Source organism: Mercenaria mercenaria, chromosome 19 (genome assembly GCF_021730395.1).
Source record: "Mercenaria mercenaria strain notata chromosome 19, MADL_Memer_1, whole genome shotgun sequence".
NCBI classification, from domain to species: domain Eukaryota; kingdom Metazoa; phylum Mollusca; class Bivalvia; order Venerida; family Veneridae; genus Mercenaria; species Mercenaria mercenaria.
In genome coordinates, this window is record NC_069379.1 from 44838321 (window position 1) to 44899268 (window position 60948).

A 60948-nucleotide genomic window follows, 5' to 3' on the forward strand; every position below is an offset into this window, starting at 1 on the left:
AAAGATAACGCAACATGTTGACAGTATGTTATTTTAAAGAAAATCATTTTGAAACGTACAACACAGCTTAGAAATTTGACTCGACTTTTGTTCGATAGAAAATAGATAGGGAATGCTGCGAATTGGGTCTTTCATATCGCAACATTCACCGATACTCCTATCCAACCCATCTAACTACAACATATTTAAGGTATTGGACCCCTAAAAGTAATGTTTAAAAATGCCATGTGCTTGGTATATTCTTAAAGCTGACCACGTTTCACACTGTGTGGCAAAATCCTAACAACTTTAACTGCGCCTTTTTTTGTAAATTTGAATAATTTGTGGTATTTCCTCACGCTCAAGATGAGACAAAATTTACAGTGATGGCCACTATCTTAAACGTTTGCAGCATTAATTTTGTTAAACATCAAACTATTGTTAAACCATTTATAAAACACACAATAAAACTGTAAAAATAATTTCTTTCGAGGGTGTCTCAAGTAAACAGATTTAATGGGACAGAATTCTAAAAAAAAAAAAAATCTGGAAAGTAGATCCCTCGGAAGCACCGTAAACAAGGCAAACAGTGAAAATTGCAGACTCGGTTTGATTGAGTCTGTTCATGAGCAGTAATGGAACATGTAACACTGCCCACGCCCCCTAGCACCGGCTTAAGCGGTATTCAATCTTCAAATCTAAATTAGTTGAAACTCCAACATTGAAAAATTTAGGTCGAATCCTGTGGGGTCGGTTTTGAATTTTGCTCACTTCATTCAAAAAGAACCTTGGGACAATGGTAAAACTACCTGCATTTCTTCCACAATATGTAATCTAAAGAATAAAGGCAAAATAGAGAACATGTCTAACTCTACCCCTCCTGATTCAGAGGTATATTCACATTGAACAGCAAAAAGTCGCTTATAAAATGAAAATTTTCTATTTGTACAATACATCCATAATTAGTCTTGAAAGAAGTAAAAACTTACTAGAAAAAAGGAAAACATAGAAAAAAATTGGTCCCGGTGGGGTTTGAACCTACCCGCTCCCCCCCCCCACCCCCACCCCTGAAAATTGCAGTCAAAGTAGGTTTATGGTAGGAATTGAATACTCTTCAAAAAGGTGATAACCCTATTACGGATCCAATACCTTAAAAACAATATGTCATGCCTTAACGTGCCTGAAACTTAAGGGGCATCGGTGGTCTTCAACCAAAAAACTGAAGAAGTCGCTGTTGACCTTAATTTTCAAGTTATTTTTCTACATGTAATAAAACAATAAACATGCACTGCTATCAATAGGTCATGTCTATATTATTTTAAAAATTTATTTCATTTGTTTATGACTGTTATATAGCAAGTAATAGAAAACCAACCACAAAGCAAAGACAGCATATTTAAAAAAATATTTTGATTATAGAGGGTACATTTTAGACTAATTATTAACACTATATAAAATATAGTCTAACTTGTAAACTTTGAAATTATCTCGTTTTCTTTTTAAATTGAATAAATCTAAAAGAAATATATGAAATAAATACTGCTGATATTTAAATGCTTCAATGAACTCCATATTTAAGCTGACCAGAAATAATAACAAATTGACGATTTTTGTAGACGCCGCATGACACTTAAATTACTGATAATATAAATACTACTCAAATCTATTAAATGATCATTTAAGGGATTAGAATAGAAACAATACGGTTGAAAAATACAGATTTGTGAGAGATACGGCCACGTGGACATAAAGCGAAAAAATAAACTATGTACAATTTAATCGCCATTATATCGAAATAATAAAAACATAAAATAAAACAAAACAATTTTGAGAACATGCACGTATTATTTGAAAAAACAAAACAAAAAAAAACACACAACCCCCCCCCCCCCCCCCCCAAAAAAAAAAAAAAAAAAAAAAAAAAAAAAAAAAAAAAAAAAAAAAAAAAAGAAAACAGAGGCAAAAAGTGTAACGTTAAGATATTTTATTCTCTATAATATTACGTTTATGTATTTGCAGGCACGAAGAGATAAGATGACATGCGAGAAACTTATTAGTATGCACATGGTATGTGTGGTACTGTTGTTTCAGGTCTTGATCGGCACTGCAACGGGTAAGACGATCGTACCGTTTCCTAAAGCAATATCTGTCTTTAGTATAAGTATAAAAAGCGTAACATTATTGTATTTGTCATATTTTTTGTCAGCGTCAGCATTTGATTTAATCACTTTACTATCTACATGTGATTTATACCATTTAAGTTGACACTTAAAATTCTTTAAATTATCTTATATTGTACTGGAATCATTTGTTTGATTATTAAAAGTGTAATATTGTAGTATCTCCTTGTTTTTCTCATAATTGTTGTGTTATGAGTACAGAAAACGATACATGATGATATGTTTGTATAAAGTTACAACTCTACCTACATATATACAAAAATAGGTGAAACACATTTTACAGAAAACTTGAAAAATAAATCTGCCGTCCTGCCCATCTACTACGGCAAATTCGTTTTTTGCCATGACAAATGAGATCTTTTTATACATATTTTCCAAAAATAGTACTGATTTATAAAACGCGCATAAATATAGTCTAGTCGTAATAATATCACAAGAGTGCAGCCCAAGAGAAATTATTTGTACGACGTATTACCGCCCGAATGTATAAATAGTGTTAAAATAGGTTTGGGTATAGATTATTTCGATTCTAACATGCCCTTAATCTAAAACAGTAGATAAAATATAGAAGCTCTCTTTCTTGGTCGCAACAAAAACGTGACGTCATTTTGACGTAAGAGTGTTTTAACAGAGAAACGCATATTAGAATATATGCTAAAAATTCTTCAAAACGTGTTCGCTACATGGGGTTAGATACTTTAACCCAGTACAAATTGCTTTTTTAATAGGAAGCGATAATTTGGAAATCAGTGGAATTCGGCTTGCAAACGGTACAGGGCCATTTGGTGGTCGTGTAGAAGTCAGTATAAATGGGGTTTGGGGAACAGTCTGTGATGATTCATTTGATATGAATGATGCCAAAGTCATGTGTAGAATGATGAATCTCACGTATGTAAAATGATTTCCGTTATTTTTTTTTTTATTTTATTTCTAACATTACTTCAAAATGTTCTCTATTATTAAATTGAATTTGTAAGAATATAACAACAATTACTCTAGCTTTAACCCTACAGTGTACCTTACTTCATTATTGTCATTACTGTTTCGGATCTACGGCCTGCATCAAAATGCATTTCGATTTCGATAAAGGACATGAGGCCCAAATGTTAATGATAAGATGGGGTGGAATTTAAGGGCTTTATTTCCTAGACTTTTTGTATGAACAATACGACATAGTATTATGCATTTGATCAATAACAAATTCTGTGTAAAATCTTTTGAAAAAGTGAGTTTCTAAGCGGAATACACTATGTTACACCCTGCACGTCCTCTATATATAATGTTAAATCTATAATTGATACATATGCATGTTTGCTGTCAGTATTAGTTTCATTCGGCTTTATTCTCCATTAAACAGAGCGACAGCTTATGTTACGGGTGCATTTTATGGACAGGGAATTGGTCCAATATTTGCTCAAGAGTTTAAATGCAATGGAAACGAGCAACATATCAAGGAGTGCGAATTTGTTGAAAATGTACAGTGCACACATGCTAACGATATAAGCATTGTTTGCACAGGTATGTAGCTTTTCTCTGTCTCTTGTTTTAATTGTACTGTATACAAAAAAATGGCATGTACTTTTAGGTCGTATATCTATTACGCTAATATGTTCCCCAATTTCTCTTTCGTTTTTGTGAATCCATAAAATTCATATTTAATTTGTTTTTCATTTTGAGATAGGAGGTAAATGATTAACTGTGGAGAAAACGTTCGATTGTGAGTCTTTATATATATGACGGAATTTTTGATACAGAATGTGGCGAAATTGATATATCTAACGGATACGTCAAGTCAATATCAGAGAATGGAAAGGTGCTTACTGCAGCATGTAAAACTGGATTCAAGTCAAACATTAATACAAGTGTCTGTGAAGCGAACGCATGGTCTGTACCGTCAATATCTTGTACAGCAGGTATGAAAGTGTTTTCTGCAATGATTTAAATGAATTGGTTTTGTGATTGATAGCTGTGACAAATACAATGGAAATAATATTTGCACACATCTGACAACTTAAAAAAAATTAATTGTAATTAGTTAGTTTTGAAATCATAACTTGTGTGACGCTTGAGAAGTTGAATGTGTCGATATAGGAAACATTAAAAGGCCATCATTACGCCATTTTTGGCAGAACAATAACGTATTAAAGAAATGAAGCTTTTAAAAGATTGAATTGTTTCTGTATCCAATGAGAGGTAAGTACATTGTTTTAATACAGGTTATATTTCAGAAAAGTAATTCGTAGGAATGTAATAATAAATTACTAGTTGATCTGTGCATCTGACAGAATATTTTGGTAGTATACAGAGAACATCTTTATCGGCAAATGTGTAATCTAACGGTAATTTACTTGCATGTGTGTCTGTGTGTCAGATATCAGTGACATTCGGCTCGTTAATGGAATTGGACTTTTTGATGGTAGAGTTGAGATACTGATGAATGGAACTTGGGGAACGATATGCAGTGTATCATTTTCATGGGAGGAAGCGGTAGCAATATGTAGAATACTTTTTGGCTCAACACAGTATGTATGCTTTACGCTTATATAAAGGAAACAATTATGCACTTTTAAATTATTATCTTTATCGTCGATTGTGGATTATTATATATATACATATTTTTATTAGGTGCATGTTAGTGTATAGAATTAATGAATTTCAATGAATTAAGGTCAACTGAATCAGATGAGAAACAATTTATGCCGACATTCATAAACTGGTATTACAGCTAAATGTCTAATATTAGACATTTACGAATTAAGTCTACGTGGACTGTGAACACCTAAGACGATCGATTTTTCAAGGGGACCGTGTCAATATGATACTTTTAATTAATGTGTGGTAGGAAAACATTCCAGTAATGATGGTAAGGTCTGACTTATTAATGTTACCGCACAGGATAAGATTTGGATTTGTCTGTCCGTCTGTCTGTTCGCCAGAGAGGTGTTGTTTTATGCATATCGCAACAAGTATTTGATCTAGTGTCATAACACTCTACCGAAATGTTCTTCAATATTATAAGTTGCGCATCTGCGACAAAGTTGAAAAGATGAGCTTATCTATTCGCAATGTATCCTTATTCCATCGTCGTCTGAAATGAAAATAAATCTTAACTGGGTTAGCTGGGATCAAAATGTAGGTCAGCAGGTAAAACATTGTGAAAACTGTAGAAAACGTAATACCTTGCGTCTCCATTCCTTTGTTGTTATTATACGCCCGAAGGAACGTATTTTGGTGTTGGTCTGACCGTCTGTCTGTCTGTGTGTCCGTCTTAGGGGTCAAAGGTCATATAACTTTGTTTCGAGTGCGATGTGTAACTCTTAAACTGCTTGAAGGATTTAAAAAAAAAACACTTGGCACAAATGTTCACCACATTGAGACGACGTGCAGAGCACATAGCTCGCTTCAAGGTAAAGGTCACACTTAGAGGTTAAAGGTCACATGACTTTGTATTGTGTATATGTTACTTTGCATTGCGGTGCTCTTGTTTTTATTTGGCAGATTCTTTGTTTTTTTTTCTGTTTTTTTTGCTCACTTACAATATTTTCATTGAATTACTTCCCTTTTATGTTACTAGAAATAGGTTATTTTGTAACTTTTTTTATTATTGGCCGTAGGTAAAAGCCGAGACCACTTTTATTTGGTGCAACATGGATGGTACCTGCAAAGTTATGGTGTATTTTGACACATCTGTACCTGTTAATAATTTTAGTGGACTAAGAGTTTTTCGGGGAATTTCTTCCCTTTGTTGTCATTTTCCTTAGGACTTCAACAGTAAAGTTCTTTAAATTTTGCTCCCATCCTCTGATATTTGACTTTATCAAAACCTTTGGGGGCCTTCATGGCCGAGTGGTTAAGGTTGCTGACTTCAGATCATTTGCCCCTCATCGATGTGGGTTCAAGCCTCACTCGGGGCGTTGAATTCTTCATGTGAGGAAGCCATCCAGCTGGCTTACGGAAGGTCGGCGGTTCTACCCAGGTGCCCGCTCGTGATGAAATAATGCACGGAGGGGCACCTGATGTCTTCCTCCACCATTAAAGCTAGAAAGTCGCTATATGACCTATCCATTTGACTTTATCAAAATCTTTAACCAAAATTTCTAATTTAAAAGGGTTTCTCCCGGTGTAGACTTGGATTCAGTGTTGTTATATTTTCTGGTCCTTTGGGATCATGGAGTCCATTCAACATATGTGTAATAGAGTTCCGCTTAAGCCGGTGCTAGGGAGCGTGAGAGGTGTTGCACATTTCATTACCTCTCATGAACAGACTCAATCAAACCGAGTCTGCTATAATTATTCTTCTTGGTTGCATTCTTTGCTTCCAAAGGATCTTTTTACAGATTTTATTAACTATCACAACAGCAATCTTTAAGTGCCGTGTGGCGGCTGTAAAAAGTCTCCCCGTACTTGGATTCAGTGTTGTTATATTTTCCGGTTCTTGGGGATCATGGAGTCCATTCAACATATATGTAATAGAGTTCCGATTAAGCTGGTGCTTGTGGGCGTGAGAGGTGTTGCACATTTCATTACCTCTCATGAACAGACTCAATCAAACCGAGTCTGCTATTATTCTTCTTGGTTGCATTCTTTGCTTCCAAAGGATCTTTTTACAGATTTTATTAACCATCACAACAGCAATCTTTAAGTGCCGTGTGGCGGCTGTAAAAAGTCTCCCCGTACTTGGATTCAGTGTTGTTATATTTTTTGGTCCTTTGGGATCATGGAGTCCATTCAACATATTTGTAATAGAGTTTTGCTTAAGCCGGTGCTTGGGGTATTTTAAAAGTATTTTAAGTTTCAGGTCAATAGCTTTGGTAGTAATAGATATATTTGCTTTACCAAGAACTTTAGCCAAAAATGCTAAGTTAAAAAAGGGCATACTTCTGTCAAAATTCAAATCAGAGTGATAGGGATTATTTCTCCTGGTGTAGACGTTTATAGTAAATAAGTATTTTAAGTTTCAAGTCAATAGCTTTGATAGTAACAGAGATATTTGACTTGATCTAAAAAATTTAAAAAAGGGGCATAATTCTATCAACATTTAAATCAGAGTAACGCAAAATGTTTTTCCTGATGTGGACTTCGATAGCAAATAATTATTTTAAGTTTCAAGTCAATAGCTTTGATAGTAACAGAGATACTTGACTTTATTTAAAACTTTAACAACAAATCCTAAGTTAAAAGGGGCATAATTCTATCAAAATTCAATCAGAGTTATAGGGATTATTTTTTCTGGTGTAGACTTCGACAGTAAATAACTATTATAAGTTTCAAGTCAATAGCTTTGATAGTAACAGAGATATTTCACTTTATCAAAAACTATAACCAAAAATGCTAAATTAGAAAGGGGCATAATTCTGTAAAAATTCAATCAGAGTTATAGGGATTGTTCTTCCCTGTGTAGACTTTGATAGTAAATAAGTATTTTAAGTTTCAAGTCAATAGCTTTGACAGTAACAGAGATATTTGACTTTATCAAAAATTTTAACCAACGGAGACGCCGACGCCGGAGCGAATGCAGTAGCTCTACTTTTTCTTCGAAAAGTCGCGCTAAAACAGGCAAAATTTTATATCACCTACCGCATAGTGATGATATAATAACTCAAACCCTATTGCCGTTATAAACTCTTTTTAATATCGCGCATAATGTAATTAAACAATGTTGAGACGGTCCTCTTGAAAAATCTGTCGCCTTAGGTGTCCACAGTCCACGTAGACTTAATCCGTCAATGTCTATTAAGAGGATTGTATGTATAAACCATTGCGTACTACAAGCTATACAAGGCTATGGAACGCCGGGCCAATCTGATGTGATCAAATATAGTTTCATTATAATGTTAATTAACTTGTTTACAGCTGTATTACCTTGTCAGTTTGCTATACTGTCTTGTCTATTGACCGTATTATCTTGTCAAACAGACATGCCATTATGTTAACATACAATATTATCTTGTTTAAAGCTGTGTTATTATGCCAATTTGCTATACTGTCTTGTCTATCCTGTCAAACGGACAAGTCATTATGTTTACGAACAGTATAAACTTGTTATAAACTGTACTGTGTTATTTGTACACTGTCTTGTCTACTGACCAAACTATCTTGTCACACGGACATGCCATTATGTTTACATACAGTGTTAACTTGTTTAAAGCTGTGCTAACTCGTTTAAAAATGTGTTATTTTGTCCGTTTGCTATACTGTCTTGATTATTGATCATATTATCTTGTCAAATGGACATACCAATATGTTAACATATATTATTAACTTCTGTAAAGCTGTGTTAACTTGTTGGAAGCTGAGTTATTTCGTTAGCTTGTTATACTGTCGTCTCTACCGAATATGTTATCTTGTCAAACGGACATGCTATTTTGTTTACATACAGTTCCGATTTGTGTAAAAATGTGTTATTTTGTCTGTTCGCTATACTGTCTTGTCTACTGACCATATTATCTTGTCAAGCGGATATGTTATTATGTAAACATACAATATTAACTTGTTATAAGCTGTGTTAACTTTTTTTAAACTGTGTTATTTAGTCCGTTAGCTATACTGTCTTCACTACTGACGATATTATCTTGTCTCACGGACATGCTATTATGTTAACTTACAGTATTAACTTGTTTAAAGATGTGTTATTTTGTCTGTTTGCTATACAGTCTTGCACTTATATCTCTATTTAGTTAATACGTTTTGTGGGTATATTAACGGAACGTTGTGTACATAAGCATGTTTACAATCATTTGTTAAATCAAAAAATGCTTAGCTCATTTCAGTCCGGATTTATTTGTGGAGATTCTACAACAAATCTGTTAGTTTTTATATATATAATGATATTTGTAAGGCTCTGGATGGTGACAAAGTGATTTGAGTAGTTTTCTGCGATATTTCAAAAACGTTGGCACCGTGGATTAATACATTAATTATCGTCTTTTGGAATAAGGGGTTCCCTTTTACAGTGGTTTACATCATATCTAGAAAACAGAAAACAACGCGTAGTCTTAAAGAACATAAAGTCAAAATGGAGAAACGTAATGGCCGCGGAGCCACAGTGCTCGATCCTCGGGCCTCTTCTTGTTCTCATTTATTTAAACGACATTGTGAAAGTTATTTAATCAAATATTTGATTATTCGCCGATGACACAAACTTATATCTAGTAGTAGACGATCCAAAATACGCCGCATCACAACTCAACTCTGACCTCGGCAAAATATATCATTGGGCAAAAACCTTGGCTAGTTAATTTTAATCCTAATAAAACGGAAACTCTTTTCATTTCTAGAAAGTATAACAAAACTCACCATCCCAATTTATTCATGAACAACATTCTTATAAAAACAGCAGAAGAACATTAACACTTAGGAGTCATATTTTCAAGTGATGGTAAATGGCACACTCACATACCATCCGTTATTTCTCGGGCATTGCAGAGAATAGGAATACTAAGGTCAATGAAATTTATTATCAACAGACAGTTGCTCGAACGCCTTTATATATCTTTTATAAGACCACTTCTCGAGTACAGTGATATCTTTTGGGATGACTGTACTGAAGAATTTAACCGCGAACTAAAAGCGATACAAACTGAAGTAGCGAGAATTATTACCGGCGCGGGAGGATCTGCAATATTAAGAACCTGTATACCGACTTAAAGCGGCAAACACTATCTAGAAAAAGAAACATAAACTTATATACTATTCTTCAAAATGGAAAATGACATCTCCCCAAGCTACTTATGTGATATTATTCCTCCCTTTACACAGAATAGATATCAATTAAGAAATAACACGAATATACCCTTATCAAGTGTCGTACACAATTATACAAAGATTCATGTATTCCATCCATGATTCGTGAATGGAACGCGTTGTCCGAAGAAATCAAAGCAAGTCCTTCGTTAGAAATATTTAAGAGACGCTTAAACAGCAACGTAACCAAACCCCTGCCGCATTACCTTTCAGGAAGTAGGATTGGTCAAGTACTACATACTCGACTCCGTCTAGGCTGAAGTACCCTAAATTATGACCTATTTCGTTAATTAATTTCAAATAGCCCTTATTGTACATGCGGTGAACCAGAAACAACAAATCACTACCTTTTATCATGCCCGATTAATATACCACAAAGACAATCTCTCCTCAATAAATTACCTTGTGCACCCACTATTGATAACTTACTGTGTGGTATTGAATACTTAACAACGACTATGAATATATCGGTCTTGGCTATAGTGCAGCAATACACCGATATCTTTAAAATTGATGCCGCAATTAAAGAAAATTGTAAAAGTTCTTACAAGCAAATGTCCATTTTGTAGGATGCGGTCTTAAAAATTCGTACACTTTCTGTAATAAGTTGGAAAAAATGAAAATATCCAGCATGTAGATTCAACACGTATCTTTCATATGTATTTAAGAAAATACAGATTTCATTGAAAGTCAATCCGTAATGTAAGTACAAATAAAAGAAATCAAGTTCGTAGATGAAGAGACCATTGCGTGAAATAGAGTCTATTTCGCACTCTATCGAGACGGGCTGATAACATGGTCAGTAGACAAAACAGAATAGCAAACAGGCAAAATAACAAAGCTTTTAGCACGTTAACATTTACGTAAACATAATGACATGTTCTTTGACAAAATACTATAGTCAGTAGACGAGATAGTTTGAAAAACGGACAAAAACACATCTTTAAACAAGTTGATGCTATAAGTTAACATAATGGAACGTCTGTCTGACAAGATAATATAGTCGGTAGACAAGACAGTACAACAAATGGACAAAACAAAACTAGACAAGACAGAATAGCAAATAGACAAAATAACACAGCTTTAAACAAGGTTATACTGTATGCATACATAATGGCATGGCCGTTCGACAAGATAATATGGTCAGTAGACAAGACAGTAAGCAAACTAACAAGAAAACACACTTTTAAACAAGTTACTACTGTATGCTAACATAGTAAAACTACAGTTGATAACATCAGACAGTCCCGGTGTTCTATACCAGGCAAAAGTTATTGAGTTGTTTCTGTAGACAGATTCTTTCAGACAGTGTCTATTATCATTTTGATTGTTTACGTTATATTTTTCTTCAAGATATTTTGTCAATGTTGTTTATACATTTACATGAATAACGATTTGAAAAACGCTTCGTCCATCCGCCTCCTTGCTCAAGCCTACAGACTTGTAACAAAATACGTTATGATTTATTATTTCAAATTTGTTTATACGTACTTTATATTTATCAATATAAAATATCAATGAATCACATTATCAGTAATCTGATCCTGTCTTATGATACTACTTAAAAATTTATAATCCAACATACTAAAGTGCAATAAACGATATGTTGTCTATGCCCAGCTGGTATCGAACATATTTTACGACTTCCTACCACTATGGAGCAGGAACAGGTCCTGTTCATATAGACAATCTTGACTGTAAATGGACGGAGGGAGATTTTAATGAGTGCACATATAACCTAGATGTGTCATGTACAGATCATAGTCGGGATGTAGCTGTTGCTTGTCAAGGTATATGGTTATTTTATTAATATAAGTTTATATATGATTAGGAAATACATTTTGTCACTGCCTTGCTCGAACATGGTTTTGGCTTTTTCTAATCATCAGTGCAATCTGTCCGAAGTGTTACGTCAGAGGATAACAATTTTATGTTACAGTAAAGAAAAGTAATATCAAAAAACAAACCAGCAACTATTAACAATAACAAATTCTTATTCATGAATTTAAACACCCAACATCCGATTGGACTACCCTAACCTTAACCCTATGTTTCTGTACAGAGAGAACCTAGTTTTATCAGTGATAGACAGCAAGCAAATACTGACTAATTAAAATACGGGATCTATAAATAGCTAAAACAGACGATGGGTTTTTACAGAATTATCCTACGTTTATTTTTGCATGCCTACAAAAAAAATAACTGTAATTACTGCACTTCTGTCAGAGTGTCAACAAAGTTACAAAGTTAAGCCAGATTTCAGTCCACCAGTTGTATGTTTTCCGTTTCAGAACTTGTGTTTTTATTTGTTCTCCTTGAAGGAAAAAGGGTTACTTATGTCTGTCTCTGATGTCACTTTTCTACTTACATTTCAGTCAAGTGTTGCAATGTTATTATCAAAATATTCATACAGTTTGTTGGTTCCGATCAGTCCAGTGTCATGCCTGGTATCAGTTAAAATGTCCTTCTGCGGGATTTTATTGTATTTCTTTCTGTATTGAAAGGTCACATGATTCTTTACACATTTCACAGACTACATTGCAGTATTTAGAAAACATTTTTTGAATGTAATTATCTCCGAGACAACCTATACCTACAGCAGTGGATAATCTATTGAATTGATTAGGTAACATTCCTGACACATAGTACCAATGTAGCATTCTCAGATTATCCAAATACTTTTGTCCCAAATACTAACTACTACTCCATGTCAAAATGTGTTTGTTTTTGCAAATAATTTTAGCACACCCATATGCCGCAGGTATTTAGTTATTGATAATGTGAATTGTTCATTACAAAGTTTTGAATGATCAAGTACACGTTTAGTTAAGTTTACTATATTACTTGATGATGTAAGAAAGAACTGTTCATCCCCATAATTCATCATTTCTTCACTAATGCTTCGAAATGAATCATCAAAATAACTATGTCCCTGTTGTTCCTCTTGATCTGGTTCAATTTAGCCTGTCTCAATGTATCGAACTTTGTATGAACTCATAACTGCCATCACTAGCTGTTTTGATGTCACACTGTTTGGATTTCTCTCACCTAAATGTGATTTAATGGCCCTAACATGATCAAAAATATCCTGTTTCCCTTCTTCATGTTCAAATATAAAGCCATAAGACAACCATATACTGGACACTGTTCGTAACACCAACCTGTTAAATTAATATTCACGTACTGTATATATTATAAATAAAAATTCAAAACTTGTATTTAATTAATATGAGGATATTAACATCATATAGACTAAATATTACTGACACTGTAACCACTGATGAATTTGTGTATTTCTGGATAAACGCACATTTAAACATATAACCAGTTCCATGTTATTCAATTAATTGAACGTTATCTGGATAATTCTGACAATACAACACTTATCTCAAGTAAGCCATATAGCATGAAGCATATTTACATTGCATGGATAGCCATGTGACCACACTGCCAATGTTCACAAACAATGTGGTCATATGGTTATTTGTATAATAATCTCCTCCCATAAATTCAAATTTGAATTGCTGTCATAAATTCTAAAATATAAGAACTTTTTTTCCATATATTTTTCTCATCTAGACTGATAAAAAGGCTATCTTGCTTCATGCAGGATAATTTTTTCACTGATTAAAAACACGATTTTACATAATATATTTTAAACATCTTTCCCTGAACTGAAAAATGTTTAACAAAAATCAAAAGAAACCACCAATCAGCCATTATCTCCCTTTAATACCTAGGTTGGATCTTTAATTAACAATGCAAATACCTTCAAAAATGTAAAAGAGCCTTAAAATCTAATCGTAATTGTAAAAAAGGGTCTTAATTCTGTCCCGGTAAAATCTTAATCCAATCAGAATAAATTCCATAATATTTCACACACATACATTGCAACCTTCATTTTGTTTGCTTCCTAAAACTTGCTGAGAAATAACAGATATTACAAAAATGAAAGAATGTTGACGCAGTACGAATGTGACGTATAATTCGGATATGTATAAAATGCAGAATCGAATATTTTGACCTATAACAATTTATATTTATATTGCAAACCTTTATCCTCGAACTTAAGAAGGAGTAAACTTATGTAAGGAAATATTTTGCAAATCATACCATGTTATTAGCCGAATTTTCTAAATACATGTATATTCTGAAGATATTAAAAGGCAATGTAAAATCAAAATGTAAATCGTAGGAAAAATAATCAAAACGTACAGAACTACCTTAAGCATGTTTTTTCTTTTCACGACAATATAGTTTTAAGAGCCTTGTGTCATTTTCTCAATGACTCAATGTCATAATAATTGAAATATACCAGACAAGGTATGGAAAGAATATCAACATTTTAACATCTTACCCTACCATATCTCAAAGTCTTTAGGGACTATGGCAAACTTGATCTTTTTCTCAAATTATAAAATTTTACTATTGTTCCTGTCATATGTATCTTAACAGCATTTTATTGCTTACTTATTAATATATTTTTTATTCCAAAATGCATACGCATAAATATGGCTGTTATATTTCGATCTTCTCAGATCGTTCAGCATGACTTTTATGCCAATTGTTTTCTCGTTTGGGGCAAACCCTTTACTTCATCTAGGGACCAAACGCCGCTCTTCATGGAATTACACGCCTCAACACGTCTATCATTGAAGGTTCCATGTTCACCGTCTTTTGAATACATCTGCGGATGTCTCTTAATTGTTTTTTGTACTTTTAGCATCTGTAAATGTTGAGTTATGCTCAACCCGGGGCTAGAGGGCGTGGACGGTAGCATGCATTTCCACAACCGTCCATGAACAGGCTCAATCGAACCGTGCCTGCAACATTTTCGTTTTTGTCGTGTTGAGCGACCTGTGAAGTTTCCACTTTTCTCCATTTTACTTTCTAACCGGTCCTAAATCCATGTGCTAGCCCTTAGAAATACGCCCGTACCAGGAACTGGTATAGTTAATTATTTGGTTATTCAGGATCATCATATTATAGAAGGTCATTTAATCCGTTGTTTTATCATTTTTTACCTCTCATCAACATATTCATTTTTCCGATTATTTTGTTTCTTGCATAGATTGTCGAGCATTCTCAAAACAGTCTTTAAGTTGTATTCGGCGGATGGTTTGATCTTTGTGTCTATTTGATACTAAATCATAACAGGCGACTTTGCGATAAGGCAGAAACGATGTTTCATATTTGAGAGGCACCCAGAAACTATCATTGGTTCGCCTCAAACATCTCCCTTTTTAATTTATACTGCACAGCAGAAACGTTCAGCGTACAGTAAATTGTGGAACGAAGATTAATACAAAATGGATATCATGAGAGCTCTAAAATCCTGAGTCCAGTCTGCCAAAATTTTTGAATCTCGTTCATATTAGCTTAACTGTATGTAAAGCAGTATCATTTCTTTAATGCAAGTTATTTTTTCTATTTTGTATTCGTTTTAAACATATACAGAGACCTGGGATACCTTTTACTTCCCCATTGTTTGGGAAGAATAGTATCGATTTTTTTAAAAACATGAATCATACTATAACTTACCTTTAACAAATTTCGGTCGACGAGGAAAGCGAATATGTATTTACCGTATAATAATATAATCGTCTCTGAATGTGAAACAAAAGCTACACGTTGTAAAATGAAACCTTTTAAAATCTACTTTAACAAATCTAATGTTGCTTTTCTTACAGTGTTTCCTTTAAATATATCCAACACAAGACTCGTAGATGGGACTGGACTGTACGACGGTCGCATCGAACTAAACGTTGATGGTCAGTGGGGAACAATAGATAGTAGATTTATAGATATGTATGATGCACAGACAATCTGCAATACACATGGTGCAAGGTAAATACATAAATAATTTTAGGTTGGTCTTATAATTTTTAAATGTTAGATTTATTCGGCTGGGCGAGAACTGTAAAAATCGTGGTTTAACAGAAACTTTTTATTTGAATTCATAAAGCCAGAAATCTAGTGTTCTCTTTATTCCACCTTCTGTTTTAAAATCATTTACACACCAGCTTTGTATGTGTCTGCCTTATACTAATATTTAAAAATCAAAGCGGCCTTAAACGTACACGCATTGAAACTACTCTTAAAAATCAAACATTTAAAGATGAAAACGGAAAAACAAAGGCTTACCTTTTGCTTTGTACACGACTTTGTACTGCTGAACATGAATGGCGAATTTCAATTTGCTCTCAGATGACGTTTTATCTGAAGTCCAGTTGCAAGCCGAATACTTTTTCCTAACATACTAACGTTATATGTGACTAAGATTTATACAAGCCATAACGCCGCTAGGCAGGAAAAGTAGATTACCATTTCGTCGACGATTTATAACAATTCCATTCCAGATGCAATACTCACTTATTTTTAAAGTGCAGAAAGCCAAAACCGTGGAAAAATTTAATGGATGAGTCATTTTCCGTTTCTCAAAGCGTTTTTTGTTATAAAATTTTTTGTGGTAACCGCAAATATGAGAGGCAAATGCCATACAACATTGACATCGTCTCACGAATATTATAAAAGTTCATTTGTAAAAATTGTTCAATAAATCTGTATTTTAAGCAGTTGTTCTCAAAAATAAAATGGCTTCGGCCCGGCAAAATTTTATTTTGTCACTGAACTGATAAAGTAAAATTCAATTATTTATACCACTAGATTTGCCCTTTATTTCGCATAAAGGTAGAATAGATATAGATAATAAAGTCTTGAAATAAATGAATTATTCAAACATAATTAGATTCTAAAGTTACTTTGCTAATAATTTTCCAGATCTTCAAATACAAATAATAGTGCATGATTTTGTTATGAATACTTTGACCAATGCATCTGCTGGTATATTGTAACTCACCATATTCACCTGTATCATGTATCAAGTGACGTGAAAACAAGGGTTGTCCGAATAAATCGTAGTCGCTTGGAATAAGTCATTTTTATTGACACCCGATTGCAGTGATCTTGCACAAATGCACATTTTTTAATAAATGATTTCTGTCTTGAAATGAATTTGCAAAAAAATGTTTTTGAGTTTTTATTGAGTAGCGGTGCATGTGGGTAGCGCAACACTTAAAACAAACAAATCTGAGCCGTTTTCAAATCATGCTGAAGTTACGCTGCAATATTGGACATCTTAAGTTTTCGTTACATGCATACAAGTATTCAACCTGATCCAGAAAAAGAATGAAGAAGATACCGAGGTGTATCTGAAAGTCGTAAGTTTTATTTGTAGAATACAAAATAATTGCTCTATTTAGCCTTGAAGATGTTGCAATACGTAGAGGGACATCAGAATGTTTAGCGGACAGTGTGTTTAGTGTGTAAACGATATTCCATGTCGTCCCCTTAATGCCAAAAGGTACCAAGTGCCTTCTTTATTCATATGCTCATGGTACTTTTTTGCATCAAGGGGACGATATTTTCTACGAGATTCTCAGAAAATGTGTCATGATGCGATGACAACAATATGCGGCAGATTCAAGATGCCGTTAATGCCATTACAGAATGCCGAAACTGTGCAACTGGACAGCAACTACTTTGAATGAACCACTGATATACAAATGTCGCGTGTCTTTTTGAGATGGGTTCACTAGACCTTGAATGTGAATTGTGTACACAACGGAGTACTATGAGAAAGGACATATAAATCACCCTTAAAGCGGCACGCCTTCAGATCGTTCGACAACAAAACAGATATATATTTTTAGATATCTTGAAATAAATGCTATATTTCTTAAGAAGGTTTTAAAACTTAATTACTGACAAACTTTATGTTGCGAATGAAAATTTGCTGTTTTACTACTTTTACGATGAAAATCGAAAAGCGTTTGTCACGCTTTTACCCCAGGTAAAATTTCTCGATTATAAATATCTATATTTTGAAGTCATTATTCGCTATATCAGCTATAGCGCTATTGGTTACGACGAAGGGATTTTTTTTATTGCCGCGGCTGTCCACGGCTACTAAACGCTAACGCCACCACCAAATTGTGGTGATAAGGAAAAGAGCTATCGACATTTCCGTGGTGCAGCTATCGCCCATTTCTGCTTGAGTGATAGCGCCACCACTTTTACAAATACTCGTGTTTTAACTTTTTACTGTATTTTTCGTAATAGTTTGGTGTATGGGAATACGTGTAATTCATTTCTACATCATTTGCATGCGCAGGTATGTTCTTACAGTGTGTCTATTCATCGGAATGGTGTTCGAATACTGGCCGATATGAAAATATGCCACTGTCAAATTTAGGAGAAAAGCTCCTGGCGCCACAATTTGCATAATATTTCAATGAAATTACAGCCAACCTGTAGTAAAAGTGTTGTTACACGGAACTACATTCTCCGACTTTCGAAAAAAGATCTATTAATGAAAATATGAAATAAAATATACATTTTACTCACGAGTTTACATGTAGAAACGAGCGTTAGCTGCACCACGGAAATCTCGATAGCTCTTTTCTTTATCACCACAATTTGGTGGTGGCGCTAGCGTTTAGTAGCAGTGCGGTCCGGGGTTCGGTTCCCAACGCGGTCATCTTTTTTCTTGATTTGGATTTTTTTTAAAAATATTTTAGAAAACAAAAATACATATTCTAATGCTCATAATATGACCAAAACTTCAATTTGAAAGAAAGATTTTTAGTCAAATCTGGGGGCATGGTGTTTTTTGAATGTAGTTGACGGTAATGACATTCCGACGTGTACCGGCCACCGCCATGTGCCCTAATTTAACTTAGTTATTAAAAACATTTTATATTTAATTTCGGAGTGTACTAGTACTTCAAAATACCGTCTTAGATTAAAAAAGTTGTGCATTGAATTCAATTGTTTAATATCATTCTCAATATTTATGATGAACAGTACTAGGAATATTTGATATTTCAATATTCGACCATTAACGCTTTGGTCCAACACCAGTTCTTGTTCTTCATGCAAATCGAACAGCCTTTAAACATGAAAATAACTCTACAAAACGATTTTCAATTGAGATATGTGTCATGGAATGTAAAAATGGAGTTTATGGACCCAAAAAAATGTTTTTTGACTTTTCTTTATTTCTGAATTCTATGACATCTCATAAGAAATTCCTGAAAATTTGAGGGTCAAATCTCAAAAAAAAAAAATGGTGAAGTTACATTGAAATCTATGTTGACAACCATTTTTAGATATGTTCCAATCTGTACTGATTTGGAGGCATTTTTCTTGCCTTCAGGTATGTATATGAAAAACAGTTTTGTAAATAGAAAATAAAATACAGAAGCAATTTACTGTGTTCAGTTTCTTCATTTAATGTCAAAACAACATTTTGAGACAAAAAGCAGAGTGCAGAAGTCAAAAGTTTTCATTTCGGTTGCCTAGCTTCCAGAAAATATTCCATTCTTCTTACTTTTTAAGCTATACATGACAATAATTTAAGTGTAATTATGTCACAAATGAAATTTTATTTCAAAATGGGTGATAACATTCTCTATCTAAACAGTCATGAAATTTTCTGGGCAATATATAAAGTAGTTTTGAAGAAAAAAATATTTTAATACATAGACAATGTGCAAAATATTTCATCTGCAAACAGACTCTTTTGCACCTAGTAATATTAATATTCAGTGTTTTACAAGCCCTTAACAGTGTGCTTTCTTTGCAAATATGGCTATATGAAGTAAAACTATGATAATAAAGCACAAATATAGTTACAAAACAGCGGCCTTAATATTTCTGTTGCTTAGCAACAATGGAATTTTTCACAATTTCCATGTTTTTTAGGTTTTAAGACTTTTAAGTTGACTTAAACATTTGCATTCATTTAAAGATCAAATGAAAATGTAAACAAAACTTATAAAGAGATAGTCTTGAAAAATTCAAGTCATTCAATTGAAAACTTTTGAAGATAAACAGACATCTAACAGGGAATTCCCTTTTCAAAATTTTACTTCAATTTCAATTCCCTACAGAATTAATTTAAAATGAAGGTGTGCTATTAAAATTTTGGTTGTAAAATATGCATTGAAGCAAAGAACTATCAACCAAAAAACTATCATCAAAAATATCTATAACTTTAATGATTCTTCCTGTTGCCTAGCAACAAGAGAATACTTCATCTCTTCTGGTTGTTATATAGCTGTCTACCCTTGATGAAATAATCTTCATCCAAAATCTAAACAATGTTTCTGGAAGCAGGCTTGAAGATTTCTATCTAAAATAAGGCGAACTAACTTTTCTTTAACAAACAAAAAAAAAAAAAAAAAACAAAAAAAAAACATTGCGTAAAATTGCATTTGCAAACGGAATTTCACAGTGACTTCGAATCACAGTTATAACGGTTTAATCAACTTTTTAAAAACCCTCAACAACATAGTATTTTCATATAACTGAGTGTTCAGAATTTAACAAGAATTAAAGCAAAAAAATATCCACAAACAATTACAACCTATGTTCTGTTGCTTAGCAATTATAAAATATTTCACCATTTCCATAGCATTTTAAGTATATCATTCTACGCTCGACATCTGCAAAATAAACGGACTTGAAAAAAAAACAACTGAATAATATGGATAGAAAATCAAAACAGTGTGTTAAGAAGCAATCTCAAAACTTTTAAGACAAATACCACTGACGGGCCACAATCAAACCAGAAAAAACTTTTACTACAAGCATAATGTTCTCATCGGGCACTTGCTTCAGTATAGTTACTTTAACTTCTTCAGAATTAAAATAGTCTTTGCAACATACAACAGCCGGTTCAACTGAACTGACAAAGAAATGTTGGTATTTAGACAACTGTTTAACTGGTTTAAAATACTGTTCAAGGAAATGCTCCAAGCTGTAAAAAAACAACAGTTGTTTCAGGATTATCAACTACTTGTGGAACATTGTGACCCCCTTTTGATGACTGACTCACAGTGTCATCCATTTGGGTCATAGTTCATGCATCAGAATCTCTCCACTTCACTTTCCATACAACAAAATGCTAATCTGGGTTGAATTTCCTATGCCCTGTCACCAAAATACTCATTGCAACAGTCTCATGTAGTCCTGAAATTTAAAATATCATGGTAATATTCAGCTAACAAAACTTTTATCAGCGTTTTCAAGTCAAATGAGCATGGTCATGAAAAAAAACCCATCATTATGATTTTGTGACCAGTATGGATTGAGATGTATCTGAATCCATACTGGTTGTTAATGCAAGTGTTAGTTTTCTCATGATGCAGCTCAAATGATATTTATCTTTAGATAACAGTCAGCTATATAATGGTTAGGGCTAGCACTGTATAACCATGTCATTTCCATCCGGTCACAAAGGTACAATGTTGGTTTTCTCCTTATGTGGCTCAAATAATAGCTTAATACTAATTACAGAAAAATATAACTTCTTAAAACTTAGTATTAGTGATCTACATGCATTCATCCTACTTTTTCAGCTTGAAATACATATGAAACGTTCTTAGGTTTGATAACATCAGAATAATGGCAAGACCTTTCTGAAACCATTTAGTACTGCTCATGTGAACTATATAACCATAATCACCCTGCACATCTGAGCAGGCTTATCATAAGTCTGCACTAGGTACTGCTCAATTAATGTTTGCACAGTATCCATGAATGCCGGAAACAGATACATTGCCTCAGCATATTATCATTTTACTCCTTTTTAGAAGACATACTAAAAATGTTTCTTACATGCTTGCAATACATTTAGTTATTTTTTATAAATCATAGGCATATTAAATACAACTATAGAAAATTGTTTATTTTAGCCTAAGAAATCTTACCTATTTAAAGACACCATAACCGCATACAAAATGACATAGTTGTTTTTGTTCTGCCCAGCTGCATTATGGAAATGTATCTAATAAAAAATAACAATTAACAAATTAAATCAAATGCGAAACAATAGTTAAGATACCCATTTTAATGTGATGTATATTTTACTTATCATAAAGTATTACAAGTGGACACATTTTTACAAAGGAGTAAAAGTGTGTTTAATTTTTCTTTTGTACTTATAACAGAATATAACTAGTCTTGAGTCAGTGAATATGTGAGTTTTATCATTAAAAAAATATATATGAAAATAAAAAAAAAGATCAAGCATTTAAATACTTAATGCTTGTAATTTTGCAATTATACTGCTGGTGATTTTAAAACCATGTCATAAACCATACTTAACCTGCAAATGTTTGCACATTTTGTTCTCTATAGTGTGCCATTTGCCAACTGGTGTTGCTTCTTGACAATAGTCAGATTCAAGCCAAAGATGAAATATATTAAGGTATAACATATTTTGTTTTAGTATTATACAACCTGTGCATGTTTTTCTCCTATGCCATAGAACTGCAAAAAATGATGAGCCCTAGACAACACATCTTCCACTCCTGTCCCAGTGCACTGCCTTTCATCAATAAAATAAAAGTCTATTTGCCTGCAAGAAACACAAGAAGACAAAAAAATATAATATTTACATAATACATGTTTAACCATTAAAATGCCAAATTTCTAAAATGTAATTCAGTTTGGACAATGCTGTTTATAGTTTATTCAAAGGGGAGATCATAAGTTACTGACTGAATAGTAAAGAACTAAACACTGTGGAGACCAGACTGCATGGATATGCAGGCTCATCTTGATGTACACTGACCGCAAAGTTTGACAGCATGCAGGGCATTCGTCATTATTCATTGATAATTTACTGACCTAGTTACGAACAGTGCAGATCATAATCAGACTGCACAGGTGTGCAGCCTGATATAAATCTGCATTGGTGGCAGAATCAGACATAAGCACCGCTACAATGCTAAGAGTTTAATACAGTATTGAAGCATGAAAACTGTCAGATTTTGATATTTTTATACCTGATCCTTCTGCACATACACCAAACACATGGCGCTTCGGAAATAAATTGGTCCAACTTGTTGTAAATGATGTGGATAATGCACCTGCTGAGCAAAATCCCAGGGATAATGGTATTCAATATCAAGGGTGCATGGTGGACTGCCTGAAATATGACAAAATAATTTATAAGCCGATTTCATAATACTGTGTATATTCAGTAATTAAAAACTGACATATCTTCATGTTGCTTGTAGTTGTAGAGTAAGATCAGAAGTTTATCTTTTAATAAGCAAGTACTCATTAGATGCACTAACATTTCGTGTGGGCAGATTGTCATATTCCTACCCTTGTGAAATTTGACCACGACGTTCACAACACATGTACATGCTCAGAAATCCGGAAAGTGAACATTGAGAGAAGTTAATATAAGTTGTAAGAAATTTATAACGGATGTAAATAATAACTTGAGTAAATTTAATCCAACATGTTTGGCACGACAAATATCCTCCATATATATAATGTAATGACTTTTTTTCTGAATAAGTTCCAGTTTCTCCAAATTTATGGCAACATCATTAGTATGGATGAAATTATGAAAGAAATTTATGATCCCCTTCAACTTAAAACACTGATTGGCAACACAATTTGGTACGCGTGTTTTTAATCTTAGCTACACCACTCAGGTAAACTTGAGCTAGTACATGTACTAGATTGTGACAGTTCAAACTTGCTCATTTCAAAATGTTAATGGTAGAAATTTATGGTCTTAGGGCGGCCATAACTTGATTGATATCAACAAATCTTTGCTAAATCCTTCCTCAGTTTCTAAGTCTCATTACTTCTGGGTTCAATCATTTCGACAAAATGCGTGTGTTCTCATAATATTAGAAAGAAATTCATACTTACACAACTCAAAAATGTTACGTACAAATCCAACATCAACATTAAACCATCAGTGAATCGTCTAAACTAACATAAATAGACGCATTTCCAGAACATACTTGGTGCAGTACCGAAAATACACCGTTTTTACATGACGTACTAGGTCGCTCAAAATAATCAATATTTTGTGAAAATAACATTGTCACCGGTTGCAAACCACGAAATGAGAGTCGTTGGAGATTTCTGTAAGTCTCACATTATTTATCATTTTTTGACAGTTTACAAGTATTTTTTTCTAAGCTTACATGTCGAATTGCTTTCAAAAAAAAGACGTAAATAAATCTGACATTTTCTCGATCAACGTCGTCAACGTCCATAAGCCCCAAAATAACATTCCACGACACATATATGTGTTGCTTTCAAAAAAATAACATGCATCAAGATACGACATTTTCGTCTTTGTTCATCGACTTTGAAAAAACCACCTTGTTCAGAGAACTGTTACGAACCTTCGTTTAAATGCAGTTGCAACCATGTTCCAAAGTCACGGGACATTGTAAAAAGTAATTCCAGCCAGGTAAATCGCTAAAACATGCAGTGACAACAGAAGGCATGGCGTTTAAAACACATACTTATATAAACAAGAGCTGTCTCCATAGGATGACACATGCCCCCGATGGCACTTTAAATGAATAGTTATGGCCGATGTTAGAGTTTAGGACCTTTGACCTACGGAGCTGGGTCTTGCGCGCGACACGTCGCCTTACTGTGTCACACATTCATGCGTAGTTATTTTAAAATCCATGCATGAATGACAAAGATATGGACCGGACACGCCCATCAATGCACTATCCCTTAATGTCTAAGTGTGACCTTGACCTTTGAGGTACGGACCTGGGACTTGCACGCGACACGTCGTCTTACTGTGGTACACATTCATGCCAAGTTATTTGAAAATCCATCCATCGATGACAAAGATATGGACCGGACACGCCCATCAATGCACTATCCCTTAATGTCTAAGTGTGACCTTGACCTTTGAGCTACGGACCTGTGTCTTGCGCACGACACGTCGTCTTACTGTGGTACACATTCATGCCAAGTTATTTGAAAATCCATCCATCGATGACAAAGATATGGACCGGACACGCCCATCAATGCACTATCCCTTAATGTCTAAGTGTGACCTTGACCTTTGAGCTACGGACCTGGGTCTTGCGCGCGACACATCGTCTTACTGTGGTACACATTCATGCCAAGTTATTTGAAAATCCATCCATAGATGACAAAGATATGGACCGGACACGCCAATCAATGCACTACCCTTTAATATCTAAGTGTGACCTTGACCTTTGAGCTACGGACCTGGGTCTTGCGCGCGACACGTCGTCTTACTGTGGTACACATTCATGCCAAGTTATTTTAAAATCCATCCATCGATGACAAAGATATGGACCGGACACGAAAAATGCGGACAGACCGACAGACCGACAGACAGACGGTTCAAAAACTATACGCCTCCCTTCGGGGGCATAAAAATAAACCCTAAGACCAAAACGCATATACATCAATACCTTTGCGGAAGACGGACAATCAGAGAAACACCCTTAAAGACCTGGCGAAATAGGTCAGAAGACAGAATTTATATATTTTATTACTGTGTTGACTTATTCTTGACTGATACATACTGTTTATAAGATGCTGTGTGTGGAAATTGTTTATCATAATGCATAATAAACAGAAAATATATAGTCATACAGTGAGTTTTTTTTTGTTTTTTTTTTGTTATAGCTTAGCCGTGTATTTTGATACAGCAATATATGGGGAAGGAACTGGGCCAATTCTGACACGTGAAATGTATTGCTATGCAGGAAAGGATACCGTAAATAGCTGTTCATTAAACGCACCATATCGTTCTGTAAGCTCTCACATGTACGACTTATCCATAGCTTGTACACGTAAGTAAATACATGTACATTATTTTTCTTTGTTATGTAACTTTTACATTTAAATTAAAATACACGAATATAGAAGATAAAACTATGGGAAGAAATAAAGACGTAAGCATAATTCTTTTTGAAACAGAGTTTCTTTGACAGGAGTTGTTTAAAAGTAATGTACAAGTATGTACATGCAGCTTGTTATTTTGGAAACATTGAATTAACGCGAGAATACTGCATGTATATACGAGTAAATATTGCATGTGTACTATTTGTATTTGAAGTCGTTCGCATTCAAGCTCTTGTTTTGTGATGATGCTGTTTTGTCGGTGTGTAGTGTTTAATTCCGTTTTACTATATTTGTTGACAGAACAATGATGTCACAGTAACTTCTATGCACACAAACACAAAACAAACGCCCCAGTTTTATATACTTAAGATAAAATATCGTCTAACTACTTACAATGTATTAAGCAACTGATTAGAATATATAAATGTGATTGCGAGCCTATTAAAGTGATTTTATCTCAAGTACAGATCGTTTATTTGCTTATTTATTGAAAACGTAAAAATGCACTCAGCAAACATACTTTTTTGGCTATGAGAACGTTGTAAGATTATTAATTTGCCTTTCGGTAATATTTTTCCACTACATGTGGCGATGTTCGGATTTTTCAGCTTGTGGTTTACCAGATATTTATAATGGAGATCCAGTAGCATTCAATGGAACCGAGTTAACAGTGACATGTCATACAGGATTCTACCCAAACCAGATCAAAATGAAATGTCAGAATAACAATAGTTGGTACGAGGAGCAAAGATGCACTCCACTTCATGGTATGGAGCATGATGTTCTCTTTTGTAATCTTCGTTTTCATTGTTTTGCTAATTTGTATAAATAGTTTGACCGTTTTGGAAGCGTGCGTATTCTGTTCGCGTATTTGAATATACTAGGCATATAGCAAGTGTATGCATTTCAAATGCCTAGATATTTTTCATTTGTGATTTTTATCGACTAGAACAATTACTGCCTGCAGATTTATACCAGAAATTACACCGCAATATTTTCTGACCAATTCCGTTGCCACTCAAAGTACCTGGCACAAATCAAATTTCGGTTAAGGAAAGAAATCATGTTTACACCCTCCATACACCAGACATTAGATATTACACATGTGTTTGATACTTTTTAAAAAAAACAATCGATTCAAACAACTAATAGTCTATAAATTTCCCTCAATAACGTAATTTGGATTTTAGACAGTCAGAATACCGAAGTTCGGTTACTTTAAACATGTATACTGCAATAATTCAAAGTGCAATCACTATTAGTGATTTAGTGGTCTTGAGTTCTTATCTTATCTTAAACGAAGAAACATTTGTCATCTAGAGAGGTAAATCAAATCCTTTCCAAAGATTGCATCTCCATTGTAAGGAAGTTCTTTTGTACAAAAAGATACAAATTCGGCCTTTTCAATGAAATTTCTCCGTAGAAGAGCAAAACTGTGTTTTGAATGAATCTTATACAATTCTGTGTAATTGCTCGATTTCAGTAAAGGAAGCTGACAAGACATGCTGCACTTGTAAATGAACGCTCGATATGTATAAAAATGCATTATTACTGTAAGCCCGGAAACTACATAACTAAAAATTGTGTCCATAACAATCTGAAACTGCAGATTTGTAATATCAGCAGAATAGTCTTGCTTTTAATTTTTCGATGTTTTAAACTCTTTAGTTGGGTTTTATGCAACAATAGCGATTACGCACTTTTGTTTCGTTTGCACTCACCAACGAATCTCTCGGGATTCTGTAAAATATTAATGTTGTTACAAAAAAAAAATCGAGCGTTAACCCTACATTGCGTGTGCGTGTGTGTGTGTGGTGGGGGGTTGAGGAGGTGGGCTGAGGGGCGTCACATCAGTACCTCTACGGTCAAGGTCGCAGTGATACAATGGCCTTCAAATTGAAAATGATGAATATTTGTTGTCATTAAATGACCTGTGCTATTCTGCATTTTTAATCGTCATTGTGTTAAATGTTAGTGTTTACAATCCTTGTGCATATTTATTACAGCTTTTCCACTCAATATTAGTGACATTCAGTTGAAGAATAGCTATAGACCTTCCGAAGGACGTGTAGAAATTTTGGTTAATGGAACGTGGGGGACAATTTGTGACACTGATTTCGCTTCTGCAGATGCAACAGTTATTTGCAAAATGTTTGGATTAGAGTAAGTATTTATTTTATATTTCATTTTCTAATTTTGTGTATAGTTCTGGAAACAATATATTTTTTTCTAGACGGCTACCTGAAATAATATGATTGAAGATAATTTCCATTATTGTTTCTAACATACATCAATTTAACTGTACATTAGCAAAACATTTCCTGATTAGGTAAACAAGAACACAGTTCCATTCAATTCGCTTAGGAGTTAATTAATTTTGACACGAGTTGACCTCCTCCCAAAGTGTATTATGTAGTTTGCGAGATAATATCTAAATAAAAATATATCGGATAATACTTTGAACATCATATGTATGTCTGCTTAGCACATATGCTGTCTCTGACAGCTGAGAAAATTAATAAGAGAACTTGAAGCACATAGCTAGAGTGACTCTTGTATGTTGTACATCCTGCAAAATAACAAACCTTAAAACATCGACACTTATAATTATGCAGATTCCCAATTTTCAATTGTTTGTAAATATTTGTGCAGGAATAAATATTTCTGTTCGGGTTATGACTGTTTATTAAACATTGTGGAAAGCTTTTACAGAAATCAGACTTCACTGGTCATGAATATTCTATCCTTCAATACATACTAGGGTCAGGACTTGCAAAAATAGTGCTAATTTAAAAATCACATTTTCCGGGATATGTGTGAATAAATCTGTAAGATTGTTCTGGTTAAGTATTTTATCTCTATATATATACTTGAACAGATATAGCAGCTTTTACACAAAGGCCAAGCACTACGGTAGAGGAAGCGGTCCAATATACGTCGACAAATTGAACTGCACGGGAACAGAATCTCATATAAACCTTTGCAGTTATGAGATTTCAAATAACTGTACGCATTATGACGATGTGGCTGTTATATGCACAGGTATAGAGTTAAAGTAATTCATTATGCAAGTTATACTATAGGAACTGCATGAAGTGGGCATAAATGTAATAAGTTTGACATTTATAACCCTTAGTACGCTTAACAAAATATGCATACAGTTAACAAATTTTTTTTAAAATTAATATACTTAAAAATGTGTGACAAAAATCTGAAAGTCTGTGACAGCTTGTCACATAGCAAGGTACAAATCGCTAATGATGGTATTGTTATTACAACATCGGTTTTTATTGCATTTAGATAATATTTGATTTGGTATATTATTGTATATTTGATATATGCGAAACGAATTTGCAATTAACTATATTCCAAATGTCCTTTTATAAGACCACATAGTTTTCACACGGCAAGTGTTTAGTCTAAGGTAGAAAAAACAAAATGTTTGCTATCATTCAGTTGATTTCATTTAGTTAATAAGTCGCTAAATATGCGTTAGTACGAAAGACCCGTGGTGACATTTCAACTTCATTATTTCACGATTTCTGCTTCATGATTTCACGATTTCCACTTCATGAATTCACGAATTCACGATTTCTGCTTCCTGATTTCACGATTTCCACTTCACGAATTCACGAATTTACTATTTCATGAATTCACGATTTCACGAAACAAACTTCACGATTACTTGATTTCACGATTTCATGATTTCACGATTTCTTGATTTCACGATTTCCACTTCATGAATTCACGATTTCCAGTTCACGAATTCACGATTTCATGAATTCACGATTTCACGAAAAAAAAACTTCACGATTTCTTGATTTCACGATTTCACGATTTCTTGATTTCACGATTTCCACTTCATGAATTCACGATTTCCACTTCACGAATTCACGAAAAAACTTCACGATTTATTGATTTCACGATTTCATGATTTCACGATTTCTTGATTTCACGATTTCCACTTCTTGAATTCATGATTTCACCATTTCACCATTAAACTTCACGATTTCATGATTTCTTGATTTCACTTGTTCTTTTTGGCCAATCCATTCCGTTACTCTCCATTCAATGAAATGTAAACGTAATGAATGGTCTGGGTTACAGAGGATGATTTTATACTCCTGCATACGTCTGTGTGGAGGTTGGGGAGGGATATTGGTGCCTGTACCAACACAGTATTGGGTACTTTCAACACTAAAACATGTATGAACAAATTAGATGCCCAAGTAGCTTTACTATTTTAGACAATTCCAAAATATATAAGTATGTTTATTATGCCCACGCCATTTACGGCGACGGAGCATTAAGCCTTGCAGTTATCCGTCCGTTAGTCCGTTATTTAGGAATCCGTCTTTCCGTCCATAGACACATTGGTTTCTGTTCATTTTAAAGAGAATGCTTGCATGGATTGAATTTATATTTTGTATGTATATCCTTTCCACGCCTGTAACGTCTAAGCCGATTTTTACGTTTTAAACGGCCCTCGTGGTAAGACCGTACTCTTGATCAACTCAGTTTGCATACCATTTACACAGCAGGTGGCAATAGCTTACATGTGAATAAGATGCATCGCTTTTCATTTAATAGCACAAAGATGAGGAGCTTACTAAAACAGAAAAAAGGGACTTGAACAATTTCACATTTTAAGCAATAATGCATTCTAAAAGTATTGTTTGCAAGTCTATTTCCTCATCAGTTGAGGCATTTTCGGCCAGTTTTCTTTTTCAGTACCTAAACCTGGTTGTACAATTATATAACACGCCATCTTACTATGTAGCGAATATCACCCGCGGTTTTCTACGTCGTACATTAGTCATGTGACTAATAAAATCGCGACAAGTTGAAATTGTACTATAATTATGAAATCGTGAAATCGAGAAATCGTGAATTCTTGAAGTGGAAATCGTGAATTCGTGAAATCGTGAAATTAAATGGTGAAATCGTGAATTCGTGAAATCAAGAAATCGTGAATTCCTGAAGTTTAATGGTGAAATCGTGAATTCGTAAAATCGTGAATTCATGAAGTGGAATTTGTGAAATCGTGAATTCATGAAGTGGAAATCGTGAAATCGTGAATTCATGAAGTGGAAATTGTGAATTCGTGAAGTGGAAATCGTGAAATCGCGGAATCGTGAAGTTTTATCGTGAAATCGTGAATTCATGAAGTGGAAATCGTGAAATCAGGAAGCAGAAATCGTGAATTCGTGAATTCATGAAGTGGAACTCGTGAAATCATGAAGCAGAAAGCGTGAAATAATGAAGCTGAAATGTCACTACGGGTCTTTCGTACGTTAGACGGGTTTTTGCAGTTAGATTAAATTGCAAAATCTCAATGCCTCGAGCTTTTGAGAGTCTTTTGTGTTTCATACTGATATGTTTCTATTAAAAAGTAACCTTTTTTCATGAATTCTTAATTGTGCGATCAGTTTCTTGCTTCAAGATATAATGCAACGCAATTACTTAAAACCAATTATCTAAATTATACATTTGTTTTCAAAATAAAAAAAAAAAACGATAAAAATAGAAAGCAGTCTGTGTGTTTCTAACATCGGCATTGTTTCTAGCATTATCAGTTACCTCAAATCACTAACTCCATCTTCAACATCCGACTGTTGTAACATTCCTCGGTATTTTAAACTTTCTCCGAGTGAAATTGTCAATGCTTTTTTGTTGTGGTAGTTCGAATCAATTTGAACACACTATCATTGTACAACAAACATTATTAACGTTTCATCATTGTTAAAATCTGATCAAAATCCTCCGTCTACAGTTTTCCAATGCAAATTATTACAGTTATAAATGCAATAGCGTTTTCTTATATCATTCCAAAGTAACCATCATCACAATCATGTTGAACAACTGAGCAAACAATTTGTATAGGTTTATTGTCACAATTTTAACTATATAGAGAGGAAACCACGAGTAACAGTACTCAATATTGCCACTGAAAATTTCAAGAACAAGTATGTTACTAGGTTCTGTTTAACATAATTGTAAACTGAAACTGCTAACCTAACAATCGACTGTCTTCAAAACGTATGTTACGCGCACATATTTTTGTTACTTGACTGACTGCATAATTGCGCGGCATTCTTTCGGCTACCATTTAGACTCAAAAGATCACAGAACAGATATATAAAAAAAGCTCCGCTCGAAATGTAGTACAAAAATGTAGTGTTACTGTATATCATTATTCAACGGACATGAAAAAAAAACATTTTACGCAATATCTAAATTGGCCTTGTATTTAAAGCATATCAGCCAGTTTAACACCGATAATTTAACCTTTCCTTTTCGTATATAATAACTCATGATACAAAAGACAGTAACAGTGATTTGATGCCTTCAGTATTAAAAGAATGTAGAAGAAACATATTTGGTAAGGATATAGGTCTCAAAATAGGTTGAGACTTTCTGGGTGGAAAACTGTTCAAAGACATTTAGCAGTAACGTAACATATACAAAATGTAATATTGTTCCGCAGGATATCAATTAGAAATAACGGATATAAGACTAGCTGGTACTAATGGACCATATCATGGGCGTGTTGAACTTAAAGTCAATGGTACATGGGGAACAGTATGTGATGATTATTTTTACTCGGACGGTGCAAGGGCCGTATGCAAACTGTTCGGATTGACGTAAGTAGTCCATTACTTAATGATGTAATATTATTTGTTGTTATGTCAGAAGCTCATGCTTTTAAACTGGTAACCAGAAGCTAAGTGGTGTATACTTGCTGTAAAATATGTTAAGACTTATGAAAATCAGTATTCAGTGACGGTTGCTACTTGGTTGTAATGCAATTATAGGTTTATTTGATCATAATTTTCCGTTGTTAGCAAGATTGTTTGGTGGCTAAAGGTATGAACGATTTCATACTGCTATTGTATTAGAACTTTAGTGAAGTAACAATTTGTAAACTAACGGTTGAATATATGATGCTATATCAGCATTGTAAAATTCCCTATGAAGTTTCAGGCCAATGGAATATGGGTATATATGTGTTTATAATATTTCCATTCAATTTGAGAAAATGAAACTGAAGGAATTGCAACCATTTAGTACATCTATTAAAGTTATTATTTGTCTTAATATAACATATGATATAAAACGTTTAGTGCATTAGATAATTCCAAATAATGTCTTACCTTCACCGTGTAATGTGCAAGTCTCCTTAATCATGTTCAAATATTTCAGAAAAGAGACCACGGACAATTACATTCTTTTTCACTGTTTAATAGGTAATATGGTTATAAACGAATTGGAGAAGTTTCACTTAAATCTAATGTGAAAAAAAGTTTGTGTTTGCGAAAAGGTTATTTTTTCCATAGACACCCATTATCAAAATTTTGTTTCCATTTTGTGAAATCGGTCTTGCGAAAACACGAACCGCAACTCTATCGTACTTAGTAAGGGGCTCCTTAGAGTCACTTGCTTAAGGTAGGATTAATCCGAAGACATTCGATGAAAGTCGTTAGAACCACCAAATGCGAATGAAGAAAGTAATCCTTGGCTAATAAAAATAAAAAGCCGTAAGCATTTGGGATATCAGTTGGAAAACCTGTCTGCAAATACCACCACTGAAAACTGATATTTTTGACAAGCAGACCCTAAACATAGGTAACATTTGCTATTGATGGTAAACAGTGAAAAGTTCTTTATCAGCAGGTGTGATACTACTTATACAAACGAAATCACACAAGAGAAATTACCTGTTAAAATACTGTAATTATAGATTCTTATAAAAATGTCTGTCTACGCGTAAGCGACATTTAACGTCTGACCCGCCAGCTTAGCTCAATAGAGAGAGCGTAGATCTACGGATCTCGAGTTTGTGAGTTCGAACCCCGGGTGACGCATATGTTCTCCGTGACGATTTGAATAAAAGACATTGTGTCTGAAACCAATAGTTATCCACCTCTGATTGGCAGTTTCTTGCGGAGAACAGGTTTTTACTGGTACAGAATCCAGGAACACTGGTTAGGTTAACCACCCGCCGTTACATAACTGAACTATTGCTGAAAAACGGTGTTAAACTAAAAACAAACAAACAAACAAAAAAAGCATGCCTATCACGCGTGAACTTTATGTGACAATGCTAGAATATTCTCGTGGAAGTAGCTTATCGATTAATCGAATCGTTCAGTTTCGATTCCGACATAGAATAAAGTTTTATAATCTTCCTCCTAGTGATAGTATAAATACCAAAATATAGTTATTATTTTGAAATGATAAGACAATTAGCCAGCATTAATACAATTTTTTCTCGACAGATACCAACGATATATCCGCGGAGCATACTACGGTCAAGGCAGTGGACCAATTTTTGTAGATAGGCTTGATTGTCCCTATACAACTAATACTGACTACCCTCTTTTGAACGACTGTGCATATGCTGTTGATAACTACTATAACTGTGGCCATAATGAAGATGTTTCTGTAATGTGCTATGGTAACTATTACATTCGCATTTACGGGTTTGAACTTCTATGAGACAATATAAATATCTCGACTATTTTATGGTACAAATATATAACTTAAAATAAATGATTTACTAAACTGAATACTTTAGATATGGTCAACATTGACTGTAATTCGGTTTATATATCTCATGTTTGACCATTGTAGGACCAATCTTAAACATTACCGCTGCACGATTAGTCAATGGAACTGGTCAATATGACGGACGTGCGGAAATCAATGTTAACGGCACATGGGGAACGATTTGCGATGAAAACTTCAATATTCAAGCTGCAGATTTATTTTGTGGCTTGATGGAACTGAGGTAAAGTATTTGTTTGAATAATATAATAATAAACGTTACATTGGTTTGTTTTGACACAACAATGTTTGTTGTAAAAAATGTATACTAAATGTAAAGCAACTTTGAACAAACAAAAATCTACACAGACAAATGATTCATGTTTATATGGAAGGGATAATATTCTTCTCAGCTATTATTATATTGCAGCGCTTTACTTAAGAATGTAGGATCGAATCTTTTCTAACGTAAAGAATTTTTTATACTCTGTGAGCTTGAAAACATTAGTTTCAAGATAAACTAGAGAAGAAAAAACATAGGTCACCGAACTCGTTTTAATTTTATAGGGCATTTTCTCCACCACTGTTTACGCACTTCTGAATTTTTGAAAAATTGAAAAAATGGTGGTACTTCATAAAACATATAATATCCCTCTTAATCTTATAGGGATTTCAAGTCTTACAGGTTAATATGAATACACATTGATGTCAGTATTATATAAGCATAAATGTCACTAAGAAATCTCTTTCGTTATTACATGTTGATGTAATTACCCCACCCACTTTATCTTCGATGGAAAAAACGTATTTAGATCTACAAAAACAATCTGACGTTAAAATATTCAAACTATTTTGCAGCTTTAATGACACATAAAAACTGCTTCAAAATGGAAAGAAAAAATGTTGGGGTCACCGTGCATCTAAGAGATTTATTAAGAAACAAACTGTTAAAAACTGATGATTTTTTTATATTCTTTGTTGTTTTTTTTTTGTTTTAATTTGTATTTTCTAGATAATATACAGTGCTATCTTGAAAACTTTTACTTTACTTATAGCTTAACATTATATGTATAAGTCAGGAAAATATCTAAGCCAAACCCGATCTACTGAAATAGATATATGAAATTACCTACCCCTATCCCATTGTAAATCTTACGTCAATTTTAGGCAAATGCCAGCCAAAAATAAGGGTGAAGTTTTTTTTCGCAAATAATAGAATATATTTGGTTAAATGGTACATTATTAGCCATATTTAATTATTTAGCATCAATTTTTGGCAAAACTTTTCTTAGAAACCAATATTTGAAGAGACATTTTTCAAAATGGCCGACATCCTGAAAATAAAAACGCTCGTACATCCTTAAGGCGATATACTGATTATTTCTTTTTGTTTTTCATGTTTTAGGGCAGCTCAGTACTTCACTGGTGCAATATATGGCGAAGGAAGTGGTCCAGTTTTCATTGATCAACTGTTTTGTGATGATAACGATTATTCTCTCAGCAACTGCAAATATTTGTTCCTGAATGAGTGTACTCATGAGAGAGATATATCTGTCGTTTGCAACGGTTTGTGGCTTTATGAAGTTGTGGAAGGAAATATAATATTAAATATTCCCTCGCAGCGGCAGTTTCATATTTAACCTATTCTGAATGGCTTAGCTTCATACACCATAGTATACTATATAGAACTCAATTGTATGTAATTTAGTTTTGCTAATTATTCCTAAGAAGAGTGTGTTATATCACTCTTCGACTTGAGTACATTGATACGGAGAAATGATAAGCTTTAAAGCTGTTACCCGGACACAACCCTTGTAAACATGGTAGTCTTATAATAAGACATAAATGTAACAATAGAATTTTGATTGATACGTTGAGCTGATAAGCAAAAACTAATTGGCAAAGGAGAACAAACGACGAATTATTTAGATAAAGTATTTTCTTTTCAATATAACTTCATTGTGAATGAGTACGTTATGGAAGAGAAATTTTTTAAATTCATATTCATTATTCATATTCTACCGTATTTGAATTATCTGTGGGAATTAGATTATTTCAGGTACTTTAAATATTCTTAATGTATGCTCTTCATAACTGGAGGAATAAAAGTTATTTATTCCCCCTTAATAGACATAAATTTGCAAACTGTACACCATTTGTCTTGTATATCAACTTTCTCTAGACTGTGGACAACCAGATATCTACTTCTGGGGTGTTGATTTCTTCACCTATAATGGAACTACGTTGTTTGCCGACTGTTCATACTATCGGACATATGTTGGGAAGCTTAAACTGACGTGTGATAACCAGACACAAACGTGGAACACAGAGGGAGAATGTCAAGAATATCGTTCGTATTATTGTATTTTGCTTTTTTTTTGTCGTTGAAGTGTCGGGAGAATATGTGTTGACTTGTAACCTTTATATTATTCAAAATTAGATTTACAAGTGAAATATGCTGGAGAAGCAAGAGCATGTATTTATTGTCAACAGACTCGTTTGTTTTCCTTGGTAGTTTAGATTTAGTTTTCATTTTAGTCTCAGTTTTATTATATAGAGGATATTTATTTATTTTGAGTGAATATGGAATATATCTCAGTGAGAAGTGAGAAAATTTCAAATATTTTCATGAGCGCTTAGCGCGAGAGAAAATGTGAAAATTTTCTCACTTTGGGGCGAGATATATTCCATATTCACGATAAACAAACACATTTTCTTTTTATTATATTATAGTATAGTATATTAATTACGTTGGGATGTGCATTTTGAGAAAAAATTTAATCTCAGCGCGGGAAACAGACGCGCGTAACCGGACATGACGTCAGACGTGTTGTGACGTTAGAATGACGCACATGACATAAAGTTCCATTTATTTTATTTTTTTTTTTGCTGCATAACGTTATGAAACTCTCATTAAGTAAAAATTTGAATCGAGAAATTTACTATAAAGAACAAAGTGTGGCTACAATTTTTTTCTTGCTTTAAGCAAATAATTTAAAATTTATACACAATGTACAAGTAGATCAAGCATTTACAGTGAGTGAGTGATATGCAGTGAGAGATACGAATTATATCTCACGATAAAACACAGTATTTCATCAGTTAGCATAAAATAAATCAATATCTCTGACTCTTGAGCTGGTATATTGGATCTATTTTTTTCCAATGGTCAGATATTTATAGATCTATATAAGCGTCTTATTAGCAAAACGTATTTGTCAGATGCGACATGTACATTTTTAAAGATGACCATACGAATAAAATATATACATATAATGTCATAAGATAACAACGTGATTGTCAGCTTGATTCCGCTAGATTTCAAGACACGTTTACATAGTTACCTGAATAGAAAAATGTGGAAACTTTTACTTGAGATACCCCTTTCTAATTCGATTTATACAGGCTTCCCATTAGATGTAACAGACATCAGAATGGCTGATGGTCCCAGTTCAACGAATGGAAGGGTCGAGCTAAAATCATTGGATACATGGGGAACAGTATGCGATGATTATTTTGGAATGCAAGAGGCTAATGCTATTTGTAGCATGCTAGAATATCCGTAAGCATGCAAAGCGTTTCAAAGATTTTTTCACTCAATAATTATTGTATTAACACTAGATCAAACGGTATTTCACAAGTAAAGCAAGTAAATGTCTCTACTGCCGGTTATAATGTTAAAAAATAAATCGAAATTTTCAAACATAGAACTGTTACTAAAATCAACACTAACATTTATATAGTTTATATTTAAAGTCCAGCGGTATCATATTTTGTCGGTGCCCATTATGGACCAGGCACAGGGCCGATATTTGTGGACGATCTGAGCTGTGGGGGAGACGCATTACATATCAATAACTGCACATATATTACATATGACAACTGCGACCATGACGATGATGTTTCTGTTGTTTGCACAGGCTTGTATTAACTTTTATTCTATACATATTTTATCTATCCAATCACGAACGTTCATTTGCAACACGTGACCGTACAATATATTACGGTATTTGGATGCACGTGCGTACAAAAATCCTGTATTTTCTGTATTTGGACGCACGCGCGTACAAAAAATCCTGTATTTTCTGTATTTGGACGGTTCAACAGTCCCATGTTAAACATACGATAAAGCCCGAAACGCGTGAAAATGTTCCGAATGTAAATCGGATGAAGAAGGCGCTCTATGTACAGAGTTTGATTATGCGTCTTGAAATCTGGATTTAATTTGAGTTTTTTTTTGTTTACAACACACAAGAACGATTCAAGGGATAACAATGCTTTCTGATTTAGATATTAAAACGTTCGTTAATAATAAAAAAACTTAAAAATACAGTAAAAAGGATCAGATGTCAGATGTTGGAATATTTGAAACGTCGCTTAAAGAAACCGTTCCGGACGAAACCTAGAAATTGGTATCAGCCCTGACTGTCTGAATAGCTACCTCAGCAGTTTTTATTTAACGGTTAAGAAACAAAATGGAGAAGATTATGAACGGCAACGGACGGGCGGTCAGCATCCAAAACATGTCTGCGCTATAATTCAGTTTTCGTCGGATCTTCACCAAACTTGCTGACAATGATTGTGGGCATTACATCTCGGCCAGTTTCGATAACCAGCCAAATTGTACCAGACACTCTTTGATTATAGTCCTTGAATTACTCGAAAAACGGGGAATTTAGCCTTGTCCGCCCTTTTAAGTCGAACAGTTTTCATCCGATCTTCACCAAACTTGCTGACAATGTTTGTTGGCATAATATCTCCGCCAAGTATTATTACCACCCAAATCGCCAAATGGCTGTTGTAGGGAGGTTGCACCATATACTTTTTTTAATGATGATACGCAGAAAAAAACAACATTCAATGAATTACGTATATTACGTATGAAGTGAAATAAATATAGAATAAAAAGGTTATTTAATGTCTAACATTGTTCTGTATAATATATATTTGCACTCATACCAAGCTGGGAAAAACTAGAAAAGGCAGGAATACAATATTCAGTGAAACATTTTTAATTTAAACTATTATTATAGTAAGATAAAATAGATATAGAATAAAAAGGTTATTTAACATTGTACTGTACAATACGAGATATATTTGGACTCGTACCCAGCTGAGAAAACCATATTGAACTCGCCTAGCGGCTCGTCCAATATGGTTTTCTCAGCTGGGTACTTGTCCAAATATATCTCCGTATTGTACAGAACAATGTTAAATAACCTAATAATATTGTTGATAAAGTATTGTTAATAATGTCATAATTGTGATTTTCCTAATCTTTTTGCCCAAGGACCTCGAAATTTTACAATCAAAAATAAATAAAATGGGTTACCTATTGTTTGATTTGACGAATGGAAGCGTAAGCATTTCATAGAAACCAAGTTTGTTCGTATTGACTGATTTTCTCCATATTTTCCGTTGTTTCTAGTTTTATTGTCGGTCTTAAGTATTAATGTGTCGTAAAGATTGTTATTATTGCATCACTTGGTCTGTGATTTTTCACAATGAGCCCAAATAATAAGTTTATACAACGAAAAAGCACCGTTTTATTTTTGTAATTAACAGATATAATTGTTTTATAATATTGAACAATGCATTTACTTTTCTTCTTACTAAATATTCTTGTGCAAACACTTATATTATCAGTTTAAATCTCAATTATCTCAAAGCTGGTTTCGGATCATCTTAACGTACGGTAAAATGTGTAGCCATGTTTGCAATAAATCTTGTTTATTGTCCTACATATATTTTGTTATTTAACAAAATTAAATGAATATTAACTTACAAGAGCAAATCGAATATCTTGCTTTTATTATTTAAATCTCATTCATATAGATTGTGGTGACCCTAAGCCTGAACATGGATTTATAAACTCAACATTTACAAATTACGGATCTGCAGTTCATGTGACATGTGAAAAGGATTTTAATCTGATTGGCGATTTTGAAATTATCTGTCAGCTTAATGGGACCTGGAGTAATCTTCCCATCTGTAAACTTATAGGTAATTAAGGGTAATTAAGGTTTACAGCTCATGTTAGCATAAAAAACGTTTGTTTTTTTTTATAATTATGTTATGTAAGTTACATTTCGAAAATAATAATTAATAAATCAATTACAAATATTGTTTGTATCATATCGTCATATTGCTGTTTGACACATAACTGTTTTTAAACACATTGTTTCGTAACAGTTGAAGAAAATGTTAAAGTGTTTGGCCAACTGAAACAGGATTTCTTGCAGTAATTTTGGCCATTACTGTCTGTACTCATTATTTTGCATGCCTACCCTATTTACCTCAAACTAGCTGTATAACCTACATATAATTGCTGTCAGATACATTATGCAAATCTGGTAAATGAAAATTAAATCATTACTCTAGCATTTTCATGTTTCTTTACAATCGTAGACTGTGGCACTCCTAGACCATCGAATGGTAACATAAACACTACATCTACTACTAATGCAACAGTGGCAATGGTATGGTGCGATGACGGCTATACATTGATAGGAGACTCTGTTATAACCTGCCAGTCAAATGAAACATGGACAAATTATCCAGTCTGTCAAATCATAGGTAATTAAGCCAGATATTCATTTCGTTAAGGCTGTAAATTTATTCACCCCTTATGTATTATAGCGAGAGAAAGATGGAAGGTAAACGTAGATTTCACGGAAGCAAATAGCACCCAAAACATAGCCATTGAGTCTTGCATCGCAAAGGAGGCCCACGACAAAAAGAAGCTGTAACGGAACAAAAGTTTAAACGGTTGCTTCAAAAATCCTACGAGTACATTTTAACTATATGGAAACTACAGAAAGAAGGAGGGTGTAAGATGTAGATATGTGCCGAATGTTTGGAAAAAGTGGAACAAGGATGAATATTCAAAAGGGAAAGCCACGTTCCTTGAACGCAATAACTTATGCGTACTTAAGATATTAAGTAAAGTTAAAATTAATGAATCGTTGCTTTTACATTTTATTGCATTTATACAAAATAACATCCGTCATTTTCGTGTTTATATCTGTTGTATGGGAATGAAAATCTTAGCTTGTTAGAAATGTCTAACTTTTGTTTGTAGATTGCAGCGATCCTGAACCAGATTTTGCTGATGTAACTTTGCTTGGTAATAAAACAACCTTTGGTGAGACAGCTGTCATTAGTTGTTGGACAGGATATACTCCAACTACTAACACACTTGTGTCATGTCTTGCAAACGGAACATGGGAAGAATGGCCTGACTGTGAAATTGTAGGCAAGAATCTTTAAAATAGAGATATTACACGAGTGTCTTATCTTATCATACTGAAGATTTCAAACGAGTTGAACAAAATGACAAAATACGACGCTCTATTGAGCATTTTATAGATTGTGTTCAAGTCACAAGAAACATAATGCTTCAAACTCATGTATGTAATAGCGGAAGTTAACATTTCATATATACTGCTTTATTTTCACTTATATTTTTGGGTATTACGTCAACTACTACTACTTTGGTAGACAGAAATGGATTCATGGGTTTCATTCGTTTGTTATTGAAAATTCATAAGTGACTCAGAAGGTTATAGATATTACTAAACACTCATTTTAGTTTTTCCTATATGTGAATTCGAGCAAATGTAATGTAAAATAGAAAATTTAGTTGTTCATAATGTCCTACTCAAGAAACATGCGTATAAACGGTAACAATTCATGGTTCCGAAATTTGAATTTCAACTTCCATCTATTTCCTAAACAGTTAACCACTTTTCGTTAGACAAGCCAACTGAAAGTCTCAAGAAAGCCATATCATTATAGTAATTACAGCAAACATATATTCTGTTTCCACAGACTGCGATAATCCTGTTCCTCAGAAGGGTTCTGCGAACAGCTCAGATACGACATATAATACAATATTGGAAATAACATGTGGGGTTGGCTACAACATAACTGGAGACTCCATAATAAGATGTCAAGCTGATGGAACTTGGTCGGATTATCCGAGATGTGATACATCAGGTAAAACACGCAGAATCGATTAATAATTTTCAATGTTTGTGAAGATGTCACCGAGCCGCCTTAGTTTATTTAAACATCAAACACTACTAATATCACCTTTTCCTTCACAAGAAATGCTTCTGTTTTCACTCTGACCCTTCTTTCACGCACAAGCAGGTACCAGTGAAGTTTTCTAAACGACTTGATGACTTAATATCTTCAAATGTATGAGTTATTGACCCAAAGTGAGGTTTTGTACCTATAATGGTGAGGGATAAATGTTTCAAATTAGTTCTTTAACCATTTTTGAAAGACAAACCAAATAGAAATCCTTTATCTATTTCTGTTGACAACACACTTTGTATCATATTAAAACCTGATATTTTCCAGAACGGGTCTGTACCTTAAAAACAATGCCGAAATGCGTGGAATGCGAGACAATAATGATCACATTCAATTTGTATATTATTTTTAGATTGCGGGCAGTTTTCTGTAGCCAATGGGGAAGTTAACACATCTCTTGGAACAACAACTGGATCATCTGCTACTGTAGTGTGCGATGAAGGATATGACATACAGGGTTCTTCTGTAGTTATATGTTCAAGTACTGGATGGAATGAATCCGTTACCTGCCAAGTCCAAGGTAGGATAGATGAATGAGTTTTGCATTCAATTTTATAAATTTTACACACGAAAATATATTTTTAAAGTTTCAAATTATTCGTTCTGTATTCAATTTGTTAACATAATCTTTTAATTGACGTGCCTAGTTCTTAATTTCGACACAATTATATTAGGTTGTTTGTTCTATTGAATTACGGTTATTTATCACATGTATTGTTTCAGTTTGTCCGGATCCTACACCTGAGAACGGAAATGTATCCGACACTGATAGTATAGACGAATTCGTTTTTGGCAACTATGCATCTATAGAATGTGACACTGGGTATAAAATTGATGGAGACAATGTTATTACATGTGATAATGGCGGGGTTTGGAGCAACAGACCAACGTGTAAATTGATTGGTAATTGTAATACTGTATACTACATAGTTTGAATATCAATGTCGATTGATTTGATCTTAACTTTAAAGTAATGCATTTATAATGTTTTGCAAACAAAATATCTTAAATTATTATCATTCATATTTAAAGAATCTGTCCCTAACTGAAGTACAAGATGTGAATAACAGACTCGAGGGTATTTGTTTAGGCAGCAAAGAAGCCCTATCGAGTTCAAACGAAAACTGTTGCCAAAGAGTAGGATATTCCTTTTCCTACATCCAAAATGTTATGCATTGTATATTCTATTCTAGAAATGATAAAAATGACAAAATAGAACGAATTACTGTCTTTAGGACGAAGTAACTAACGTATCTATGCTAAACTCGGGACATAAAGTCCGCACGGAGGTGAGGAAATTACGATTTCAAGAAGTTCCATATAAAGATATGCACAAAGTAACACATGAATATACATGTATGTCGTTAACATAAATGGTGTGATATTTCATGGGCGACTGATTGATTTAAATCATTTCATCTAGTAATTAGTAACGCTATTGATTTATCTAAAGCTTATATAATGTATATTTTTATATAAGATTGTGGGGTTCTTACTGCTCCAATCAACGGTAACATAGATGATTCACAAGGAACAAAATACAGTGCTAAGATAACTTTCACATGTAATGAAGATTTCCTCTTGGTTGGTGATAAAACGTCTATATGTGGAGATAATGGCAAATGGAATAATCAACCTCCCACATGTGCAGCTAAATGTAAGTAAAAAAATGAAGAAAAAAATCGTGTTATAATAGTTAAGTAATATTTGGTAGAAGTTATGATGGTTTGAGAAACAGTACATTAAAACTATCACGCACAGTAATAAGATATACGTTTAAATCTTCTATAATGGCACTAAGTAACAACTTTAGGGGGATTCCTCATGCAGTAATATTTAGGGGATCCATTGATTCCAAAAAAGAACAGAAACTACAACAGCATTTAAATTTTTGTCTTGAAGTGTAAAACGGTTATTTCTAAATGACAATGTTCATGATTTATCTCCCTAAACATAAAATAAAATAGTTGTATGCATATGACAAATGCATAAAATCTTAATAATCTGTAAGTGTATCAAGCTTCATTGTGAGAACGGTCACTATGTATATTACAATGAAATATATGAGGACATACAACCCTTCCTGGCAACGTAATAGCAAACGATAATAGGCAAGGGAAGCACAGAGCACTAAAACACAGTTTCAGGAGCACACATTTGTAAAGTGAAGCCACAACAAATAGAAACTGTAACTGGAAAATATTACAGACGTGTTACTTCAAAAATCTTAAAAGTGCATAAAAATTTATGCCAAATATAGATAGAGGGGGAGGACGTGGTAAGGGGTAGAAAACAATGTTTGATTGCGTCTCTACAAGAAGTAATGAAATACAAAATTTTCACACACCCTTTACACTACCAATGGTGTAAATGGAAAACTAATAATTTTCAAAAGTATTAAATGGACTCTATTATCCAGGATCGGACATTGTAATAGTATGGCACTGTGTACTCTCTCTGCTGCTACACGGCACATACAGACATTTTTTGAGATTGGTTTCACCATTGATTAGATCTTTTGATTAGCATATAAAACAATCATTCAAAACAGTTATAGACTTTTATACATGGTCTGTACGTAGCAAAAGCCCTCATTAGCATTTTCTTACATAACAGATATGTAATTCAGCGAATTGCCGTAGGCGAATCTGTAAAAGCATAATAAATTGACCGTCAGATTCAATGCTAATGCGCTGCCTAAACATTCAAACCACAAACATATGACCTCACAGGGTAGAACTCTTTTTATGTCCCAGATATTGAAAAGTGGTTATGTCCTGGTTATTTTGTCATTGTGTTTGGTTGAAATAACTTCGGAATGGCGTTGCGTGTTTTGGTCAAAATACCACATCAAGCTAAAAAGATGTTTTTTCTTCAGCTGAAGTTGGAGGACCTTGCATCAGTCAAGAATATTGTTTAATGGAGGATTCATTGTGCATTGACTCTGTTTGTGCTTGTATGACTGGAATATATGACATTCGCACAAAGAAGTGTGATAAAAGTAAGTCATTTACCTCCCTTGTTTGCAACTGAATACTTACATGTATCTAAATTAAAGCAAGGCGTCAAAAATCAAATTAGTTAACTCTACAAAAGAATCGTTTTGAATTCTTTTAGAAATATTTGATATTATCTTATATTTAGTAACTGAGACTCCCCGGCTGTTATGCCTCACTTGTTTGCAATTGAATACTACTTACCTGTATCTAGGTTAAAGCAATCCGTCAAAAAATAGATTAGCTAAATTTACAAAAGAATCGTTTTAAATTCTTTTGTGAAAATAATATTTCAGAATATCTTTATTTATTTATCACGACCATCCGTCTGTTATGTGAATATCCCAGGGAAAATGATGAAAACGAAGTATTAAATCATGAAATAAATTTAGTGATAAAACTGATATAGCTGGTATAACAGCTACTAACCTCTAGATCAAACACTTGCAACATTGTATATTTCATATATTTAATCAGTGCCACTTTTACCATACGGATACGGCGAAGGTGACTATTATATACAGGAAACAGAAGTATGTGGACCAACTATATTTTTTCCACCTGGAATGCCAGTTTCTGGAAAAATTTGCACAAATCTATATGTAAGTAATTTCCGATATGTTGTATTCAAATGTAAATGTACTAATGTCGCGATCAAGAAGCAATCGTATTATCTTTTTCCTTGAAACATATATTTTTCTTTTTTATTACAGGTATGCTCTTACGGCTTTGTTAGCTTTGACTATCAGTACACGAATCCTACACCACCAAAGAATAAGGACAGTGTACTGACCATTGGTCAGAATACCATCATTGCCCCATTTTACGGTCCTATTGATAAAAAGACTTCTGGTCCTGTTTACTACAGATCATATGACATTTTGAATTCATACAACAGAATGAAGGACGACGCTGATTTGATTTCTTATGTTGAAAATATTGTAGTAAAATTTGGAGATCAGAATTCGTACGAGGCGAGCTTCATTTTGATTGCAACCTGGCATGAAACAAAAGCGTTAGGAATAGGTTTCGACACTAGTAAGGTATGTGATTTTCTTTTACAATGTTAAGTCCATCTCCTTATTTGACGTTATTTCATCTAAAATGTCTTTGAAAAAAATCCAACAGTTTGCTGACCTGTATTAAACCAGGTACGAAGATATTATGTAATGTGTCGACATTTTGACATGTATGATGAGACATATTTTGGCCACCTATACTCCATGACTTAATATCGGCTGAGAACAAATAAATTATGCTTTTCTTTGGTTAAAGTCGTAAAGTAATGGAAAATATAACTGTTCACTTTTTGACTGCACATATTATACTCTGTAACACATACTATAATCTTAGAGAAGTGTATGTAACGCAGGTTAACGACACTTTTTGCAAACATATTTAAAATATTTCACATCTTGTTTAAACAAAAACTTCTCAACATGTTTATTGTAGACATCGACGTTCCAAGCAGTACTAGTGTCTGACGGAAAGTCAACCTATGTGTTTTACATATATGGGCATGGTTTGATGCAATGGGTTGACAATGACTCTAACGACACTCCGGTATGGGTAGGTGTGCAGGTAGATACTGATGATTCTTTGTCGTCCTTCACACACCCGTACGCTTTTACGTCACAAGTATTGCAGTTGGACCTACAACCAGACGTGCCTAATTCTGAAGATGGTAAGATAACAATAATACATAAATGCAAAACAGGTAACATGCTATGCATCTTGCTTTGCTCTGAGAGTTAATATTAAAAACCTGATAAACTCTATCAGAGTCTTTGCTTTGAATATGTGTTTCTATATAATGTATATCATTTTTATCACAGACGTAAATGTCTCTTACATGTATTGAAAAACTTTATTAAAATAGCTTTATTCAATATTTTGTGACCTCTATGACCGAAAGGACTGGACAGTTGCCATTTGATCCCAAGAAATGTTGGTGTAAGTTAAAATCCAAATCTTATATTAGAAAGAAGTACTATCTCTGATTTTCTTGCTTTGTCTACAGATGTTGCTGGACTGGTTTTTCGGCCATTGCATCAACAAAGCGTTGTAAACGATGCTGTTGATTGTATCAGATGGTATAATGAGAATTATGAAGATAAGAAACACCTGGATTATATTGCAAGCCTGACCCCAGAATGTCCATGTGATATATGGTTATCTAGATTTGATCCATGGTTTTGGAAAATTGGATTACACAGGTGGCGGAAAGATATTTCACATTACTGTGTAGATATGCTTCATGCGGGAAACTTCGGAAAATACGGAAAGGTTTGTAATACCTATAAGTAGTTCGAATGGCATTACCCAATATTCAAGTGACACGTGTATATATTTAAATGGTCATATGTAGATATGCATATAACAACAACTGCCACAGCGAATCTATACATTTTCTTTGTCATCTTATACAGTTTTGTTGAAGAAATGCTCTACAAAATTATGTTGTTTATTTTTTCTTTTCTTTTTTTGTCATTTCAGTCTTGCTGCTATGACTTGCGAACTTGGCTCTGGGAGTATGAACGTCCACTAGCTGGGGGATTTCAGCTGTACCATCCACGCTATCCCTTGGATCATATTGTAAATGATGTTATCCCGAAAACAAAATGTTGTGTTAAATCAAATTATTGCAACTTGTACTACGAGCTAAGACCAACTGGATCGTGTTATATATCTTCATCGTACGATTTTGGTATGACTGACATTTTTTCAGTTGTAGTTATTGATGCAATATTAACAGTGACCGTATCCTTCGAAGAAATGTTGGTCTATTAATATTTGAGAATGAATATTATAGCAGTCGCATTTAAAATCTATATCAATGCCGGGTACGGGAAGTGACATTTTACAAGAAAGTAGTCTCCGTGGTCGGGTGGTTAAGGTAGCTGACTTCAAATTACTTGCCTCTCACCGATGTGGGATAGAGCCTTTCTAGAGGCGTTGAATTCTTTATGTGAGGAAGCCATTCAGCTGAATTACAGAAGGGCGATGATTTGACCGTCCCAGACTGAAAAATCGCTGTATGACGTACAATTGTGTAGGATAGACGTTAAAACCAACAAGACCAAAATTCTCAGAAGAAGAGTGGTACTGAGTAGATCGATATATATTTTATATTATATCAGACAGTCCGTGTTTTTGAGTACAATACATTACGTTTAATTGTAGATTTGTTTCATGTGTGCATATACATGTACATATTGGTGCATTGTTTGAGTTGGGGAAAACAATTGTACACTATGCACTAAATTTGTTACAGATTAATACTACATCTAGGTAACTTTCTCATTATTTGTCATATTTTGTGACATTGTGTTGCAGGGACATTCTGGGGTGATCCACATTTCATAACACTCGACAGAATGAATTTTACTTTCAATGGACTTGGAGAGTATACACTATTACGTGTTCGAACAAACAACTTGACTTTTGACCTTCAGGCAAGAACAGAAAGAGCCATCAAACAAGATGGCAACGTGTCCGATGCGACGGTTTTCAGTGCATTTGCTGTTAAAGATTCCTCAAATGCTTCTATTCATGTGGAAATAAACAAGGCAAAGACCGGTACGATATTAGATTTAAATGTTTTTTTTCATTAATATTGACAGTCTCATAATATATTCTAAAATGTTCCTGAATAAGATGATGAGTTCTGTAGATAACGTTTGTTCAACCCACTGGTACCAGACTAGAAAGAAAATGCCTGTATACATGTTATACTCTAATAGGTATACTAAAAAGACATTGTCATGAATGGAAAAAAGATACTTACCAATTTCAGTCGCGCATTTCTTACCAACAACGCGCAATTCGGTAAAAGGGCTTTATGTATATTGAATATGTAGACATTTATCTTTTATTGTGTACGAGTGTCATTACCTTATCACAGAGACACTCCACGTGATTTATATTTTCATAAAAGATACAGAAAAAGAACTTAGATGAACTTCCTTACTATAGCTCCGGCCTAGATAACAAACTTATTATGACTGGCTTATGTAGGATATAAATCAGGCGTCGTTCAACTACTAGTGTACGCTAGAATGATTATATGCAATATATTATAATAAATTGAATAAGCAATACAAAGGTATATCGCTTTATCATATCAAATTCAATACTATATATAAAATGACTTTCATTAATCATTTCGAGTGTTATTGTATAACTGTTAAATTCTTACTTATATTCTGTAATTTTTTTGTTTACTTTTCTTCTTACACTTGCTCTCGGTAATGTAGTCTTGGCAGGATTAAGCTTTTTCTGTAACATTGACAAAAGCATTAAACATGGGAGTGTCTCTGCGATGTGAATGATTAAGACAGTGTAACTGGTGCACGATAGAATTTAACTTACCGCGTGTTCCATATACATAGTGCCATTTTACCGAGCTATACGTTTTACGTGAAAAATGCATGATTAAATGACTTTACTTCTAACAGCAAGTAGGGTATAAAATGAAACGTGTTATCCTTGACTGGAGCCAGTGTTCAATTTTAATCCATGATTAAATCTCATTTCTATCTACGTTGCAGGAATGATTTTATATGGAAACAACGTAGATCTCACTAAACAGTTCTATAACAGTACTGACCCCGAAAACCCATTTGTTTACTCTCCGGAGGATCCTACTGAAGGGCGATATATCATTTCCAAAAGGGACGAGACTGTCAGTGTCGTGTTCACTACAAGTGGTATGAATGTTTACAATCAATGTCGTGTCAATAAAACTGTCTTAAAGACCTACAACGAACTATTCCTTTTCTCCCATATCAATTTCGTTAAAAACATTCTGATAATACTGGTATAATACAGCTATTCTACAACATGACAGGTTGACAATTTAGGCCTCCTTGAATCAATGTGTTTGAACAACTTCATGTGCAAAGTTGTTCAGTCATTTTCTTTTTAGTATGTTTTATAAACTATAATATTAATCATCTTACACAGTAGAAACAATGTGTAGTCTGCCCACGCCTTGATACATCTAGTGCTGTGCATACTACTACATTAATTTAATGATATATATAGACATTAAAAGATTGTCTAGGCCTTATATATGTCACTGTCAACTTGTAACTAGATACTCGTTATTTCTTATTTTCTTTATGTAAAGCATATATAATTACAATCATAAAAATATAAAATAATACAGTTATTTTTTGAGGTGTCTTTAAGCAGCCAGTTAAGGTTGTGAGAAAAAGTAGCTGCTCACAGCAGGTGGCTGCTTCAATTTGTTAAATGAATGACCATTTTGGGAAATGGGACACTGGCTGCTTTAGGCAGGTATTACTGTAGAAACAACAAGTACACAAAAGATGAAGCAATTGTGAATGACAATCCTTTATATTAATACTCTATTAATTAAATCTATGTATATCTATCCTCACGTAAACCAAACAGAGGATAAAAACTACACGAAGTAGTAATACAAGTGAACAAAATTGTATTTGTCATCGAAAAGTAAAACAATGTCATTACGATTTATTTTCTCTCTATCTAGGCATCTCGCTAAATATATCAGTAAATGTTGGAATGCTGTCGTTAAATACGGGAGTTCCAAAAGGATTAAAAGGTCTAACCAGTGGTTTGCTTGGAAACTACGATGGTAACCCGGACAATGATTTTACAATGCCTAATGGAACGGTCTTGAGGGCAAACCTTACAGAAAGGGAAGTTTTTGAATATGGCAAGACGTGTAAGTGTGTTAAGGGGCGGGAGGTTTTCGGCCCGGAAAAAATTTAAAAGTCGGCATTAAATGTTTCCCGAAACACCTCCCCACCCTTTCGTTAAAAAATTTTTTAATAAATGTTTTTCACTACTCATTGTTTGGGGTGGAGGGGGGGGGGGGTTTAAAAGGGGGTGTTTACAACCCCTGCCCGTTGTTTCAGTCAAATTTTTTGGGGTATTTTTTAAAATTTTTTCAAAATCTAGGAAAAAATTTGGGGTCTTATGGTGTACTCATAAATTATTTGACTTTTAAAAATTTGATCTTTTGTCGGTCAGGGCAAAGTAAATTCGTAAGAAATTTTACAATCTATTATAAAATCATAAGGTTCCCCAAATTTTAAAAAATGTGAAACAACCTAATTTTTTGAGCCATTTTGAAAAGAAAACCTGCAATTTATTAAAACAATTCTAGATAAGAATTTATGTTTATAAAACTCAAAAAACATTTTCATAGAAAAAAACCCAATTCTCGAAGGGTAATCATGCTGTTTTAAAAACAAGCATTCGAACTTTAAAAACTGGAATCTGGCTAAATAAATTGTGAGTCCTTTTATACTTTTTTTAAAAAGTTTTTAGTCAAACAGTTGGGAAAAAAACGTTTAACGGGACTTTTCAGCCAATGAGGGTCTTGGGGGATTTTTAGAGCATTTTTAAAAAGCGAGGTGTTAGGCGAATTATGTTATGAGTTTTTTGGCCCGGCCAAAATTAAAATCATTTGCGTTGAAACCAAAAAACCACTAAAACACATTTATTTTTGTTAAAAATAAATAAAAAATTTTGTATTAAGTAAAAATTTAATGACGGGGGCCGTTAATAAAACCCGTAACTTTTGTACAATGTGTCCCCTTATGTGTAAATCAGCAATTGACTTTTAACCTTAACACCCACTTGCAACTTAATTATAAAAATACACACAAGTAGATACCAAACAAATATTTGGTATATTTTAAGGTTTTGTCTCCGTAAAACTAAAACAATCAGTCTTTTTTATTTAAAGTAATAACTTTACTTTAAGTAGAAAATTTGTAAATAGAAATGGAAAAAGAATTTGGGGAAACTGATCCCAAACTAAGACGCCTTTATGGCTACTTTTAAAGTTATGCCATCAGTGGTTTTCATAAATTCGTCATTCAATATCTTGTTTGAACGGTTTGTTTTAAAATTTCTGGGGTCGATAGAGCGAACGATTCGGTTTTAAATATGATAAAAAAAGTCTCACTTCGACTTTCATAAGGGCCTCGTCCCGGATTTTTTGTAAAGTGACCCTGAAAAAAAGACTGCAGCAGAAAAATCATGTAAGGGGTTCCCCCAAAATATCGAGTGGGGTTTTCGATCTCGTTTTCAAGGAAGATTGAAATACTGATCAAACGTCTTAAAGAAGAGTCTGTCTCCCCCCAAAATCGAACTAGGTATAGTAATGTATTCATCGTTATTTGTTTCCCTTTGAATTCTCAACAAAAAGGAAAAAATTTAGCAGAGGGCAATTTTCCCAAATTAAAATTTTAAAACAAAAAAATATGCATTTTTATAGAATTAAAAATTTAATAAGTAGTATTATGTACTTGCATTTGTGGAATATCAACATAGGTACTCTTAACCGCGGACTCTTTTAATGGGTTTTGAATTGTAAAATATTTAAAACCCTGTTTTTTAAAAACTTATAATCGAAGAAAAAGTCACTGTTTTATCGTTGATAGTAAATGGCATTTTTTAAAAATTAATATAAAATTAGTAATAAAAAAAATTGTCTCTAAAAATTTTGCATTTTATCTTTGTTTCAAAAAGAAAACAGTTCCATCACTTCGGGATGTACTCCTTTTGCGAGAAAGGTCAAAATGTATCTTGCAATTTTAATTTTTAAATCTGGAAATGAAATCCATTTTCTCGAGAAAAAGAAATGCACTTGATCCATTTTATTTGATAAATATTTTCGGGGAAACCTGACCCTTTTTATTTTCGGAAACCTTTTTTGATTTACTTTTTTCGGGTTTTAAAACTATCTGTTTCCATTTAAGTGAAGACTAAATTTAAATTAAAAAGATGGAACAAATTTTTCCCCTAACAGATTGTTTTTTGGTTGGGGAAATAACAAGGGGGTGCCCCATAAAATGCAATGTGTACCCCCTCCGATTAAAATGTTTCTGTTAGGGTTTAGAAACCAAACCATCCATTTTCCCAATAAAAGGGTTTGCTTTCGCTTTTGAATTAAAACCCAGGTTAAAAAAATCTTTTTAATTTTTGTTTTGTTTTTATAAAGTGTTTGAAATTCCCTCCGACATCATGTCACGAGCTCGCGTTTTGTTTTTTGGGGGAAAAAATGAAATGAAAAAGAAAAGGGGGAAAAAAAAGGGGAAAAAAATTTTTTTTCTAGTTTTAATTTCAATTTAAATTTTTTTTAAAGCACTGTTAAGTATTTGGCAGTCGGTTTTTTGAAGCTTAAGCCAAACGTTTGTTGAAAACATGTCTCGGTTAAAAGGGAAAAAAGATGTTGGGGAAAAAAAATAGCATAATGGAATCAGAATATTCCCTTGCTTACTTTTTGGAATATCTTTTTTTTTGTCGTTGCAATTTATACTTTTTTCCCAAAAAAAATTTTTTCTGTGCGATTTGGAACGCATTTTGTCGAAAAGGGACCCGGGAAACGTATTTCTGATTAAAATTAAGCTTTTTTGATACATAACACTTGATATTCTTTTTTGTTTTTTAGCTGCCAGTGTAATTGTCTATCTTTTGTACATTTTCGTTAAAATTTGCAAAAAATCTTAAAACGTTTTTTGAAAGCAAAAAAGGGAAACCCAAAAAATTATAGCGGGACCGGTTGGGGGGTTTTCCTTTTTTCTCCCCTGTTGAGTCAGTACTAAGGTAATGAAAGGTGAACCCTCTCACTCCCCCGGAAGCCCCTTTGTGAAATAAAATGAAAGCCATGTTTTACCTTTGACTTTGAGTGAAAATGTGATTTTTTGTTTTTTGCGAAAAAGAAAAATGCATTTTTTAGAAACATGTAGACATCAAAAATTTTTATTTTTTTAAAAACACTATGTTTGATTTTTATTAAAACAATTCTGTAATCAAAAATTTAAAAAAAATAAAAACAAAAAAAAAAGAATTTTTATTTAAAAAATGAAAGTTTAGAAAACCTTAAACAATTGCTCAATAAAAAAATTTTTAAATTTTTTTATTGATTTTTCCTTTACATCCTAGAGTTTTTTCAAAAAATGAACGGTCGTTATTCACCGGTTTGTTTGAATATCGTTCTTTGACACATTGTAGCGGTCATGGAACTGCACAAACCAAACGGGGGGTAGACAGCCTTGAAGTGACCTTTTAAAATATGCTCAGTGGTATGTGAACCACAGTATCTTTTTGGTTTTTAACATTCCTTGAAAAAATTTTTTTGTTTTTTTTTTTTGCATAACATAAACCTTTTGGGGTAAACAACATTTTTTTTTTTGTTTAAAAGGTTTTATTTTCAAAGTCCTTTTTTGTCACAATGTTAGGTTTTTTTCAGTAGGCTATTATTTTATCTACATTAGAGGGTTGTAAAATGACCTTTAAATAAAAACCAAAATTAAAAAGGTTCCCCAAATCCCTTTTTTATAACCCCCGTTTTTAAAAAATTTGGTTGCAAAAAAACTAAAACCCATTCCCTTTTTGTAAGGCCCGAGTTAGTTACTTGCGTGTTGATGTGCCTTTTGCTGTGTTCAGGAAATAACTGTATTATCTTTTTAAAATTCGTTTGAAAAAGTGAAGGCCCTTGTTGTAAAAAATAAGTAATGCTGTTATTTAATGAAAAGCGGTGTGGCATTTCATTAATAAAATGTCAAGTTTTTCATCCCTGTGGCAATTTTTGCTAGTCTGATGAAACCATAGGCTTTAAACTTTTTGCTTCTAACCCTGTGTTGGCGAAATTTGTTTTCCATGTAGAATAAAAAGGGGTCAGTGGGTGGCCTTGTCTGAAAATACATAGTGTTCCCTTGGTTTTTTTCTTGACCTTAATTTTAAAAAGTGGACAATTTTGTATAAAAAAAAAGTGTCAAAATTACCCAAAACAACAAAATATAAAAAGACAATGTATATTGGTTGTTTTTAGTGCAAATAAACAAAATGTTTTCTGTTATTGTAAATTTTTTTTATATAAAAATTTAAACGATGCGAATAAATGAACCCCGCTTTTATTTCATTTTCATGGTAAAAATTTGCGGGAAGACTTCAAGGATGTTTACCCAACCATCTCTCTGCAGAGAATTGCACTTCCTTCAGCTAAAAGAACAAAGGCGCAAAAATAGTCATATATATGGGTCCCTGCCCTGGGGGTTTACCTTTAACATGAGGATGAGGCTTGGTTTTTTGAATTTGTTGTTATTTTGTAAACCATAATTTTGTTCTCTAACTTTAAACAAAGCAAAGGTTTTTAAATTTAAACATTTGTTGCTTCAAAAAGAAATACAAAAAAACTCATGAGTTGTTTAAAAAAAGCCATTACCAAAACTTCTGTTTTAAAAAGGTGTAATTGAAAAAAAAATTGATAAAAGGGAACACACGAAACGAAAATGTTCTGTCTCAAATACATACAAACCCAAAAATTAGTTTGACAGACAGCTACGTTTTTTCTAATTTTTATAGATGTGGCGAAGTATGAAGGCATCCACTTGTAAACATAGTTTTACTAACGGGGGTAGCATGTTTGTTCTTGTAACAATGGATTTGGGTTGACAGTAGAAATAAAAAATGTAAAGGAAGATGTCTTTTTTGTCATTGCTTTGACAAATTATCACAAATATATTTGCATGTTTAAGCATTTTTTAACTACAAAAATTTTTTTAAACCAAGTACTTAGAATAATCAGTATAGAAAGACAAGAAGTGTTAAAAAATCGCCGAAAACTTTCACAAGTTAAAGGAAAATTTGTTAGTTTCAATAAAAAGGTCATTTCATTGTTTTGGAAAAAAAATTACATTTTTTTTAATAAGGGAAAATTTGGGTTGTATAAAAATTCTTTAAAAAAACGTTTTGCTACACGAGGAAAAACTGTCAGAGCCAAATGGACTGAAAGAAAAAAAAACTTATTAAAAATTTATACCGAACAAAAAACCCAACCAGCTGAACTTATAATCATTTATACATTAAAAGTTGTAAAATTCTTTATCTATGTCAAAAGGGTTTTAATGTTTATTCTTACTGCTTATTTGAAAAGATGGGGCTGTAAACACTTTCTATCTAACAAATCTTAAAAACGGACTGATTTTCAGATATAAAGAATTGACCGGGCCCCTTACATAATTGTACAAAAATATGCAAAAAATACCAAGGGGGATTCGTTTGCCTGCTACCGGTTCAAATTCGACCAGCAACATGGTCTTGTACTGAAGTTTCAGGATCGCCTCTGTTTTTATTATTTTTAATTAGGAAATAGACAATTTGGTCAGTTATTGTTTTCAATATATTTCTTTATGGGAAATTTTTTGGCGGTCTTTATAAAAAAATTTATTTAGAATTTCATTTTTTACACAAAAGACGGGGTTGCAATGCATTGAGAGGAATCCGTTAAAAAACCCAGTGGAGCAAGTAGTGAGGGGAAGCCAAAATTTTTTGAAATGATGGGTAGACTTGACGAGTCAAAAAAATTTTGTAAAGGTAGATTTAATTCTTTATCTTAACACTTTTTAAAGACAAAACAAAAAGATTTTCGTCACTAAAACCTTTTAGTTAAAGTTGGTGAATATATGTAGAGTATATTTATCCCTTTGAAGCAATTTATCTTTTTCTTTACCTGAAATATTTATCCTTTTATATTGCACTCAGCAGGATACTTGTCCAAATGAAATACCCCCCATGATATACACATGCTTTTTCCAACAAATGACCGTTGATATAAATATATTTTAATGTTTTCATCAATCATTTAACAAAAATTTTTTACAAATGCACCCTTTAGTTAAAAAACCCTTTTTTGATAAAAATTTTCTTTTGCAAAACCCCCCCTTTTGCTCATTAACGAGCGCAGATCGCGGACGCTGGGTAGCGAGTTCGATCCCAAGGCGGCAATATTTTCTCTACGATTGATAAAAGGCATTGTGTCTAAAATATTTGCCTTCCCCGCTGATTAATGGGGTGAGTTGGCAGTTACTTGCGAAAAATAGGTTTTTACTGGACAGAATCCAGAACATGATTATGTACCTGCCCCCCGTTACATAACAAATACTGTTGAAAACGTAAAAACTTTAATGAGAAAAAAAAAAATGCAAAATACATCAAACAATGTACCTTTTTCCGAAAGTCATTTTTTTTCTTTTTGATAAATTTTTTTAATAAGAATTGATATTTGCGATTCCCTGGAAAATGTATTTGGTTTTAAAAAGGACTGAGAAAGTATCAATAATTGGCAAAATGTATTATAGATTGTCCGCTTTTTGGTAACCGCTTATTGAGGAAATTGGGGGCATTTCGTATATCTTTCACTCTGTTGCAAATATTTACCCGTTTAATTTAAAAACATTCGTTCAAATTAACCTTTGAATTACTCGTGCAGGGAAATTTTAAAAACTAAAAAAACTAAAACAAATAGGGTTTGAAACAAAAAATAACAATAATTTCATTTTCGGTATTCAATTTAACCACAAATTTATAGGGGAAATTGCATGGACTTTTCAAGAAGTATATCTTTAACTTTTCCGTTAAAAAAAATTTTGTGTGTCAAAAAATGTGTTTTTGAAATATGGTTAATTTGTTTGATATAGATGAATGCCCGGGGTATGCCAAAGATTGGTAAACACAATGGAAGTTTTCAGTGTGAATGTTTTAGGGTTTTCGCCCCGGGAACAGCGGTTTGAAAGGGTATTTAGAAATTTTCCCCACGGTAATAAAAATTTTTTGATTTTTAGGGCAAGTCCAGGATTTACTGAAGTTGATTTTTTTCAGAGAAAATCTCTAAATGAAAGACGGTAATATCAAAACTTGTATTTTTTTCTAGACGATTTCGGGCACTATTATTTAAAGTAAGCGTACCATTTACAAAATCCTTCTATTAAAGAGCGAAACAGACGTCATTATGGGGGAAAAAATTTTATTTTAAGCTATCTTTGAGAATTTTTTTTTAGGTTAAACCCTTTGTTTGAATTACCCCCTTGGGTCTGGTTTAAAACATTATTAAAAAAGGTATAGAATTTTTCATGCGAAAGGCTACTTAGGGAAAAGTTTTGGGAAAGGCTTAAGGGATTCTTTACAAATGCGTCTAACCAAAGATTCAATTAAAGCAAAAATACATCATAAGTCCTTGACCAGGCCGTTTCTTTTTGCTTAGATTAACAGACAAAATTTTGTTAAAGCATGTGAAGTGCCTTACTGGGGAAAAAATTGCGAACAAACGTGCTTTTTGTACTGGCCGCGGCGGGGATGGTGCGACCCAGTAAAGGGTGATAGTAAAGCTGGTTGGCAAGGTGTGTCTTGCGACCCACAAAAACGAATGTAGGCATCCGTTAAAATGTGTGACGATCCACGGAAAAATGTGTCAATATTTGGGCCCGTACAGTTGTGTTTGTAGAGTGGATAACTAACTGAAAAAGGGGGGACTGTAAGGGTAGATTTTTTAAAACAATTTTTTAAAGGTTTATTTCGTTAAAAATCATACGACCAAAAGTGTATCTGCTTTTTTTTCCAAAGCGTGTTCCCACGTACATTAAATTTAAACAATTGGTGTATGGTTTTTTATGAAAACTAAAGTAAATAATTTTTCAAAAACATAAAGTGCAAAATAAATCAATTCAGTTATATTCTGATTTTTTATAAAATGAAATATTTATTTTTTTGATTAAATTTATTAAAATTCTACCACGCTTTTTTTAAATTTTAAATAGACTAGATGAAGCTCTGAATACAACTGAATAAATGTATGCAAGAATCACTTACTTGGAAGCATTCATGCAGCTCAGAGACGGATTACAAAAAAACAATAAAACATCTTGCTCAGTATATTGTATTGTTTAACGGTTTTTAAATAAAACTGAGGTTAACATTTCAGCAATATTTTAAAATAAATTTTAAAACGTGAAAAAAACAATATAAAAAAATTTAATTTTTTTTGGAGTAACGAAAATAAACAAAAAAGAACCAATATAAAAAAAAGAGAAACATTTTTATTAATTGTTTGATTTTGTTTCCAGATTTTGACGAGTGTGCATTTGGAACTGATAAGTGTGAGCAACGGTGTACTAATAATATAGGCTGTCCCTTTGTCCCTGCCTAGGTTAACCTCAATGATGATCGACAATTTGTGAAATGTAAGTATTAGGAAATGTGATTTTAAAGAAAAAAATTAAAAATCCTTTGAGTTTTTTTTTAGGAAAGAAAATAAAATGCAAAAACCCCTTACCATTTAACATTCGTAAATGAAAGTTTATAAATCACCTAAAATAATAATGACCCAAATAAATATAACAAAACTGATGTAAATAGTGGATGTATTTTACAGCTACCTACGGCAAAAATTGCTGTTGGAAAGTATATTTTTCACAAATTAGAATAAGGTCCCCGAAAAACCTCAAAATGTATAAATGATTTTTGTAATAAAAGAATGTTGTAGTTTTCCCCCCCGGATTTTTTGGGGTTTTTTTTTTATGGGAGAAAAAAAAATTTTGTTGTTTTTTGTCGAGACTTATTGGGAAAAATTTTTAAAAATTTTTGTTAAAATTTTAAAAAAAAAATTTTGAAGCAAAGAAAGCAACCAAAAAAAATAATAGCGGGTTTTGTTTTTATTGAGTCTACTGAAAGTTCCCCGTAATTAATCAAGGAATAAAAAAAAAATAATTGTTCGTTTGGGGTAAGTTAATTGAGAATTAAAACTTTATTATCTTTTTTAAATTTTCTTTATTCTGATTTTTTTTGCAGTGCGACCCCTGCCTTTCACTCAATAATTTTAAAATGTTCGACTTTGTGTTTGTCGGAGGAGAAAGCGTGTGTGGTTGTCAGAAAGGTTATACTTTTGGGCTCGATAACGGACGTGTGCGGTATTTAAAACTTTAAAAAAACCTTTTAATAAAGTGTTTCTGCCTAAATGAAGATGGACCATCCATCGTGGTTCGATCCTCGGGCGGGTTTTTGTTTTTCCGTGACTATTGATAAACGACTTGTGCTGAAATCATTAGTCCTGCGTTACATACTGAAATAAACTGTTGAAAAACAGAGTTAAACCCAAAACAAACAAAAAAAAAAGCGGCCGTAAAATATTTTTTTCTTTTACCTTTTTAAGTTTTATAAATGATCTTGTTTGCGACCTCAAGGGGAACAAGTTCTTTATGAACTTCAGAACGGAAAAAATGCAATTAATATATATTCATAAAAGGGTTTTTGGGGGCATTTGTTTGACGTCAAAATGCTATTACGCACTGTGGAGTCAATATGTATTTTCCTTCCTTGTATTATTTTTAGTTAATTTTTTTGTTCAAAGTAATGGAAAGGATATAAATATAATTCAATAATAACTCTCATATTTTATTTTTTGCCTTTGGTCAGGAAATACTAATGTAAATGTTAATACAAAATTTTCTCTACAAATGTGTTTAAAACTGGGAAACATCTTATTTTTCAATTTCCCTTTCGAAATTAAAAAAAAATGATTATTCAATTGTTAATTCCCAAGTTTTCAGTTTTCAAAATGCATGGAACGTACCCCAGAAAAAAATAAAACGGTTAATTTCATTTCGATAAAAGATGCAAAAAACAGTGTCGGAAACAAAGGGAACATTTAGCCAAAGATTAATCGGCTGGTTCTTTTTATGCGATGTCCTGTTGGGGAAACCTTGAGAATGACGGAAAAATGTTCTGGGGTTTACAAAGAATCTTCCTTATTTTTAAAGTTAATTGACCCAAAAAAATTTTGAATATTTGGAAAATCCTTTTCTTTTAATTTCAAAAAAACCTACACTTTCTCTTACAAA

The 60948-nt window shown here is 33.2% G+C and overlaps 1 protein-coding gene across 1 annotated transcript; it reads left to right on the forward strand.

Annotated features, from left to right (window-relative positions):
• The first annotated feature begins 25460 nt into the window (after window positions 1–25460).
• On the forward strand, window positions 25461–59258 carry LOC128551050 (uncharacterized). Its single transcript, XM_053531341.1, has 28 exons — window positions 25461–25576; window positions 26237–26395; window positions 27635–27791; window positions 28507–28670; window positions 32116–32272; window positions 33908–34086; window positions 34263–34419; window positions 35581–35741; window positions 36358–36525; window positions 37581–37737; window positions 37932–38095; window positions 40011–40178; window positions 40584–40751; window positions 41257–41430; window positions 42006–42173; window positions 42628–42795; window positions 42999–43178; window positions 43756–43932; window positions 45154–45276; window positions 45749–45873; window positions 45985–46314; window positions 46724–46955; window positions 47292–47557; window positions 47768–47978; window positions 48608–48850; window positions 49822–49980; window positions 50790–50984; window positions 59176–59258. Exons 1-28 carry the CDS (start codon window positions 25474–25476, stop codon window positions 59256–59258), a joined length of 4896 nt encoding a protein of 1631 aa, XP_053387316.1. The 5' UTR covers window positions 25461–25473.
• Window positions 59259–60948: the final 1690 nt, after the last annotated feature.

Excerpts from the sequence above, each read along its gene's own strand:
- LOC128551050 (XM_053531341.1), top strand. The coding sequence starts at position 25,474 with ATGTATTGCTATGCAGGAAAGGATACCGTAAATAGCTGTTCATTAAAC. Across the intron at positions 26,396-27,634 it reads AAGATGCACTCCACTTCATG|CTTTTCCACTCAATATTAGT; the intron begins GTATGGAGCATG and ends TATTTATTACAG. Across the intron at positions 45,874-45,984 it reads AAATTTGCACAAATCTATAT|GTATGCTCTTACGGCTTTGT; the intron begins GTAAGTAATTTC and ends TTTTTATTACAG.